Source organism: Crassostrea angulata, chromosome 6 (assembly GCF_025612915.1).
Source record: "Crassostrea angulata isolate pt1a10 chromosome 6, ASM2561291v2, whole genome shotgun sequence".
Taxonomy (NCBI): Eukaryota; Metazoa; Mollusca; class Bivalvia; order Ostreida; family Ostreidae; genus Magallana; species Magallana angulata.
Genome location: NC_069116.1, coordinates 54527849 through 54599937, shown reverse-complemented (window position 1 = coordinate 54599937; position 72089 = coordinate 54527849). Strand labels below are relative to the sequence as shown.

The following is a 72089-nucleotide window of genomic DNA, read 5'->3' as shown; positions in this document are numbered from 1 at the left end:
ACATCGGTAATATTGTTTGACTCCTTGCAGTTAATGAAAATAGCAATGCAAAGCTCTTCTGGATTAAACCTTGAATATCTAATCTGAGTCTTTACAGATGCATTCTTTTCAAAAATTCCCTCACATTATCCAATAATGTAACTCATGTATAAAGGGACTTGGACACGATTTGAGCTCAATTTTTTTTAAATTTTATTTTTCCATTTTTAATGTTAAGAATGGTTAATATGAGTACTTTTAATGCTTTATCAAAATTTGAAAGTCAGATATTGAGTTGTAAGCATGAAACAAATTTGGAATTTTTGTTTTGTAAACAAAGCTCGAGCCTTAATTGTTATTGTTAATGATATAAGTTTCAATCAAATGTTGCTTCTCCGATTGATAATATATTTTTTAAACACATTGAACAAGTTTTCCTTGTTTCTTACGAGTTATTTTGTCAAAGAAATGGTAATTCGATACTTTACATTATTTGTTTACAATAATAAGAATCTAGCTTTGTTTACATAACAATGAAGTCTTACCTCTGTATCTCTCTTATAACTTAAATTTTGGTCAATAATTCAAAATGTGCAAGCAAACCATTTTATATCTAAAACATAAGAAATAAATTTTTGATCCAAAATCGTGTCCAAGTCCCTTTAGAGACTGAACATATATGACGACTCTACAGAAAAAGTTTATGCCTTGACAAAATATTTAGAGCCAATAGAGGAAATTTAATTTGTTACGTCCCTCAACAAGTGTTTTTCTCTTGCATGTGAACAGCCTGCATGTATAATGTACCTCAAAGGAGGTAACGGTTGTGTTATGAAATAAGATCGAAGGTTTTCCCAAAACTGCCTAGACAGAACACAAAACTTAAAATCTGTTCACTGCAATTTCATAATACAACTAAGTTTTGTTCAATGACTTTTTTTCCAAACAATATTAAGAAAATTAAATCCCTGCTTTATTAAAAAAAATTTTGTGAGAAAAAAAATTAGTATCGACAAGTTTTGCTAGGCGGCGCAATGTGCTACGTCAAAAATTTCCAGTCTTGCATGATACATGTACGTTGTTGATAAACCCTTTGAAACATTGTTAACGATTTCGTTTTCTTTTCGAAATTGTTTTGAAAAATAATATTTTCCTTGAACATGTACCCTGAATGTCATAGGCTTCGGAACCAGGGGGGGGGGGGGGGAGGGGGTTGGATAGGAGAGATTTTTTTGCAAAGGTAGACCTAACCATTAGGCACACGTACAGCATCAGAGAGGGGCCATGCAGCCCCCTTTTTTTCTCGCAGCAAACATATTGTTCCTAAATTTACCATTAAAAGATTGAAATATTAATAGTAGTGGTATTTAAAACTTGTATAGCCCCCTCACCCCCCCCCCCCCAAGATTAGGAATTTCATGACTTGGGGGAAAACAATTTATAGGTAAGATTTTTTGGAGTTATAGGTATACCCCCCCCCCCCCCCTCACGGATTAGGATTTTCATGATTTTGGGAATTATGGGTTTTTTTGTTTTTGTTTGTTTTTTTTTTTTTTTTGCTTGTCAAGATTTCTGAAGTTTAGTTTAGCCCCCCCCTTTTTTTTCAATATGCTTCCGACGCCACTGAATGTACATTCAATGTGCATTTCTAGTTTTGTTCATAAGATATCAGTATTCCCAAAGCACGATGATCTGTACTAAAAAAAAATATGCTCATACATGTATTTACATCTACCGATTATGATTCCCTCTATTTCCCTCTATGTAATTCATAGCTGTATAGAAACTGACGGGACTGACCAAAAGTCGATTGGTCGAAACCTACATGTACAGCGACTGAAACTGACAGGACTGAATCGAAATCAACACACCTCGTTTATCGATTGGTAGAAACCTTTAGAAGCGACTTTAGAAAACTCACGAACATGATGACGCCACACTTTAATTCCCATAGGAGACGATTTGGCTGTTTCTTTAAGCTAACATACTAATGTACATTAACAGTAATTTAGGCATTTTAACTTAATTTTTACAACTGATTTATTTATTAATTTGTTGAAAGAATGACGTAAATATAAACAATAAAATGCTTCCTTTGATGATTTATGCGGGTTAGGAAGGTAGCGATCACTGCAGAAAAATTTACATAACGCGGGTTATATATTTTTCTACAATTTCGCTACCTTCATATTTCGCATAAAGCACCAAAGAAAGCATTTCATTGTTTAAATGTGCATGTATATTATTGATTGAAGTATTTATATTCCATCTTAAAGTTCTGATGTCTTAAAAAGCATTCAAAGACAATCGATTTTTGAATTTTATAGAATAAATTTTTTTTTTTAACTCGTAAATCCACACTTATTATTTAACCCGCATCCATCCCTTTTTATTATTCCAATTTCAATTTTTGATTTGAATGAACATTATAAGTTAACTTAGGGTTGCTGACTTTGCTAAGGGCGCGGAGAGATTATATGTATTATTTTCGAAAATATCTTTCCAGCTCCATCCATCAATATCTCCATTTGATTAAAAGACCAACATAAAAGCAGCATGTACGATTTACACGTAATTCCATTCATTTACAACAGTATCAATCACCAGCTTATGATCGAGAAATACTCATTAAAAGGGCTGCCTTGTAAAGATGTTGTACCATGCATAGAGGTCCTTACTTGTTCTGAGTACATGTATATAATATAATGAACGTTCTCATAGCCAAAATGATGCTGCGCCTCCCATAATAATCACACCAAAATACGTGCTAAAATTACAGCGTTTTAATTTTTATTTTATTTGCAAAAATTAACTAGATATTGAGAGATGAAAAAAGTGTATAATTTTTTTTGCTTTTTATTGAATTCACACAAGAGGTAAAATTACATAGATTAAGAAACACTTCTAATTCAAATACTAATTTGTGTTATTGATTTTATATGTTGTAAGATGTGAAATTTTAATTTTTGCTGATTTTACCTGCATGCTATATTTCATTATTATCATATTTTATCAATAACGTGTAACACACAATAAAATGATTTCGTAACTTTTTAGATTAATCCTAAGAGTAACAATGATTAACACAGCGCAGCTATTTCCCAACAAAACTTCTTATTCGAGTACAAAAAGATTTTAATACCACAAAATATATTCAAATTAATCAATAAGTGTTAAGTTTAGAATGTGGATTGCAAACCTTACAGCTGAAGTATATATTTGTATCGACTTTTTGTGCATATGTTTTAATTAATAACACAAGGTAGGAAATATTTGACCAAACGTATTGAATTGTAGATAACAAACAAAACTCTTTTGTCCAACTCGATTCTGAGCGACTTCAGGCTTGATTGTGGCAACGTTTCCATATTGTTAAAACTTTAAACGTAATTGATTAGGCCTTTCTTAATTTTATCAACCGCCAACAAACCTAAACGAAAATGTTACACATATAAAAACAAACAAGATACAGTGAAAGTCTACAGACCTAATGCTCATGGGGACCACACTTGTGCGGCATATATAATAAAAATGAGCATTGCTGAAGAATGTGAGGTACTGGATATAAACGTAGATGATTTTTAAGTGCAAAATGACATTAAGAAAAACTCATGTGATTGCCTTTTTCGACTTGGAACATTTGTGAATAAATTCTTGACTGAAAGTGCCTTCTCCGAATGCCCCAGACCACAAATCGGAAGGTCCAAAGAGACCGCTTAAACTGCCCAGTGGGCAAGGGAACTGTGTATAACTCGCTGTTGGACATCTCCAACGCCACCCGGGCAAGGGCGATGAAAGTGAATCTAATAGAGACCGAGAAAACCAAGAAGCTTCACAGAATCCTGGAGAAGAACCAACGTCATACTGACTTTATCCAAGGAAGAATGAAGGAAAGAACGGAAAGGTCTCTCCGGGAACTGAAGGCTTTCCAACAAGTTCTCAACAATGATTACCGAGTGTCAAATTTCAAGACAATGGACAGAGGATTCCGAAGAGAGCTAGTCCAAACCCCTCGAACAGCTCGGAGATTTAAGATAGAAACACGCGTTTACTACTCCGGGTTCGATATGAAGACTTTCAAACCAGAAATTGATCGGAAACTTCGACAAATGGACCCTTCGCGAACCCAAAGGATAATGAGGAAGATTCTTCTGGAAGAGTTTAAAGACCGTAGTGACGTTCTGATTGACCGGAATCTGTCCGAGAAAACCTTCCTGCAAATGTTGGACGATCATAAGAATCTAAAACAGTACAGGCATCATCGCAATAAGTCTATCGTTACTTTCGAAAACGCGGAGAATGATGCTGAGACAAACGACAATAAAGAGATTCAGAAGGAGCATAGCAATGCTGCGTCATCAGGAATTGATGCTGCCGATGCTGTGATAGACAAAGTAGCTGGCTTCAACCAACAGCATTAGCGGGTTTTTCTCCATACTGGAAGACACATAAGAGTATATTTTTTTATCGACAAAATTTGCGAACACAATTTTTTATGAATTAAATACTAGTATTTGGACACGACTCCAGATATCCGTGATCACCATTAATTTTGTTTTCTGACCTTATGCTGCAAGCTGTGATATATCGTGTTCAGGTTTTTATATTCCCATGTCTGTAAATGCATGTATGCCCATTTTTCTTAGCTTCTTTTAAGATTTTGTAATAAAACACAATCAGTTTCTTGGGGTTTTTAGCTCACCTGAGCTGAAAGCTCAAGTGAGCTATTCTGATCACATTTTGTCTGTCGTCCGTCTGTCCGTCCGTCTGTCCGTAAACTTTTCACATTTTCAACATCTTCTCAAGAACTACTGGGCCAATTTCAACCAAACTTGGCACAAATCATCCTTAGGCAAAGGGGATTCAAAGTTGTGAAAATTAAGGGCCACGCCCTTTTTCAAGGGGAGATAATTAGAAATTAATTAAAAATTTTGAGAAATTTTTAAAAATCTTCTTCTCAAGACCCATAAAGCCAGGAAAGCTGAAACTTGTGTGGAAGCATCCTCAGGTAGTGTAGATTCAAAGTTGTGAAATTCATGGCCCCCGGGGGTTGGGTGGGGCCACAATGGGGGCTCGAAGTTTTACATAGGAATATATAGAGTAAATCTTTAAAAATCTTCTTCTCAGAAACTAATCAGCCAGGAAAGCTGAAACTTGTGTGAATTATCCTCAAGAAGTGTAGACTCAAAGTTGTGAAAATCATGAGCCCTAGGGTTAGGGTGGGGCCACAATGGGGGGTCGAAGTTTTACTTAGGAATTTAAAGAGTAAATCTTTAAAAATCTTCTTCTCAGAAACTAATCAGCCAGGAAAGCTGAAACTTGTGTGGAAGCATTCTCAGGTAGTGTAGATTCAAAGTTGTGAAATTCATGGCCCCCGGGGGTTGGGTGGGGCCACAATGGGGGCTCGAAGTTTTACATAGGAATATATAGAGTAAATCTTTAAAAATCTTCTTCTCAGAAACTAATCAGCCAGGAAAGCTGAAACTTGTGTGGAAGTATCCCCAGGTAGTGTAGATTCAAAGTTGTGAAAATCGTGATCCGTGGGAGTAGGGTGGGGCCACAATGGGGGGTCGAAGTTTTACATAGGAATTTATAGAGTAAATCTTTAAAAATCTTCTTCTCAGAAACTAATCAGCCAGGAAAGCTGAAACTTGTGAGGAAGCATCCTCAGGTAATGTAGACTCAGAGTTGAGAAATTCACGATCCCTGGGGTTGGGTGGGGCCACAATGGGGGCTCGAAGTTTTACATAGGAATATATAGAGTAAATCTTTAAAAATCTTCTTCTCAGAAACTAATCAGCCAGGAAAGCTGAAACTTGTGTGAATTATCCTCAAGAAGTGTAGATTCAAAGTTGTGAAAATCATGAGCCCTGGGGTTAGGGTGGGGCCACAATGGGGGGTCGAAGTTTTACATAGGAATTTATAGAGTAAATCTTTAAAAATCTTCTTCTCAGAAACTAATCAACCAGGAAAGCTGAAACTTGTGTGGAAGCATCCTCAGGTAGTGTAGATTCAAAGTTGTGAAATTCATGGCCCCCGGGGGTTGGATGGGGCCACAATGGGGGCTCGAAGTTTTACATAGGAATATATAGAGTAAATCTTTAAAAATCTTCTTCTCAGAAACTAATCAGCCAGGAAAGCTGAAACTTGTGTGGAAGTATCCCCAGGTAGTGTAGATTCAAAGTTGTGAAAATCGTGATCCGTGGGAGTAGGGTGGGGCCACAATGGGGGGTCGAAGTTTTACATAGGAATTTATAGAGTAAATCTTTAAAAATCTTCTTCTCAGAAACTAATCAGCCAGGAAAGCTGAAACTTGTGAGGAAGCATCCTCAGGTAATGTAGACTCAGAGTTGAGAAATTCACGATCCCTGGGGGTGGGTGGGGCCGCAATGGGGGCTCGAAGTTTTACATAGTAATATATAGAGTAAATCTTTAAAAATCTTCTTCTCAGAAACTAATCAGCCAGGAAAGCTGAAACTTGTGTGGAAGCATCCTCAGGTAATGTAGATTCAAAGTTGTGAAAATCGTGATCCCTGGGGGTAGGGTGGGGCCACATGGGGGGGGGGTCGAGGTTTTACATAAGAATATATAGTTTAAATCTTTAAAAATCTTCTTCCCAAAAACTAATCAGCCAGGAAAGCTGATACTTGTGTGGAAGCATCCTCAGGTAGTTAAGATTCAAAGTTGTGAAAATCATGATCCCTGGGGGTAGGGTGGAGCCACATGGGGGGGGGGGGTTAAAGTTTTACATAGGAATATATTGAGTAAAACTTTTAAAATCTTCTCAGAAACTAATCGGCCAGATTATTCTTGATAAATAATTAAGAAATGTAGAAAGTTTTGCCATTTATTGATTTCAATTGTTTCTCACTGACAGGTATGTGTATTTATTATTGAAATCAACAATAAAAAAAATGGAAACGAAAACCTATAACAGACTAGGAACTGCTTAACCAGAAAACATATATTTGTATAGGAATTGTATATGTTTGCATTTAGAAAATGTACATATATCTTTTTGTTTTACAAAGGTAATTTATAATGATCAACATTTAAGTGCATTCTGTACACAAATATTAGATTAAAACCAGGTATACGAAATACCTCTATCTTTTCAAAACACAAATGAATGTTAAACGTCTATATAAAAGCATTTGCAAACAAGTTTTATCAGTTTTCACGTGTTACCAAATGTTTAATATATCTGCATTGTTACGACACAGGGTAGCTTTTTCTACTTTGCCTAATCAAATAATCAGAACTATTTGCTTCGCAGAAGGTTCTCAATTGTTGTTTTTATTTTTCAGGACTAAAACCCTGGAGTTCAATGATTCCTACTTCAACTTTTATGAATACCTGGCGTAGCGACTTCAGAGTTAAATCACGCTAATTGATCATGGTACGAAATTGGCATGATGGTAGGGCTAGTCCCTGAGGAATATTCCGCGCCAATCACTACGTGTCCAAATTAGAAGTCTCGTGTACAATGCAATCTTTTCATTTGTGATACTTCATTTCAACTTATATAAGCTACATGCTCTAAATACACATGTACTGGCAAATTCTTCTATGGAGGAAGAATCACCCCTTTTCCTTGCCTATTTGTATAAAACCAGTTTCATAAACAATGTGATTAGATAATTATATATTCTTGATCTCATGTAACTAATGGAAAAAAAGCGAAATTTCATATGATATACACAGGTCTCGGACAAAGATTTTCATGTGTAATATAACCCCTTTATCATTTATTAATTTTTATTTAAAATATGAAAGCGAATAAATGGAAAGTAATGTGAATCATGAACAGCAGATATCAGACCCCAAGTGTACTTTTTGTTACTTTGAAACCCGAGATAATTTTAATCATAAACTTAATACTTGACAATACATAAAATATTCATGTATTTATCTATTTACCCAGAAATCATACTTGTAGATTATTGTTATCATTTCGACTGTTGTAACCATCAATCAAGAAATCAAATTTAATGTCATGGTAAAAAATTGATTTTCTGTAGTCCATGTTTATCTGTTTGACCCGGAGTGTAAAAGTTTTAACGAAATTCCAAAGGAAACCCCGTATTTTACCACAACAAACGATTGTTGAAAATGAGAAAATTTATGACTTAACTAGCAATCCAATAGCCCACTATATCAATTAAACATCAGCAACTTTTGAACTGTGTATTCGATTTTCAACAGAAGTCCTCCACCTGTACGATACATACAGTAGAACTTGTCCGATGTTTAAAAGGAGTTCAGCTGCACTATCAAGGACACTGTATAGAAAAAGAGATACGATACTTAACCATTCTTCACCATTATCTTTTTCCTAAAGAAAATGACCAAAAAAATCTTTTATTTATCATACATTCATTTAATAAGTGTATTCACTGTACAAACAGATTTAACGAATACTGTTAAATCGTTCGTTCTTTCATTCGAATACATAACACTTTTATTAGATTTAATTCGTCATTGATTTCAGCAATACCAATAGTAAAACAATACTGCATAAAACATCGTTCACCTAGGGAAGGTAATTTTATCAAGAAGAAATAGGATACAAACTACCGGGGCTGTCGTAAAAACATTAACAAAGATAATAACAAGAAAACAATTTCATAACATTTCAAAAATTTAGGTTAACAAAGATAATAACAAGAAAACAATTTCATAACATTTCAAAAATTTAGGTTTTAAGAGGGCTAAATAGATACCTTTTTTTGCATGGACAATATTAGTCTCCTAAAGAAGAAGAGCTCTGTAAAAAGATGTCCGAAAACGTTCAGATTTTAGAGCTAAAAATTAATATATGAAAATGTTCTTTGTTAAAAAATAGTTTACAGCTTAAATATCACATATATAAAGATCTGATGGATGGATAACCACCCAGCCTATTTGTCTTACTTAACTTTACTAAAATCAACTACTTGTCTTGAATTTCAATAAAAGTAAAGATAGTTAAAAAATAAGATAAGTGTAAATCAGGTCCTTAACAAATAACAATGATACAATCAAACTCGTTGATTCGTAATTCGTTAGAGTCCTCATCTATTTGCATTTTACTTGTATACAATAGTACGACGGACAAGGACAGTTTGAACACAACATTGTCATTGAACACAACACTGTCCGTTTTCTAAAGACGATGAAAGGAATCATTGTCAACATTACATTCTAAGATTTTTTGTGCTGATTTTAGCCACAACAAGAAAACAATTTCTGTTTGTTTAATGATTGTCTGTAGTTTGACCAGCGCTTGAAACTGGCATTTTATTTTTACTACGGTACTCAGAATCCACCCAGACTTTATTTTTTCTGAATTTCCGGAAACAAATGATGTACAGTATGGCTTTCCTGAAGTTTGGATTAAAGATAACGTAAACGATGACATTATATCCGGTACTGAACGTAGCTAAAAATAGCATGATAAGATTGAATGCTCCCTTGGCGTCTTCACTGTCGTCTGATCCGTTGATTTTCTAAACGATAAAATTATTCGAAATTTATATCTATGTATGAGTAGTTTACCAATGGAATGATGAAAGTTTATTCCTACATCAAATTAATAATTTAAAATATTTTTATTGCAACTTTCTTCGCATAGTAACAAAGCGGTTCAAACAATAATGAAAAACGTGTCCATTATATATATTCATGGATCTAACTTTTTTTTTAAACAAAAAAAAGGAAAAAGATAGTCAAATTTTAAACAAAAATATTTAGGCATGGAGAAAAAACACTATAAAAATATTTAATTTTGTTGAAATAGAATGAAAAATAATTTAAATGTAAAACTGAAAGATAAAGGGTTAGAGACAATAGCTTCTTTCTTGGTAAATTGTTCTTTTTGGTAAGCATTTACTTAAAAGTCAAAGGAAGTAAACATTTTTTTTTACTCATCATATCATTATGTGAAATAGAATGTATTTTCTGCGTATTTTTTTCTTGGTTTTTATTATGTTTTAAGACAATGCATGGAATAGTACACCTGTAATGTAAGCTCTCGGATACTTACAGCGACAACCAAGGAGATGAAGTAAGGCAACCAGCTGATAGCGAATAATACGGCAACAACAATCAACATCTGAATGATTTTCATGCGTTTTTCGGAGAGAACGCTCTTGTTAAGTTTGTGATTTTGCTCCGTTCTTTGATTTGCTTCCAACTTCGACGTCGATGCTTTTGATTCTGTAGTGGATATCGTTGTAAGGTTTCCATTTGATAAATTTCTCGCAGACATTTCCTGATTGGCCTCTTTTTGCGTCTGGCTTTTATTTTGTGACGATTTAATGGCCGTCGACTTCTGTGCAGTCGAAGTCTTCCTCATTACAAACTTAATTATCAAGAAATAATTGTACCACATTATGATCAATGGAATGACGTAGGAGAGCAAAAGAACGCATAAGCCGTTGAAGATGGAGAGCGTTGAGGAGAAGGTGCTACGACATGACTCCATGGTTTCGTTGTGGGATAGGGGAATAGTAATGACGTCATATTCTACGAAGGACGGCGTGGCCACTAGAAATGCCCCCACCCACATGGCGATCACTAACTTCCGGCAGGTGCCCAGCGTCATCTGGGGTCCAAGGCTGTGTACGATGCTCTGTTTCCGTTCGAAGGACACAGCGCCTAAGGTGAAGATGGACGAGGTGATGCACAGTATTGGAAATCCATTGATCACTCGACACATGAATTCACCTACAATTAAATAAAATGCAATACGTGCTAGTTGAGGGTCTTCCTCGTCCTTGGGAAAAGTTTCTCAATTCAACTGAAACTAGTTTGTTCTTTGATGATATATAGGACGTTCTTTCGTACAATTTTAAAATGGCAGAAAACTGATATTGAAGTGCTTTACACACTGAACTACTTTAAGTGAGACAAAGATATCCATCGATAGAAATATAATTACAAAACAACTGAATTCTCATACACACTGAGGCATTAAAAAGCGTCAGTCATAAAGTGAAGGGGGCTCTTCGCATTGCAGAAACAATACAATATTTTAATTCTTATTTAAAAAAAAACCAGTTATATACATAATTGTTATCTTTAGGGCAGAAAACTAAGACAAACGTACAGGTACATCATGAACTGATTTTCGAACACTATCTATTTCATTTGAAGCAAAGGAAAGATTATAAATCCATTCTTTGTAAATTATTGCAGAATATCATGTCCCTAGGTTACAATTCCATGCTTAAAGTCAAAATCAATACTTCAAAGCTAAATGACAGAACCGTAAATTAATAACGTAAAATTTGAGACGAAGTAAAGATTTATTGACTAGTTTGATACACAGTTCTTATAATTACTGTATTCTAAATATCTGGGACCGAATCTTTTCATAGAATAATAACACGTACTCAAGGAAAAGCGCTGAAACGCAAATAATTTCACCTCTCTAATTCAATGCCTCTTAATTGGCTACATTGGGTCCCCGTGTCGGCATACCTACCAGGACAAGTTGTATAATTTGTGCCTCAGTAAAGTAAGGTAGTTTCTTGGAACAGTATACAGTTCAAAGTTTACAACAGCAAAGTATGAAGCAATGGTGAATTTTACGAGACTTTTGAAAAAAAAATTAAGACAATTTGTCTAGTTTTTTTTTTAAAGTTAGGGAGAGGGTTTGTAGTATGACTCTGACCTTGTATTTAGGTATCAGGTTTCTAGCCTTTGGGTTATTGATTTTTGCTATATTAAAAACAAAAAAAATAACATTGACTTACCAGGGTTTTTATTTGTCGCGAGGTGGGAATTCAGTAAGCACAGATTCCTTCATTAATCAACAAATGATGGTCGTTTTTCTGGCAATTTAAATTAAATTTGACTCGATATAAATCACTTTGATTCTTTTGCAGCCCGTCTTTGGAAAACACGAGTTTAAAAGTGTTTTAAAGTGGTGTCTGGTTTTCCTGCTTAATACAAACATGTATAAAGTCTTTGTGCTGTATACATGTACACGTGTTTAGATTAATCTATATAAAAATAGTTATTTTAAAAATAGTTATTCTAGTATAGACTTAACTAAAAATAAATATAATAAAATAGTATTTTGATACAGCATCCTTGTACCTGTACTAGACTAGTCTCTCAAATCACATGGTGCAAAATAGACTGTAAAGAATTTTACATTGCTAATAGTACATGTATATTGTATTTCTTATCAAGTAATAGCATAACGTTAAATGACCTAACTGAATAATGTTAACAAGCTACCTCAGCTTTAAACCGATAAGAGAAAATTCAAAAAAGAATACTGAACCCACTTTTTTTATATTAATTGCAGTTGATTAAAACGAACTTCCTTTGATGTATCAATGAGCGCTTCTCCGATTAGATTGATTTTATTAATGTGAAAATCAACTTAGCTGCACCAATAAATTCTTATTTGCAAGAGCTCCTTAAAATGGAATTTAATGTTGTCGCTACATCTTCTACAGTTTTTAATCGCCAACTAAGTTATCAAATCAAAGTTTAAGGACTTCTCGCATGTAAATTTCACTTATCATTTCAAAAATCAATTGTCTTACGCTCATCATAGATAGCTATACAAAAATGAAGCTTGAAAGTACACTTTTATATAAAAAAAAAATGTGAATATTAAAATTCAGTTGCGCAGTCTTTTGCCCCAATCATATGGATTTTCATATATAAAATACTTACAATTGAATTATTACACAGTTATTATGGAGCAATAAAAGTGCAAGTGTCTGTAGGTGTCACGAAAACTCTCTCTTAAGCACTGTTTAATCTTTATTTTTTAAGTTTGAACGGTAAATATACATTATGTATTTCGTTACTTTCAAACCTATAATTTCTTTTTTAAAACAAACTTCCACAACCAGCTTTAATTGTTCTCTACAAAATTTAAACAGTTTTTAAGTAAAATACAAACATGAGAATAGTAAAAAAAACTTTACCCATTAAACATGACATAAAAAAAAAAATTTGCTTTGCTAAAAGTATTTCTATATCCAATATGCGCATTTACTAAAAATTCAAAGAATGTTAATTCTTGAAATACAATTAACCAAAAAATTGGGATTAAATTTTGCAGTGCTTCGACTGTGTTAGTGCATGAATACATCAATTAGAAATGCAATACCTTCGTGAAAATTTTCTGCATGCGACAGATCATGAAGCCTCATCGGTAGAACAACAGCTCCTAAGAAAATATCGCTAAAGGCCAGGTTTCCAATAAAGACGTTTGTGACGCTTCTCATCTTCTTGTTTCTGATGACGATGAAAATAACAATAAAATTACTGACCACCGCAAAAATCAGAATAAGCACCATACAGACGAGAAAAATGCCTGCGTCCAAAGTCAAGCCCATGGTGTACAGAGTTAGCAGTGAGCTGACACCAGTAGATGCTGACTGTGACTTCTGAGTCTAGATCTGCCGGTTGCAGACCTTTTTAAAGACCTACTGGGTGGAAACCCGATCGATATTTTTAGAACAGAATGAATACCATGAATGGGTTAGTGTTCGGTAGTTTCAAATCGGATTACTTACAATCTAACCAGCGTAAATTAAGTAGGTATTCTAATCTTCTTGAAAACTTGGTGCCAAGACCATCGTTGCTGTTGCGTCGATGTATATTTCCACTTTGAAATACGTGTGTACACATCTTAAATAACATATCTTTAACTTGATATGATAGAGAAAGTCAAATTTAGACAAATGAAGGGTATTTGTATCGAAGTTCTAAAAGACTTGTTGTTTTGTTTCATCGGGATCGAGGTTCTGAACACGAAGACTTGGCCTCTCTCTCACCACCATTAAAGAATCTATATCTTTCATTAGATATATATGTTCATCATTAAATCCATCTTTTCGGTAATGATACCGCTTATACCTCTCCTAATGACTTTCTGAGTATAATTTACAAAAACATAATTCCTGTCACAAAAAAGAAATGAGCAAAGCCAAATATTAACAAGTTGATTACAGTATTTTTATCCCGTATATTACTAGTAAGCCTTTTTGATTATAATATTTTTAGCTCGTAAAAGCCCTTTCCAATAAAAAGAAACTTTGTAATTAAGGTAAACAATTTTGAGAGAGAGAGAGAGAGAGAGAGAGAGAGTAAATCATACAATATCATTCTTTTTCATTCACTTTCTTACACCGATCAATATCCATCTCTGATGACAAAAGTAATCAACATTTCCGTTTTAATCAATGGCGAATATAAATCATTTTGGGCTCGTAACATAGATGGTACTACAGTTCCAGTCTTTTTCGTGGACGTTTGAGAGCTTTTAAAAAACGAAATACTATAAATATAGAATGCTAAGCTAGGATAATTGGAACAAACTTGTTTATGCTTTTGAATGCGCATGTTATCATTTTCGACAATATATTTAATAGGCCTAACAAAAACAAAAAAAAAACGAAACAAACAAACAAACAAAAAACAAAAAATACAAAATCAAAGAGCCCCTAAATGCTTGTTAACGTAAGAACAACATCTGGCAATGTCAAATCCTTGCTTTATCTATCCTCGGTGAATAGACCGGGCAATTCGTTCAGTTGTCCTTTGAGTATTGTACTTTTTTTAATGCAGGCGCAGTGATTCAAAATTAAATGTAGGCTACATGAAAATATTTTTTTGTGCTTTATGCACAACGAAAGGAAAAAGGCAAATTTTCCAATAATTTATAATATTGTTAATAACTGTCACACTCTAGATGTCAAAACATCAGCTGTCGTCCATCCGAATTTTTTCAGACCGGGAGCTCAGACCTGCAGCTAATATTCGGTATGTTCACATGTATATATGCACAACATAATAAAATCGTCCGGACCGCTGTTCGTTATAGTCATTTAAGCTTGATATTTGAAGTCAGTTTACATTGATAGTCATTAATCTTCCTTTCAAGCTGAATCATCTTCATTAAATGCACTAATCAGAATTTTCATTTAAGGGACATGGTCACGAATGGTCACGATTTTGGTCAAAAATTATTATTCCTATTTTTCCGATTTTAATGTTAACAATGCTTCAATTAGGCATTTCTAATAACATTTTAGTGTCAGTCGTCGGGTTATAAGCTAGATACAGAGCTCAAAATTCTTTGTCAAGTAAACAAACTTTCAAAACATGACGTCATGTTTTTGTGTACGTTATGAATATTAACGGAACTATTCCAGTTTTAGACTCAAAATGAATGTAATAATCGTTAGCTAGATATGATTATTTATTTATGCCTTAAACGATTTAGAAAAGAGAGAGTCAGATTTAACTTTTTCAGGTATAATGTTCCAATGTTAACACAAACATGGCACGAGCCTGGTTTATATGACAGAGAATACTGAGCTCTGTATCTTGCCTAAAACACGACCACTGACACTAATATTATTGGAAGGTCATTAGAAATGTATTTAAAGCATTAAAAACAATAAAAATTGAAAAATGGTTTATGCTGTAATTAAAAACGGTACATGTAATATGATTTTGAATACTAAATAGCAGAAAATAATTACCATGCATATTACAAGTAAGTCATATTACTAAAAGAGCCATCTGTGCTGGTGTGTCAGAAAATTTAGAAATCTTTTTTAATACGACCTAGATATATGTCGTTTTGCAACAGATACGTGATTGCTTGTCACGTGATTTAGCGAACAAATCATCTAAAAAAAACTACATTGCTAACACTGATGACCTTTCATTCGTGTTTGATTATTATAACACTTTTTAGAAACGCAGAAGGATATCAAAATGAAAGTTAACTTACTGTCGCGTTTTTTTTTTTGTTTTTTTTTTTTTGTTTTTTTTGTTGGTTTTTTTTGTTGTTTTTTTTTTAAATATCTGGTCAAGCATTAAAAATTGGCAAATATACAATACCAATTAGCTTTTTATTTCAAAGAATTGACATAATTTTTGAATCTGATTTAAAACATCTTACAAGAATGTTTTCATATTTGATGAAATTGTGATGTTTCCATCACTACAACCAATCAATTATCAGATAAAGTTATGATAACGTACCTGCTCTGGGTAGTAACGCAACCTTTTTGATTTCAATTTTGAAAATTATACAGATTTTAAGAAAATCTACATAAAAGTTTGGTTTGCAGTGGTATATGGCCGCTATATTCAATTTATATTTTTCCAGTTATACTTGAAAAATGACGATTGCTACCTATATTTTTCCAGCTATACTTGAAAAATGACGATTGCTACCTAAACCCTCGTGAAATAATGTACGCATTCGTTAATTTTAAAATAAAAAAGATAGATCTTTGATAGCTCGGAACTTTCTACCACAGCATAGTTCAATCCTGTTACACAATTTTCAAATATTATACCCCCTGTAACGTATACATTTGACATAATTTTTCACTACACATATTAAAAAAAATGTACTGTCTAAAAATCTTAGACTGATAACGATCGTCCAGTTGGTAAAAACTAAAGGCGTAATGTGTTTTATTTTAAAATGCAAAACAGTGGAAACGGAGGAAGTTTAATGCTTGATATTTGAATTATTAATTTACCGATTTAGTGGAGAATTTACCAATAATTGATGAGGTCATTCCATGAATTTACACGTAATATCTGTCTTCTACGTAAGTATATTTCGAAAGGGAAAAAAGTCATAAGAAATGAAACTTTTTAAAAAAAACCTTTTTATCTACATCTACTGATATTTCTTCAGTATATTTTAAGAAATCTGATCTTGATCTTAAAGCTACCAGTTAACCCCAATGAACGATCTATGATGGCGTAGAGTTTTTAATTTACTATGCTAATATTTACAAGTACGTTGAACTTGTCATGAATGGTAAAAATAAGCATGGATTGATTTTAAGTTAGTTCGTGAAAAGATGTCCTCTACAAGAAAATAAGTACATGTTGGTTGTTTTGTAAATGAATTGATACTGAATTTAATCTCTAAAAAGAGACGTGAGAAGCTGCTTATGATAAGTTTTGTATTCGATCCTACGTACCCAAGATTTAATCAATTTACTATGTATCTTAAAGAGAGTAAATAGTTACTTTATTGACGAAATTATTAGAAAGGGTTATGTGGGTAAATATTCAATATAGATAAGAAAAGCATATTCAATTTTCAAACAAAGTAATATTTCAATAATTGATAATTCGTTTTTATAGAGATGAGTAATATAGTAAGAATAGACTTCTCAATAGAAGAAAAAATATTATTAAAAAAAACCACGAGTTATTACATGTAGCTGTCCCCGTCATCTCTGGGTTTTTTCCACCTGTTAGTAAAAATTTGTTATATATCATTGTCAATGTACTTTACATATGTACATGTACCATACCATTATATCAATGTTTTGTTTTTTCAATTATATGTACCATACCATTATATCAATGTTTTTTTTTTTAAATTATATGTACCATACCATTATATCAATGTTTTTTTTTAAATTATATGTACCATACCATTATATCAATATTTTTTTTTTAATTATATGTACCATACCATTATATCAATATGTTTTTTTTTAAATCATATGTACCAAACCATTATATCAATGGGGTTTTTTTAAAATTATATGTACCATACCATTATATCAATATTTTTTTTTTAATTATATGTACCATACCATTATATCAATATTTTTTTTAAATTATATTTAACAACATATGCCGTATGGTGTGTGTCTTGTGCAAATAATGAATGAATGTAGATGTAAACATCTCTTTGGGAGTGCAATTAGCGCAATTTCTAACTAGCAAATCAATGCAATTAATATTGAGTTTATTGATTATGATGCAATAGTATTCATAGAAATGAATCAGAATGTTTATAGATAAAACATTTAAAGAAATTTGAGAAGGAAATAATCAATGAATTCTTCAGTATTGCCCAGCTTATCACCACAAACCAAGTCAAAGTCCATTCAGGTAAAGGTTATCGCCTGAAGTAAATTGTCAATTTCAGTGTCTAATAATTTCAAACCAAAACGTTATAAAAAAATCGTCCAGCTTATAACAGGCTATTGAAAAATAATGTCATTTGAAATAACTAACATCTAACACTATGCCAGTGCCAAGGTAGCATTTTTGAGCCCGTTTATGGAGCATATGATATACCATTCCTTAAAGAATTTATTATTACCTTCGACATTGATGTTTCTCACCTGTCAGGTAAGATTTTTACCTTTAAAAACGCCTACGGGAAATAGATTTTCCCACAGAAAAAACAATTTTTTCATAAGATAATTACAATCTGATAGGAAATCTCAGTTAACAAAACCCCCTGTCTAAATAAAATTCCTGTAGGAAATACATGTCATTTTTTCCTATCGGAATAATTCCTGTTATTGTAATATGTCATGTACAACAAGGAGAGGACTCTGAGTTTCTGGAACTTGTGTCCAATCCTTTTGGCATTATTAGTCAATAAAATATGTTCAACTCAATAATTCCTGTATGATTTTCAATAGTTCTTGTAGGAAAATTATTTCTCTAATGGGAATGATAATTTTCCTATCTGAAATTAAATTTAAAAGTAAATACCTCACCTATCGATAGGCCGTGTTTTATCATTTGATATATATGGATTTTTACAAAAATGCATCCTAAGCGAGAGCAGAAATGTCACCTTGGCCCTGTCAGACAGGGCCCGGTTTTTCGAAAGGTGGTTAAATTTAACACCGTGTTAAGGATAACGACATGTTAAATCCTAATCAAGTGATTAGCTAACGCAGTGGTTAAATTCTGTTGATCAAAAGCAATTTAACACATTGGTTAGCTAACACTGTGTTAACTGAGTTAACCACTTGGTAATCACTTGGTTACCCATAATTCATTTCTACTTCCTATATATGAAGAAAAAAGAAGATTTTGCTTTGGGATTTCAATAAGTTTGAATTTAGTGAAATATTATTGATATAATTATATGTTGAACATCTATATCATTTCCAGGGTTCCGATCCTATATAGTATGCAATTTTCCAAATTAATCCTTTCTTTTCTTGTTGTCTATATATAACACCGTTAAAGTACAATGTAATAGTTTCAAAATAGTTTCAAAATACCATTATAAATTCCTTTCAATGTGTAAATTAATTAGGTATATGTATCATAAAATACAGTTCAAAGGCTCAACCAATTTTCTGATTAATTTATAGGGTGTAACTTACACTAACATTCTATGAAAAGACATTTTGTCTTGGAATAAGAAAGCTTATGCAATTTTGAGAAAAAGTATACCGCATATTGCCAATTTCATTGAGGTTTGAGAAATATATGGTCATTTAAGTGAACCCACCATTTCCACTTTACTCTATTTAACATAGACTCATATGGTTCTTCTTCAGCAAAACATCTTTACTTAATCTTTAAGAGGTCAATTGTTGTTCAACCTCTTTTAATAGGAAACCTTATTCAATACTGCATGTATCTACATGATATTATCATTATAAAAGCACCACATCGCTTAGAAATACCCTTGCATGTATACCCTCCTCCTATGTATTGATTTTCATAAAAAGCAGTGGTTAAATTGAAATCTTTCACCTAATATTATGAAACTTGTGGCAATTTCCTAGTGTCAATTCTCACACATATTTGAAAACATGTATCACCGACACAAAATTGACCTATTTTGAAAATTGGATGAATTGTAGCATTTTAGAGACAAACATACATGGTGTCTTGCATGTGAGTTCATTTCAAAAGTAGTTATTATAGCAGATGTTATTTTAATTCATGTAAAATGTACATTTTCATATCCTAAATGTAATTTAAATTGAGACAATTGGAAGGAATGGGTGAGTTTTAATTCACCTATGTAAATATATGTGTAAAATTTCACCTTTGGACAGGAAGGAGTTAAAAACTTTTTTTTTACATTTTGTATTCAATGACAACTGCATTTGTCTCCATGTAAACTTGAAGAAAAATATGCCTTTAATAAAAGGGTAATTATATCAGAGGCTTTATTATATAATACTAGTATTAATGCATATTTTTATACAAGGACATTATAGACAAAAACATACAAAATAAATGTATTAAATATTTAATCAAACATGGGTAATTAAGGACAACAATTTGTCATTAAAAACACAATATAACATTGATACACCTAAAAGCTTTGAAAAACTGAGTCATCTTTATGTAAATTCTGTGTATACTTAATGTTTATTTATTCGTTATTTCATATTTGGATGAAAATCTCTATTATATCATAAAAGTACAAATATAAATTCATCAACATACTGTTTTATATATGAGAGAGAGAGAGAGAGAGACAGAGAGAGAGAGAGAGAGAGTGCAAATGTTTACATTTGCATTGTTTTACATACTTTAATAATTATCATTTCCAGTTTATGGTACTTTAAACAATTTCATAATAAAAACATGTTAGACATGTTAATAGCAGAGAGAGAGAGAGAGAGAGAGAGAGAGAGAGAGAGAGAGAGAGAGAGAGAGAAAGAGAGAGAGAGAGAGAAATTCAATTTTTTTTTGGCTATTGTGTAATAAATTAGGATGTAGACATTAGATTAAATGTCACAATAATTGTTCTCCTTCTCTTGGTGCATGGTGTTTGAGGCTTAGAGGTTGGTTAATTGTTGTCAGATACTCATCTTTCTCAGTCTCTCCAAGTCCTCTTCAAATAAACAATGCAGGCATGCAGTTATATTCCTGTATCATGCAAATCTGTGAATTAAAAAGGATAAAATGTATACAAAAAGACAACAATTGTGAAATAAAGACAAATATAGTCATAGTTTGGGACTAAACTTCACATTCACCTTAAATTTTTAACAGTTCTGATTACAAAATTTGTTTAAAATGGACACTTCAGAAAACATGTACTAATTTATGTATACATGTATGTACCCTGTTGTATGCATATGAGTCTAATATGAGTTACATGCATATACATGTAAAGATGATGATTTTGGTTTAGCAAAGCAGTTCGCATCCAGGTGACATTAAACTCTTAATAATTCAGTAATTGAGACTAATCCGGTTTGTCGATTGAGAGTACAGTAAATGTAATAATACTTCCCATGAAATTTTCAGTTAATGTTAATATATTTAGTCTTAAAGCATATAAATGCTCTGTTATAAATTGTTTGTGAAATATCATGATATTTGAAAAATTGTCACTTCAACTGAAAATACCAAACCTTCAGTGAAAAAAAAAAAAGAAATAGAATCACACCTTTTGCAAACAAAAGAACCTCTCAATTTCACTTCTGATCTTGGAATGCATGTTTGATTAAATTTCTCCTTGGCTGCAGTTTGTGGGCCTCATGAGATATGGCTTTGGGAGAATTAGGTACCAAGCACAGCAAGTGTCACCCAGTAGAACATTCCATGTTCTTATTCTTCCAATACTTTAAATAAATAATTTTTAAAATGTATTTAAAATACAAAACAACAGATTTTTTTAAATCATAAAGATATATACTTAAAACATGTCAGAAATGCATTTCTTAGTGTAAAATACATTTGAAATAGATAAACTTCAAAAAATATTTGCATCATGATTGGGATCTGCCCAGTGAAAAGAAATGAATAAGGTCAAATTTAGATATCACTAATTTAATTAAATCAATATACATGTAACTATATGGAGTTTTAAAAATTAAATGCTTCAAAAATTTAAAATGCAGTTATTCTTAAAAAAAGTAATTTAAAAAAGGAAGATATAATATAAAATACATGCACATAAAAATCATAACAATATTGCTCCAATCAGATATAATTTTAGTATCCTTTCATTGCTTGACTGTGCATAACATTTATTTAGACTATAGACGTTTTAGAAATAATTTTGATCCACCACTTGCTATTTGTCAAAAGGGAGATAAATCTTAATATGCAGTAACAACATTGAAAAAAAATATGCTAACATGTTCACTCAATATTTATTTATCAATTAAGGAGCTGATAATTCCTTTCTCATTAATGTTTTAAAAATTCAAGGAAAAAATTGTACAATGTTTTTGTACTTATAGTACCCATTTCACTAATAATTTTGGAAATTTTTGTTAAATGTCTTATGTGACAACAACAATATAATCAATGTGAAGGTCAAATAAAGAAAAAAAGTACCTTTTACTGCTGTCAACAATGCAGCCTCCTCAAATGAAGGGATCCTTCAACATAGGGGGTATGAACCATGTGCAAAATCCTTCTTCCATAAATATATCACATAGATTACTGCAACTTTTCATGTCAAGCCGGTTGCTTTTCCGTATCTAATATCGTATGTAAGATTTTTTAAACTTAAAAATTTCTGGAAAATGCTTCTTATACCAATTTTTTGAGTTGAAGTGGCAAAATCATTACACTGGCGGCCATATTTAATCACTGTGTTAAATGTTAACCAAGGTACTGGGGGTGGATTAAAGTTAACACAGAGTTAACACATGGTTAAACCCTAACACACTTTCGAAAAACACTTAACCATTTCGTTAACTTTAACACCGAGTTTAACACAGTGTTAACACGGTGTTAGAGTTAACCACCTTTCGAAAAACCAGGCCCAGGTGTCATTATCCGGCAAAGTGTTATACGTATATAGACAATTAAAGATTCATTCAAATGCTCAATGAGTAAGATCCTTGAAGTACTAGTAATACTAGGTGTGTATATACAGGATACTTAAATCTTCAACAAACTCCTACTTAAAAGTCCAAAGGGAAAATATAAAATAGGGGCAGAGCAAACAAGGACCCATCCTCTGCTGACCAGTTACACCCGCCGTGTGCTTTTTGTCGTAATTGGGAAAACTAAAGAATTCGGTGATTAATATTGACCTAACAATAGTATTAAAAACGTCAGTGAGCATTCGACCTAGCGGAAGATTGTATTATTATATAAATTATCCCCTCGCGCAACTTGTTACAAAGAGGGAATGCTCCACTAAGCGGCGCCTTGTAATGTTATTAAAAGTTTAATTTGTTTGATTGGATTTGTTCTAACCTTATGATACAGTAAAACTGAACACACCTTCTATAAACTCAATTTCCTCTCTCCCGACAAGTATCGGGACACATTGATATGGTTTAAATCGTGAATTATATTTATATCAATGCTAAAATATATTCATTAAGGAATAAAAAAATCATTCTTTGACTTTAATGGGGGTATCAATTCGGTTCGGGTTTTTTCCTTCTTTTAAATGAGCAGATACTTGATTATGCCTGTCTTACCAGTATTTTTCTACGATAACAGTTGGGCACAAGGAGGTCACAGAAACCAGGTTAGTGAATCGTAAGCAACTTGTTTCATTGCGTGACTGCGACCATTTTGTGTTAAGGGTTATACCGTGATAATTTCTCTACTACTGCCGTGCTGAAACGTTCCTCTCTGATCGCCGTGGTGAATCTGGGAATGTTTTGTCATCTTTAAAAGTAAACTAGGTCCAAAAGTGTCATTTTACATTAGAAGTGATGATCGAGTGAAAGATAAATCGTGAACAAAGAGGTGAACATTGTAAACAGACTTGTTTTGAAAACAGTGGATCTTTTATGTTTTCTCTCACAAAGTATTGCTCTTCTATTGTACATCCTTTCGATATAATTAACTTTTATTTAATGTAAATGTATCTACAGTTTCAACTATCTTTTCGAAACATGAATAACAATTTGTCTTTTCATGGATATTGGAAAATTGTATTTGAGAAGGAATTTGTACCTTAATTAAACGTTTGCCTCAATATATTTGAAATCAGATGACAATGTTTGATAGAAAATTTTTTTTGGATCTAGTTGCCGTGATAAATCAGACGAGTCCTGCCTACAGCTTACAGTATTTAAACCTAGTCGGGTGTAGACGAAATAATTAGGGACCCGTCCTGCAGGTGCTCTATAGTGATCAGTCCGTTCATCCTTCCGTCCATCTATCCTTCCGTCCGTCTGTCCTTCCGATATCTCTTGTCCGGAGCATAATTTTTCTCCTCCTTTTTGGATCTAGTTGCCGTGATAAATCAGACGAGTCCTGCCTACAGCTTACAGTATTTAAACCTAGTCGGGTGTAGACGAAATAATTAGGGACCCGTCCTGCAGGTGCTCTATAGTGATCAGTCCGTTCATCCTTCCGTCCATCTATCCTTCCGTCCGTCTGTCCTTCCGATATCTCTTGTCCGGAGCATAATTTTTCTCCTCTTGACTCAATCTGGCTAAAACTTTACCCACAGAGTGCTTTTGTGTAAAGGGTGTGTAGTGACCTTGAACCAAGTTTCTAGGTTGAAGCTGACGGTAAAAGCGGAATTCTATGAAAAAAGCCTTGTCCGGACCATATCTTCTCTCCCCTTGGTCCAATCTGGTTCAAACTTTACTCACAGAGTGCCTATGGTCAAAGAGTGTGCAGTGACCTTGAATAAGGTTTCTAGTTCAAGGGTCAAGGTCATTATGGATCACGCAAAATTTCTTCTTTTCAGAGCGTACATACTCTTTTGAGTTCACTTAGCCCTGTTTGGCTTATACTTGAGGGTGTGCAGTGACCTTGAACTAAATTTCAGGTCAAAAGTAAAGGTAATAGAAGAGTTATATAAAAAATCCTTGTCCGATGCATATCTCTCTCCCTTTGGGCCAATCTGGCTTATACTTCACGTACAGTGTGCCTACGACAAAGGGTTTGCAGTGACCTTGAATGATGTTTGTGTGTCAAGTGTCAAGGTCATATTGGATCATGCAAAATTCATACATATACTCTCCAATTGGCCCTATCTGGCTCCTACTTCACATTAACAGAGCTCTCGTGTTAATGGTGTATAGTCTCTTTATAATTTGAACCTAGTCAATGTTAAGGTCATAGCAGATCTCTTATAATCAGTTATTTCCCATACGCTTATCTTGCTCAGTTTGAACCGTATGTATAAGTGGTAATGAGATTGAGTTAAAAGTTCTGTACCAGCTGGTAAATTTTTAAGTTACTGGTCAAGGTCAAAGCAAAGTTCTCTGAAATGTTTTTCATCCTATTGTCCATTATTTAAGCAGGGCCCTTTGAGATGGTCACCATCTCAATGTTGTCTATAAAATAGTATTCGGAGGCTCCTTCGCGTAAGTAAATGAGTATTGAATTTATGTAATTTCTACATTTTCCTTTGCATAATAGACTATGTCTTATAAAAGCGCTTTTGCTCGCGTATTGTCATCTTTGTTTTAATATGCCTTGTACGTGTAACAAATTTTGATTGTGCGTTGAACGCTTTTCTTTTTTGTTTTACGTCTTTTAATTTATTTTATTTTTAGAACATAGATGCTACTCATAGACTTAAGTATTTGTACAAATACGTTGCAAATTAAAATCATTATTGTCATTAAGAACCCTATATAGAAGAAATATAATTTTCCATATCCGTATAGAAAATTTACTTCAGCCTGATGCAGTGAAAAAGTACAACCAATAAAGAATTGATTTCTGTTACAGAAATATCTAAGCCACAATTGATTTCAGAAAAAAACAGTGCACAATTTTGTCAAACTTAAATTCAATGAAACATTCATCTGGCCATTCGTGTTTAAAAATCTGCTGATTCGTGTTTTAAAACATTTTCTAAATTTCACACTAAAGGATCTCTTATATTGACAATTTCTTGTAAATACCGAACTTCGGTGGATACACATACTGAAGACACTGATTTCTTTCACATTTCATAATTTTAACACTTAGATAAAATAAAGTAGCAATACATCATTAAATTGTTGCGGTGAGAACCCATGCTATGTTAACAATCCCTAAAGGTGGAACAATAACCATTTAAAGCTGATATAATAGAAAACATTAGAACAAGTTCTCAGCTAAAAAAAAATCCATAAACAATAAAGATTTTTATGCAAAAGCGTTTATAGCCAAATATAAAATAAAAAAGTTGTGAGTAAATGAATATTTTATGACGTTTTCCATGGTAACTTCAAAGTATTCCCAAAAGTGGATTTTTTTTCAGTCTTCCTTACATTGATGGTATGTCATGAGAAACTTGTCGTATCTGTGCAACAAAGAAATGAAATATAAAAAAAAAAGATCGCTGTTGGTGTGGTTACATTGTAGCAAAAAAGAAAATATGGACATTTTAACGCACTTGGGAATAAACATCATACAGAGAGCAGTGCATTAATTTTTTATATTACGATTCACTATTTCAATTAAACATTTTCACTCTTTGATGTAAAAAAAAAATATAAATATATATCAATCGCACAAGTAGTTAAACACAACCTCATATAGATTAGATTATAAAGTTTTAAATATTGGTAACAGTTATAACAATCTATTATCATAATTTTGATTTTAGCGAATATTTAATAAAGAAACTTCTAGAAGTAAAAATTAACTCACTCTTGGTTGACGTTGTGTTCAAGCGTACTATGCTTCTCACTTCAAGTCAACATTGTTTACAGAATTTGTATTTTTTTAAGTGCAGTCTGATAAATTCGTTTTTTGATGGTGAATCGTCATGCGCTTTGAATGATAGGCATTGATGCACAGTGAATTTAGTACATTGTGCACAAGTTGTTTCGCGGTTTCATTTAATTAAGTTCAAATAGTGTTACGAGGTACGTGAAAAGAATCGGTAAACCAACACCACGTCTATAATCATACAGAATCTTTAAAGTGTATCTGACAACCGTTTGATCGCGTCTTTTCAAACATTTGTATAATTAAACCTTTCTGTTATCATCTCTAACATGCAACATTAATTACAAACGGTCACGAAAAGCCAGGATAAAATTCATTGATATTTCCATTCATTAAAAAACATGAAACGGCTGTGCGTTTAGTTCTTTATTTCTGTAATATCTAGTGCCACACCCTGACACAGAGTCTAAGAGATTTAGTTTGGGTATGTAAACAGAAGCGAGATGATAGGTGCATGATGAATAAATAGCTACCTTATGGTTGGTCACGCATAATTGTATCACTTGTTGGGACCTCGCTCGGCAGGAGGCCTGTGGTGATCAGTCTGTCTGTCCGTCCATTTGCCCGACATCCATCGTTCGGAGCATATTTTCTCTCTCCTTGTCACAATCTGGCTCATACTTCACCCACAGAGTGCCTTTGGGTAAAGGGTGTGCAGTGATCTTGAAACAAGTTGTTAGGTCTAATATACGTATGTATTAATACCAGGCTGAAGCTAACAGCCACTAACAGCAGCCACTAAGCCCGTAGAAGCTAGCAGCTAATAAGGATTTTCATCAAAGTACTGAGAGTATTCGAACAGAAAATTTTAATATTTTACTTTATAATCGGCATATTTTAATTAATATCAAAAAGATTTATGCATTAATAATTTCTCTGAGCATGGACAACTTCAGAGGCAGTAAAGCTCGCCTGAATAAAATTATCAATGCCTTTGTATCTAATGAATTAAATTGAATATTGGTATTTGTCTATTCGTATGCTTTAAAATTGATCCCCAAGTCTGTTTACTTTTCTCCAAAAATAACATGCATCAAAAATACCAAAAAATCATAAAATGAAATGCTAAAATATGACAAAGTTCGGGTGAGCTAACTGGACCCTTGTAGGGGTCATAGGTGCCCTCTAACGCTTATTATGAATACCTCCTGAGGCCCTCTACCTAATTCTAGTGTTACCAAGTTCTTGTGGTCAATCTCAAGTTAGATATAAATCCCTGAAATGAGCCCGAACCCCTGGGAGCCACTTGGTGGTACCCCTACAGCAAAATTTGAGACCGGGAAATAATAGCCCCATAGGTCTCCTACACTGCCCTGGTATCCGTGTAATGCACACTTCAAAGATAAAAGAGATAATGACCCGCCTTTCACCCCTAGATCATTGTCAAATGCTAAAATATGACAAAGTTCGGGTGAGCTAAACCGACCCTTTTCATGGTCATTGTTGTATTCTTCGAAGGTTCACTTCAAAACATGGCTGAGACAAAATAATCCCAATTTCACCTAATGATTTTCGCTGATTTTGACTGCGACATATGATAATTTTTTTATGAGAATAAAAGCACAATGTTGGGTGTTCTGTTGCCTCACATTCGTAATAATACAATGTCTTTTTAATTTTCGATTGATATTGTTTCCGGGGGAGTGAAAAGGCCCGAGGATAAATTTGTAAACACGCACATGTAAACAAAATATCTTGCCACACTGGATTGGCTTGGGGTTTTTATTGTATTTGTATCGTTTTATGCATTTTGATTTATTTATCATGTCTTTTATATCATAATATGTTTGCATATCACTTTATACGATGCATATAGTTTTTCTATTTGTATCAATAAGACAACACTTAGGATAACATTTTTTTCATAACTTATGACCCGTATAGACGTATTTCATTTCTATCCAACAAAGACGCATTTATAACTCTTATCCAGGCGAGCTTTACTGCTTCGGAAGTAGTCAATGCTCGTACAAAGTATTGAGCATTAATCATTTGGATATTGATTAAAATATGTCAATAATTAAGTAAAATATAATTTTCCGTTCGAGTACTCTCAGTACTTTGACGAATTTCCTTATTGGCTGCTAGCTTCTACGGGCTTAGTGGCTGCTGTTGGTGGCTGCTAGCTTCAGCCTGATTGTATTAATCACACAAAAAATTATAGGGAAAATTCTTGTCCGGTTCACACATTCTCTCCTCTTGTTCCAATCTGGTTCATACTATACGAATGAAGTGTGCCTTTGGTTAAACCCTTAAAGGTGTGTAATGACCTTGAACAAGTTTGTAATTAAGGGTCAAGGTCATTAAGACTACTTTAAAAATCTTCCAGATCGTATAAATCTTTTCCCCTTACACCCGTCTGGCTCATACTTCACGTTCACAGAACTATTATGAAAAGGGTTTGCAGTGACCTTAAACCGAACTTCAAATGTGAAGTTCATAGCTGATATTTATAAACTCCAGTTTTTTACCCTAAATTCTTTCCCATCGGCTTAATCTTGCTCAGACTGAACCAAACAAATGCCTAACCAGTTATCAATAAGTTTGAATGAAAGTTTTATGCCAACTGGAATTTTTTTAAGTCATAGGTTCATAAGGTCAGATCAACTGAAATGATTTTGATTTTAATGTTCATTATTTAAGGGGGGTTATTAGAGATGGTGGTCACTATTTCAATGATGTCCAGTATTTGATGAACCTATAAAGTATCTCTTTTGAAATAAGATTTCTTTCGAAGGCTAGAATCAATGAATTATTCTTATTACACATTTTTTTCTGTTAAAAATGTGCTTGCAGATTATTCATTTGCAACCTAAAGATACTCCATTTTTTTTAATATAAAAAGCCATATGAAGTAATAGAGTCCTCGTGTACGCACCATTAGTGACACCGTGGCATTTTTTTCAACCCCTGGCATCACGTGTAACTGCAGTGTAAATTACAAAATCAGAATTGACATACATGTGCGCACTAACGGCTTGTTACCTTTCTTTCTTTGTCTTTCACCATCAATCTGATTTTTATGGTTTATCTCTTTCTCAGATTATAATTATCCAAACAATGTCACCTAGATTTTTCAATTTCTTGTGAACACTGTTACGTAATTTAAAATCTCTCTTAACAAACTAGCAGATCATGATTCATATATTGCCCAAGAAAGTCGGTTTCTCGTAATCACCATTGGGGAGAAGTATCGGCAAAGTCATTTGTTTTATTCCTGCCTCTTTCTAAAAACCATAAAGTTGTGGTCATACCAAGTGATGACTTCTCACTGGTTCGATGAAAATGCAATTTTTTTTCTTAGTTTGGTAGTTCTTGGATATGGCTTATTGTTCACTTGTGTTGATTTTTTTAAAATAATTAGACGGTCTCTTGTTGATATAGAAGGAGAAAATTGCCACAATTTATTGATTTTCATTTTTTCGAACAGAAATAAGATTCTTTCCACAGAAATAAGACCACGGAGTTTAAAATTAAAGTGAATTACAGAACGCCATGTTCGATCGATGTAACGAAATGTCTTCTAGTTTTCGCGTTCGTGGATTTGAAAAATTATCATTAAAAAAAACAAAAACAAAAAGCAACAACAATAATCAGTCTAGTATTTAGGAACAAGATTATAACAAAGAGATCGAGTAATTACACAGGTACATATCTAGGCTAAAAATTGAACTAATTTTACAATAATGAACATTTTGTTGTCTCTGATTAAGGCCAAGGATACCGTAAACTCTGCGATTTAATGCAGTTGTAAATTTTCCAGATTCTCTCATGCGCAGAACTGTAAAAAAAAAATTCCCGGGGAGGGGGTGGGGGTGTCGACGGATAACTTTGTATGCGGGGGGGGGGGGGGGGGTTATCTGACGTATTTGTGATAAAAATCTTAAATTTTAAAACGGCAATAATTATATTTTGAATACTATATAGTACATGTACATTGTTATTATAACTGGGGGTCAAAAGCCACCTTAAAATGATTTTTCTTTTAATCTTTTGTTTGGTGTGGATTCAATCTTTGTTCACGACAAATTTATTTTATCAAACAAGATACATATCAAATCAACAATAAAACAATATCATAAATCAACAAAAATATTTTTTAAAAACATTGAAAATACTCTTCTCTGATATTGCACTAAAAGCACATACAGGGAAAAACATAAAGACAGCAAAAAAAATCAAAAAAAATGTCTGTACTACAAAAGCAGTGTTTTCAAATTGAATGTTGATGTACAAAATGATTTTATTATTGGTCACTGATTTGTTAAAAGCTACTTCACACATGTATGACAAATGGTCCCAGTAAAAACAGCTCCAACATCATTAGGCAATTGCTATATGTCATCTGACAAATAGTTTATATACATGTACATTAGTAAGAATATAATAATGGCACTGCCTTTCAACATCTAAATACTGGTACTTTATTTGTTTACACATCTCTTCTCAGACTGTAATTCATATAAATTTATACTGATAACACATATGCATGATCCACATGCTGCCTCTCACGTACCGCTTGCTGCACCCAATTTATACGATACAGCGTCAATGATTTTCTACTTGCAATGCAATTCATAGACATTGTTACTTTAAAGATGCACATTAAGATACATGATATTAATCTTTCCAAATGGTTAAAAAAAAAAAGTCATTTAGCTAAACTTAACAGTAAACATATAATTCTGCTGCAATTATTATATTTTATCTTACTAAATGGTAAAAATGATTGTTAAACCTAACAGTAAACATATAGTTCTGCTGTAGTTTATTACGTTCAAAATTTAATTAAAGGGCAAACAACAATATAACACTTCTGTAGAACTAATCATTAACGGTAAACAAGAAATTCTGCTGCAGTTTTTTTGGGTAACATTGTCTGTTTCATTGTGAGTGAACAGAAAGCTGCATTGAAGACTCCAACATTTTTCATCTCCATCTCATCTTTTAGAACCGCATGCCATTGTTTGCGCCCTAAATCATCATCCACAGCCGGACCTGTTTCTGGTCCATTCTGAGACTGATATTGTTGATTCTCACCAATCGCACGCGCTCCAGGTCCCCTGCATTGAACACCCTGTAGATGTGGAAGTTCTCCCGGTGTTCCTGGGCAAACTGAATCTGCTGGGAGGAAATCTCAAAAACATCCTTGTCATCTGTCAAAGTCGTCTTGACCTCGATGAAAGTCTGAACAACACCAGAGTCTGTTTTGCGGGATATTTCCATGTCGTAGGGGTCTCCTTTCTCAATCTCCCTGTTGCACCATTTCACCTCCACGATGTCAGGGTCTGCTTCTTTCTGTTGCAGTAGATATTGATAGACCATTTGCTCACCCCAGCGACCTATTTCCTGCAAGCTTGTCTCGTCCTGGTCTAGATCTTGTAAAATTTCTGGTGGGGCCTTAAGGTTTGAACCTTGACCCAATTCTTCATAAATATAATCACTGGCCATTTCAGTCCACGCAGGATTATCTGTATAGAGTAATTACAACATCTTTAGATCAACAACATCATATGAAATGATGCATACATTTCAAAGTAAAATATACACTTTTAGTGCAAACATGTAGATATGTATTAAATTATGAAAAAATCTGTAATTAAAATGAGTATTGTTCATTATCAATTTCCAAATGTGTATTACATCTATATAAAACCATCTGATGACCTATCTCTATACTAAGCTATGGCACATGAAAAAGAATTCTATTACAGTAGGGCAATCACTACTTACCCATCAATAGTCTCTTGGACTCTGGCATGCGTGGAGAGCCCTGGCTGCTGTCCGTTGGATGTCTACGTTTTCCGCTAGATCTTGGATTTTCCGAGTCCCTATCCTTGTCCCCATTCCCCACATCCCCACGTTGCTCCTGTATGTTAGGCTTTTTGTCATTGCCTGTCCATTCCTTGGGACTCCTTGCATCGCCTTTCACCCTGTCACCTTCACTGGCGGAGTCTGCTGTTGAGTGTGAACTCCCACCGTGTGATGCTGTACCTTGGTGTGAACTCCCTGAAGCTTCTTCTCCATCCAACACTGGCCTCTTGTTTTCTCCCTTTGACTCTGTATCATTCTCTGATATCTTCCTCTTCGTCCCTTCTTCAAAAAAACCCAAATTTTTAAATGAAATGATCAGGTACAATGTTTTACATTTAAAGAAATTTGGAAGAGGAAAGTGATCATTATCAGGTCCATGAAAATTAGCAACATATTAAACCTGTAAATCTTTTTCCGTTTCATTTCAAGTTATGAAATCCTAGCTCTGGTAGACTAACTTACTTCCATCACTGTCCTGCCTGCTGACCATTGCATTCTGGGATTCTTTGGAACTCTCCTGTCTATCGTAAACTTCTCCTTTGGTCAGCTCACCACCAACTGTTCCCTCCCCTGAAGATTTACCTCCCCTTGATGTATTTTCATCTCCAGTAGTGGGCTTTACATCATCCGTGACCTTGAACTGACTTGGTAGTTCCTTTACTCTCTTCATGTAATCTGGGGCCTGAGGTGGAGGCCAAACCTTAGATTCTGTTGGCTTCTCCTCCCTTTCTCTTCGTACTGAAGTTATTAAAAAGACACATTGAAAAGAATGCAGTCCTTTATTATGCCATAATTAAAAGTTAGCTTAATAACCTAGCAAATTACAGAGTATATTTTACCTTTAGACAAAAATATCTTTACTTTTCTTTTTAAAAATCTGAACAAGTACAAATTAAGGAAAAATGTCAATTGTTATTAGTAAAGTAAATTAAGAAACTCTGAATATGATTATATGGACCAATTACTGATCAACTAGCCAAAACAAAAATAAGGAATAAGAAAATACACGAGGAATGTCCTGTTAGGTGAAATATCTTGAGATAGGGACACACAGCACTGACCTCTGTTCTGAGCAGTGCCCTGGGTGTTGGACATCGGGGGCCATGATTTCAGGCATGGCTCCCCCTCTTCTGTCTGTGACACCTGTCTCTGCCCCACAGGTTCTGAGTCATCTGGACCCACATCTTCTTCTTCTTCTATTTCTAAGTACACAAGAACATGAACATCTTCTTTATTAGATAATTATTGATTCTAGATAAATCTGTCATGGTAAAAATACAAACCCAAATTTAAAGTGCACAGGCCTAGTTTTCCAGTGAGAGCTTTTTTATTTTACATACTTAATTTTTATCAAAATTATTTGAGCCCGGAGTATGATGAGTTTTGTAGTAACCATTGCTTAATTGCTGCCAATTGTCTTAAATACAATTTCATAAGACTTGTTATTAAAACCTAAGAATTAATGTTAACACTTCTGATTTTCAGTCTACTGTACATGACTGTTCTTCCAAATATATTCCCCTTTCCAGAATTCACTTTCAGTCATACCGGTATATAGAAAAGCAATGTGCTTTGTCTTTTAGGGGCAGACAGTTATTTCATTCAATGAAAATATGTTCTTCTGCAAGATAAACAATTCTCATCAGATACACTGTTTATATTGTAAACAAAAAACGGTATTCTGCATCACTTACCTGGCTCCATAGACTTCTGAACCTGAAATACTGGAGGCTTGACAAACCAAGGCTCTTCATCTTCTGGAAGTGGTTCAAATTCATTGTGGTCCATCACTTCCTCCAAAGTGTGGGGTTCTTTAGTGAGGGCTGTTATAAGCTCATTTAGAAAAGACCTACAGGTACAAAGTTATACATGAAGTTAAGTTAAAAAATCAATCTACAGGGAAAAATAAATTCATAATACTGTAGAAGCAGAAATATTCATTGAGGATTTAATTTTGTTATTTTCGTTGGCAGTTTAAATCAACGAAATTAAATCCATGACAAATTTTAAACCCAAAAATTAATAAATACAAAGAGATTACGATATGACGAAAATAAATGCCAACAAAATTTTAATTGGTTTAAAAAAAACAAAATTTTGACCCAAGGAAAATATGTGCTTCTACAGTATTCAGTAACAAGTTTAAGAAGCATCATTAACTCTATACAGAAAACATAAAGTGTCAGCTTTAATTTCCATGTTTTCTCTGGTGCGGAATTACCTAATATGCCTGCAGCATTTTTGATCTGAGTTGGAAAACATCTTGGCAATTTCTTTGTTAATGTCTGGATAGGACTCGATGTGATCAATGTGGAAGTAGAAAACATTTTCTTTCAGCACACACTTTTCATTTCTAATGACAAAGACATCTGGGGTGTGCTTCAAAGAATATTTCACTTCTAGAGACTTTACCTGGAAAATACATGTACAATGATTGAAAACTCATAAGAGATTGACTCCCATGTACTGATTTAGTGAATTTCAGAATCTAATTGCGACAGTTCTTTTACATTAGAAACAGTAGATAGAATACACGGCCAAATGTAAATTGTTTACAATAATGTTAAAGGTTCCAACCTTGAAGAATTGCATGGCTGCCAGTCTTTGGGATATATGCTGCTTCTGCAGTTCCTGATAGATATTGGGTTTGTCCTTGTAGAGATATTGCTGCAGGGCTGGAACAGCCCTGTGCATGTACAGCTGAAGTTCCGGGCAAGGCAAAAACATCTGTGTTATTTCCAGAACATCTGTGCAGTCTGTGAGCTTCTTCACAGAACAGAACTCATAAAATGGCATCAGTTTCTCTCCCAAGTTCCTGTCTGAAATAAAAAACCACAGTCAGACATATCAACAAACAATGATTTCATCAGAAGAAGATAATAAAATGGAAAAATCACATAATACAAAAAAGGGACTCTAGTAAAATAATGTTTTTATTTTACTCAATTGAGAGAGATATACAAAAGATGCAACATATTACATTTATGTTTAAATTTAAATGATAAAGAAGATGCAACTTGCCTAACATGGCAGTGTTTCCTCCACGCCTTGGTTGGGGGGTTCTATCCTCCTGGACTACAAAGTTGACACGGTCCTTCTTCTCAAACATTTTCTCCAGTTCCCTGTTGTCTGCTATCATTGGATGGTCATCAATTCCAACCCATCTATTGCTGGTTGTGGCAAGAATCTTCTGACCTTCAAATTTACTGTTGATGAAAAAATAAATAATATAAAAAAAACCCCAAAGAATGGTTACTAATGTAAATTTTAGAAGTTCATAATGTGTATTTCAATTTAGATTTTGCTAAAATTGACAATCCCATAAGTTTTTATACATTAAACTGAACATTTAAGAAATGAACAGCAATTTAAAAAGTTCACCGGGAAGTTGGTTGGTCACGTGATCAAATCCTGTGAAGCCCAAAGGGCTTCTCAGTAGATTTGATCACGTTCCAACCAACTTCATATCCCGATGAACTTTTGAACATTGCTGTTTATTACTTATATTTACGTTTGAAATGGACAAACTGTTCAGAACTGTTAAAATTACCGAGATTTTATGTTTACAGTAATCAAAGCAACAAGCGATAAGCGCGTGCATTGATCATTGTGATGTCTTGAAAGAGTTCATACAGAATTGAACGTTTTCGCTATTCTATAGGTTCATATAAGGAAACATTTGCAAATGTAAATATTCATTAATATCTAATAATGCCCACAAGTTCATGCATGGATTATAGCGAGCGAAGTGAGCTCTAAGAACCAGTGTGCGCGGGAAAAAGAACGAGCTAAACCTACAGTTCATCAAACAAAATTTTTTGTCTACGTCCCATAATGCTCTCTAATGTTTTCACCCATGGTGCTATGCCAAAAATGGCCGACTTTTAACTCGTAATTTACAGTGACTTAAAGTTTGAAGACACGTTTTGAGTACCGCATATGCTTTGGCGAGACTCAAAAGATTTGTTACATGCTTCCATACCTCTGTAATGAGTCGAGAAACGTAAACAAAGACGAACAAAGTCATGGATGACGTCACAGTGCACTCGCGCTATATTTCCCGCGATAAATTTAGAGGTGGATCAAACATCTGTAATGCGTGTACTAGCTATTTCAATACAGACTGCGATACCTGCCTCATTGACGTATGATTTGTTTTTAATTTTTTTTAATATAGAGATTTTATGTATATATATTAGCAAGAGCCATACTTTACTGTCATATCGATCCATTTTTAAGCTAATTGTGCATGAATGAGTAGGGAGGAAATAAACAATAGGACATTTTGAAATAAATGAAAAGGAATAAAATAAAAAAATAAACAGTTAAAAAAATTATGTAGATATGGGATATAGTCAGACCATTAAATTTAAAAGTGGGAAATTACACACCTACAAACAGGTACCGGTCTCTCTCTCTCTCTCTCTCTCTCTCTCTCTCTCTCTCTCTCTCTCTCTCTCTCTCTCTCTCTCTCTGGGAAGTGGGTTGCGCTGTATGTATCATAACCATTAAAATTAGTACCTTTGGCATACTTATTGTAGAGCAATATACTCTCTCAAATATTCTTTGACGTTCGTTGATACCTAAATAAAACTATAAGTTGACAATGATGCAAGGTATGTGTATAATTCTTGCTGCGCTCGCCAGAACGGTAGCACCGTAAAACATATTAGAACTCAAAGTATGAACATGAATTTGCACCACTTCAAAGTTCTGGTACTTTGAAGAAGAGTTTAAAATAAAAGTGTGTGCATTGAAGGACTTAAATGCACCACTGTGCAGTACACCAAACATGCATACAGAATAAAAATCAGACTATAAAATTCAAAATCCTATGCTTACCTCCTCAAGGCCTTTATTTGCAACTCAAGGATATTCATCCATGTCTGGGGGTTACTGGCAGGCATATACGAATTCTCAGGCCTAAGTTTCCGTCCAATAGTAACATAGAGAGCAAGGACATCTGATAATACAGACTTGTCAGTCAAACTAAGAACTTGTCCCATCAAAACCAGCAACTCCCCATACTCCGACAAACTGGGCTCCATGTCAATACGCATGGCAGTATGAAACAGATCTTCGAGATCATGCTCTTGTCCATAGGTGTCAAAGAGGATGGCTTTCTTGGACAGATCTGAGTGCAAGTCTTGAATGATATCGCTGTGTTTCATTATCAGGCCTGTTGGATCAAACCACCAGACCTCTTTCTTACTCAACATCCTCCCAGCCTGGAGATCTCCTAGTGAGCGATTCACAGAACCAGCGGCAAATCTCACAGGCAGGGCTTTATCTTCTGGCACAAAGATGACTGGGTGATCAAGAAACAGCTCGTGGGTTTCATTTGGGGGTAGATTACCTCGAAGATAGAGGTACACCCCACTAATGTGTTGTCTGGAGGTTACAAATAACTTTGGTGTAAGCTCAGAATCCCTGTTGCCCCATTCTTTCAAAAACTTCTTCAGGTCATGTAGCTCAACAGAATACTTTATCCTTAAAAACTGTCCAAAAGAGCTCTTTGAAGGAATCTGCACACCAATGTAGATCACAAAATAAGACAGCAGGTCAATGATGTCTTTCACAGGGGCATACAAACAGGATGGCTGCATCATTACCACCTTCTCTGTCACATGAATTTCTTCATTCTCAACTGTAACACAGGTCTGGGTGCCTGGCACCCAACTAGCAGTTCTAAGGAGCAAGCTGAAAGAAGAGTCCACATCTTTCAGGTGACCTCCTGACTCTGTACACATGTCAGTGGAAATATATCGGCTGAAGCACCTGTCCCATTCCTCAGCCAACAGAACACACAGGGTCCTCATCTGTTGGGGGTAGGACGTCAGCTGGCTGTTGTTCTGGATTAGGTCCACCAGTTCTGACGAGGACCAGTCTTTTATGTAGCTTCCTTTGGGAATTGTTCCAAGGATTTCCTTCAGAGGGGCCCATGAAGTAGTGCCCTGAAACAACAGAAAATTGATGATTGTATGAAACTACGGTAACTAAAATGATAAAAAGTTTTTTCCTTCATGTAATTGCAATAAACTACATAAGTATGCAATATGTTAAACAATACTGAATGGTCATAATTGTTAAATCAATGTAAAGCATACTTGCCAACTGACCTGATCTTGACGGGTCACACCCAATTTTTCGACCCTTCACCCGATTATTTTTTATTACCCAGCGGGTCATGCTTTTTACCCAATTTTTGTCAAACAACCCGAAAATCTCACGATTTTCTGATTGTGAGATTTTCGGATTTGGTTCGTAAATTATGTTGCACGTTTGACTTCCAGTTTATATAAACGCAAGCTGAGCTTAGATTTACGTAAACAATGCCGATAGCTATAACAGACACAGTAAGTGTTAATTATTATCGTGAGTTGTTTTGACAAACCAAAGGTTTAAATCATTAAGTGTGATGGCTTCCAATAAGAAAAGGTCTTCATCGGGGCCAGCAGAATCAAAATCAACAAAAAGAAAACAATATTTTTGTACCTATCAACATATCTGGGAAAATGAATTCCCATGGGTAAAACAAAGTAATCGAGTACAAAACGAGGATTCTTGTGTTCTATGTAACGCACATTTGAATATTGGATTTTCTGCCATAAATGATCTGACTAAATATTCAAAAACACTAAGTCATGTATAAAATGCTTTTTAATATACAAAAGTCTTCCAAGTCACTTACAACTTTCATGCCATCGTTTACAGAGTTCAAAAGCAAGGTTAATGTGGCAGAAACTCTTTTTGCATTTTTTTTAGCTGAACACAACCTACCATTTTCTGTGTCAGATCACTTTACAAAATTCAAAATCAGCAACTGTTAGTTAAAATGCTTTTTTGCAATAAAGTATTACACATAAGTTTTAATTAACACATATTTCTATTGTATATACCTATGAAATGCATGGTAAATATGTTGTAAATGTCGTTACGCGTTATGACCAGATTTATTACTTTCCAAATCTGGTCATGACCAGATTTTCACTTGTTGAAGGTTGGCAAGTATGATGTAAAGTTCTCAAAAATCTTTACCAGTAAACGTAAGTTACATATAAAAAGTTAAAGATCATTGACATTTTAAATTAACAACAATTAAAAAATAATGATTTTCTTCTTTCACTAAATACTTTGGTACAATTTCATGCATGTAACTTGTATCTGATTTGTTAATAATGTGGAAGAATAAAACCTAGAAACAACATTTAAAGCCAACTCACAATGGTTTCATTGGAGATCTCCACATTGACTTGTTTTAGTGATATGAAGTCTGTCAACCCTATCTTTGAAAAGAACTGTCGCCATCTCTGAATCTCCACTGGATTTTTCTTGTTCCTGAGATAAACTGGGTCCAGTAATACCCAATAATATCCTACAATCATTGTCACATGTTACAATACAGATTAAATAAAAAAAAACAATATATCATCATATTCTAAAGTTACACTCATCTTAACAGATATTAGATTATACATGTATAATGTTGGTTTATTTTAATTCTTCTGTAAATTTACATTATTATGTATTCATACCAACATCTCATGATTGTTATCCATGAATTTGATTCTGCAAGTACATTATGTGTATAATTCACAATTGTACATGTATATTTCATATCTGTATTTTTCAGTTCAAAATTATGAATAAGACCAAATGAAAACTTTTCCCTTGGTTTTACCTGGAAGCACAGCTTGTAAATTGATGCTGTTCTTGTATTCTGGAGTGAAATGGATGGGGACTTTGAAAGGATTCTGTAGCCCTTTGTTAGTTTTCAACATGGCCGACATCCCTAACTCCTCCATATTAACAAGTGAGGGGTCGCGCTCTGTCTGTTCTTTGATGTACACTATGTAACTAATCAGGATGTTCTCACTCTTTTCCTGGAAAGACAATAAATATCTCAAATAACAAACCATTCTTTTATGATACAAATTGTTTTGTTTTCCTTTTACTTGATGGCTAAAACAGTTATTTTGTCAACATGCTCTCTTGCTTCAAGACCAATTCATTTGTATTTTTTTTTTTACTCTGATTACAGATTTTTTATCTGGTGTATCTAATCTTTTGAAGACTTAGAAATATCAATCCATATAGGAATTTTTAAAAAAATACTTAATTTTAAAATAAAAGGTTGAGTTGATTAGAAAAGTAGAAATATTGGCACAAGTTCACAAAGGGAAACATGTTCTCTTGAACATATAAAAAGTCATTGGTATTCTAAATCCTGTTTCACACATGCACTGACCTTGACCTTGTTTGACTTGAGGATTGGCAGGATGTGGTGACTGATGACCTCCCTGGGTGACAGCTGACACACCCCTATCTTCAGTAGCAGCTTCTGAACCTGGGAGTTCACCTCACTGTCAGCGGACGACACCAGCAGGGGGTGGATTGTGTTCAAATCCTGCTGGAGCACTGACATTGGATCTATAGATATACACAGAAAACACTGACATAGGATATAGATATACACAGAGTACAGCATACAGTTAAACACATCTACAACAAACATGCTTATTATTGACTTAGTCATGCTCACAGAAAGTCTTTTTCATTCCTTTAAAATCTTTAAAATTTACCTAAATAAAATTATTGCATAAAATGAGTATGGTTTATAAGAAATCAAGACTGCTTGTCGTGCTTGTCTTTCTCTAACCCATTATGTGAGTGGTTGGAAAATTTATAATGATAGATACATATTCCAATCCAGGTCTTCAAAATTTAAGGTGACAATTTACCATTGTAGGACAGTTCTGTGTTTTCAGACAGAGGGAAGAAGATGGTGCTGTCTGCCGTGCACTGTCTTTGGTACGTAGCCAGAGGGATGATCTTGAGGGCCTTCAGTTTGTCATACACTGGTTGGTTATCTGTAAACTCGTTCAGACTTCTGTATACACAGGCAAGCCACTTAGCTGTCATCAGTATGTCACTGTCTGTTCAAAGATAACAAAGTTTGACACAGATGCATACTGGTAAATATTGCTGTGATGCAGAATAACTAAAATTGCAATCTCAGCCTTTTATTTACGAATACTTTTCAATATACTATAAAGATCATTTCAATGACATAAAAAAGCCTCCTACTTTTACTTTTATATATTGACCAAATCTCTGTCATATCCCCACCTTTGTCTCTTCCATCGGTGGCTGCCCACTGCAGAGAGAGGGATTTCCCAATTAGTAGCAGGTGCTCCGTGTTCAGAGACTCTATACCCAGACTGTGGGTCAGACTCGAATTCAATGTAGCTGCTACATCCCGATGGAGGTAGAACAGATTCAGTGTGTCCTTCAAGAGGTCAGGGGTCACAACCTCAAGGACAAGAGGGTCCTTGACCCTCACCATCTGGGAAGGGATCTTCCAAGCACACTGGCCTAAAATGAAATAAAATACAATAAACCTGTAAAGACTTGTATACACTATATTCTATATTGATTTCATAACCAATTTGCCTAAGTTTTTTTTTCCTGAAATGTTCAAAATCCACAAATATTTCATGACATTAAAATTGAATTTTCTTCAAGAAGATTGATGGTAATGAACATGAATGAAACCCCTGGTTAATTATCACCAATATTTGTGCACATAAAAGAATTTTTACTTATTTAATGATTCTTAAATAGTAATAAAACCTTTGCTGTTGGGCTGTGTAGGGACACATGGTTTTGCCCGTAACTTTTGAAGAATCTGATTTGCTACTGGCCTGAAGAAATCTATAATCTCATCCTCTACTGGAACAAACTGCAGGAAGGAGGTTACAGCTTCCATGTTGGAGAAGTCAGCATGAGACTGTAAATGAATCATTGAAATTTAACGATTGCTGCTGAGTGTGTTTATAAAATATCATGTACCGGTAACCAATACATTATTGTGTCTTTAAATGGTGAATATGCCCTACTTTGAATATTTCCAAGGCCTCCAAGAACAGGATGTGGATTTCATTACGAAGCCACTGGTTCCAAGAACTGTCCCTATCCACATCCTCACGACTGGACGGAACATCAAAATCACCTGCACAATGCAAAATGGATGAAATACAGTAGATTCATTATTTTACACGAGTACTTAATTCCGTGATTCTACCATTTTCCATCAAATCATGAGAACATAAAATTGCAAATGTCCAATTTCTATCATAGTTTCATGTATAATTTACATATATCTGAAAAATTAAAGCGAGCTTTTAAAATTCACAAGATGTACTTTTTGCAATTTTATGCAGCCATTTATTCCTCGCGTTTAATTAGTAATCTACAGTATAAAAGCCTGACCCAAAGAATCAAAGCAAAAATCTGGTGCATGCTTGAAGTGGCAAGTAATACAGTCATATAGAAGTTTAGGGTTTAATAAACATTTAGCAAAGGGACTTTTATAACTCCTTGGAGATTGTGAATTTGTGCATGGTCTCACCTTGGACAATGAATCGGAATCCATAACTCCTCAAAGGAAGGAAAGCAAACACAGGTTGTTTGGGTGGAACAAACTACAAAATAAACAGTTCACAACATGAGAAATAATGTTAACAGGGTTCTGCAGATTTATTGTTACATTAAATGATTATTACATGTTATTGTTACATCAGCAAGAGAAGAGGGCAATACATGTACCTTGCTGTCTTTCTTTTGCCCTGGAGGTCGCAGTGGGAAGGCTAGGGCGATCTCTGTAGACTCTACCTCCACCCCAGACTTGGCCTGTCAGTTAGATTTTATCAAATTCAGTTTAAATAAATTGAAAAAACATTGTGATGGCAGAAGAATAAAATGGTTGGAAAAAAATAACATTTGTGAAGTATATAAATTTACTTTTGCACAGGGTATTGTTATCAAATTGGTAGGACATGGCACCAGACAATAATATCATATTCCACACAATGCAAGAAACACTATTAACAAACTGTTTAGTATGAAATACATGAGGGAAGACTTTGCTCATAATCCTACCTGTAGGGAAATTTTGGAGGCATCCAAACTTTTCTTGACCACTAGCCATCTGTCCATTTTATCATCATGTGTAATTTCCACAACATTTTCACCATAGTCTTTTCTGTGAATGTTCTGTACAAAGTTCTCTACACGATTGTCAATGGTAATCTTTCTGAGACGATTTAAGAACAGCAGCAGAGATGGGTGGATGTCATTGAACCTAGCAGCCAGGGTCGTTGTCTGGGATCTTATGGATTCCTTCAATGGCAGCACAATTTTTGTTGTCCAGCTGCAATAAATGAAATAGAAGTGCCAGTGTTTCATTATTGTCATGTTGCCACATGATCAGGAGCAATTTTTCTTTACTACAGCTTTACACTAAAGTTGATTGCACCAAAATCATGCATGTATTTATATGTACCTGGTAATACATGTACTCAAAGTCAATGTATAATCAATACATGTAGTAGTAAACTAAAATACTTGAAAATACATGAAATCAAACATTTCTGTAAGCAATGGCATTCATGGCACTAAACACACAAATATATATAAATTGTTTGTCAATATTTGCAACTACACAGAGAAGCTAACAGTTTTTATGTCTTTAAAAAGTGTAGAAAGCTGTAACATAAAGCTTTAACTTACCCCTCCCCATCTTTCCACTCGTCCTCCTCCACCCATTGGGGCAGAATGTAGCCAGTGGGTCCGGAATGGACATCAAACTTGATGTGGAATCCATTGGAGTGGATCTCTGGCTCATCCGTCACTCGGAATACAGACTTAAACCCAATGCCTTTCTGCCCTACATTTACACCAAAACAAAAGACTTATAGTTTTTGCCTAAAATCACATACATGTAGTACATGTATCAAAAGTTCTCAGAATTATTCAGCACACAGAATAAAATTATGCTGCCAAATTGAAAATTATATTAAATTCTTGAGACATCTTTTTGTACAAGTGTTTAATTGTATAAACTTGAGTACTAGAGTACCTATGTAGCCTGCTTTGTGTTTTCCCTTGGTACTCCTTCCTACATCACAAAGAGCCCGGATGTTCTTGTCTGCAAATCCTGTCTCGTTGTTGAGAACCACCACACCCTCAGGCCGCATGATAAACTGTACGGAGGGACACTCATCCTCCCCAAGACTGTCAGGGTAAGAGTTGTCATCAGCATTCTGGATCAACTCTGAGAAAGAATCAGAAATCCTTACTTTATTGTTTATCAAAGTCAGATACTTGTAAATGTGCATGTAACTGGTTAAAGTCAATTTAATTTTTTAGACTACTGTATAGTCTAAATTCAATAATTAACCATCCATTCACCCAATACAGAGCCTTTCCTGTTATGCGACTACCAACTCGCCCTGAACATACTAGTCTTGCTGTACTGTAACCACCCACCTACCTAACACAAAGTGGGTATCCTTGCTGTAGAGGTCCTTGGACAGTCTGTCCAGACTTCGACCTAGTCTCTCCTGTTGGACTCTCATCAATCGCTGTCCATCTTCATTAAGTTCCACTCCAATTCCAAACTCTTCACGTCTAATCTGCTCCACGATTCCCCGGCATGTCTTCTCTGCATCTGTTTCCATGGACATCGCCTCTGGTTTGGGTTCCGGAGACAAGAGATCAATAACATTATCCTCAGACTTTACTGTCAGATCTACAAAGTTTATAGAATTGCATAGTACAATTTCATTCTTCAAAGCTCATGGTACTTTTAACAGTCCTACAAAGGCTCTGCTCTTGCTTCATGTGAAGTTCTAATGCAGAGTTTGAAAATACCCTCAGTCCTTCACATTATGAAATGTGTCTTTTATATTCATTGATTTCTTATTTGTAATAATATTCCTTTGTGCCTTATCCATTATTAACAATAGTGATTTTTTTCTATGTTTTTTCATATATAAATACAATCTAAGTACATGCATAAACTAAATCACTTTTTAAAGTACAACTCTACTCCAATCATTCACTGACCAATGGTGACCTCTTTTTTCTGTTTGTCTCCTGTTACGTCTCCCTCTTCCATCTCAATCTCTGTACTCTCATCCACAACAATGAGCTCCTCCTCTTCCACCTGACCTTTGACTTCTGTTTCTACTTCCACATCTGACAGGTAGGACGTGGAGGCGGAATCTTCTTCATCTTCACTGTCATCTATTGGCTGTCAAAAGAAAATATCCTTTACTTTGTAAATCATCACTGAAACTTTTATTCACCCCTTGTTAAATTTTGTGGTTCAGCTTACATCTTGTTATCAGTTAGTATATATTCAATAAGTTCCCAAGAAAATATTTTAAATTTCTGATGGCATATCAATACCTCAGGATCATCTCTGAAGAACTCATCAGCAATCTCGGAGTCCACTTCCTCTAGGGAGGCGTGGCTTGGTCTACACCTGGCCTGAATACTATTGGTCCACTCAGCCACGCCCAGCATACAGCCAAGCTTCTGGAGCTGGCTTACCTGGCTCTCAGTCGTACAGGACTGGAGCAGGAGGGTCTTGGATTTAGATTGTCCTACTACCTGACCCAAAGGATCAAGGAACATCTAAAATGATGCAAAGGTACATATGATATGTACATGCAATAAAAAGTGTGTTTTCTAATGCAAGAAAAGCATCCTTCTTCTTCAAAGAGGACATGGCTATTCACAGTTTAAATTTTCAAAATGGATTGAAAAAAAAAGTACCTGGTTAGCCAGAACTGAGCAGCTTTTTACTGGGAGAACTAGGAGACAGTCTAGCACAAATTTTACAACAGCCTCTCCATGCTGAAAGCTAGCAGGTGCCCCTACAAAAATTAAATGCGTCATACATGTATTATTCCAACAATATAGGCCATGTGACATATATGAAAGTTTCAATGTGTACATGTACATTTTAGCGTGTTACAATATAACAGACATACCTGGTGTTCTGTCAACAGAAGCCTCGCCATGCAGTTTGAACAACTCCTCCTTGATGTGACTGGCCAGCAGAGCTCTGGGTGTGTTTTCCACTCCCTTACTTCCGACCACCAAGGACATCAGGTGTCCACCGACCTCACGGGGGCTTCTCCTCTGTAGGGCAGCATTGAACTTCTCTGGGGACGACGAACTGATGAGCCTCAGGAACTGACCAGGAGAGCTCTCCAGAGCAATAAAGTCTGTCTTCATGATCTTATTTCCACCTATTTATATTCCAACTGATTATCTTAAATTTATTCATCAGTACAAAGGACTTCTCTATTTGTACATACACAGTAATAAAACCCTTACCCTCTAATGGCCAGGTTTGGCACTCTCCATACTTTTGGATAAAGTCTCGTAACTTTCCCAGCTGAGGTTCAAACACTAGGGTCCACTGACTCCATTCCGCCATGTTCTCCAGCAGTGGGCAGTTCTCCAGACATGCCAAGGCTGCTTCCTTTGTCTGGTGTCCCAGAATTCCAGTCTGACCTTTCACCTCAAAACTGCAATAGACAAAAATCACATAAAAGTATGTTTGATAAGATAGATCATGTATGCTAAAAAATATTTTTTTGTATTATTTATAGATTTTCTTTCCTTAATATAACAACACTGTATGGGAGATCTTATTCCTATTAAAACATTTTGTTCTGCGACAATTCATGCTTTGAATCTGACAGAAGACTTCTATACTCAGGAAAATTTATGCCCCATTTGCCCTCGTTGTCATTGGGCAAATTCAAAACAGGTTTAATTGAAAACAGTATGCTGTAGTGAGATTGGGCAAAAGTAACCAGGGAAAACTGATGTTAGGCCCGATACATCCATTTGACAGTTCCATAGTAAATCAAAGAAGCTGGACTTACCCTTCTGGAGGAAGTACTGCTGCCTCATACATCACACAGTGGTGGTTGGAGACATGCTTCCCTGGGCGATCAGCCAGGCCAATCAGACGAGAGGTCGTTCCGTGGCCCAATTGTTTGACCTCATTCACAGAAAACTGGTGACAAATCGCTTGCTGTATTTGTTCCTCCTGCAACAAACCAAAAATTTCAATCAGACGAAATCATTTCTACAATCAAATAACAAGTCCATCAGTTCAACTGATGTACATTCATTTGAAACTGAACTGATACTCAAACAGTAATAGAGTAATATTCATTTATGCACTAAAAATATATTTTGTATTGTGAATTCCACATATCAAAATTTTACTCATTCAATAATTTTAATGTCACTTGTGATGATAGATCAATATTTACATGTAGTAGAGCAAAGCATTTATATATCATACATGCCCTCAAAAAAAGAAATCATTAAAGAATTAAGCACATTCTTCCTTGACAGAGAAACCTTTCCCTTACAAAAGTCATACCTGAGAAAAGTTGCACTGTCTACACTGGTGAACAAACTCTAGAATGTGAGTTAGTGTAGGGAGAAATCCCCCTGCCACCTCGCTGTGACCTCCTGACCCTAAACTCGTTCCCCCACAATCATCAAGCTCCTATAAAATGAAAGAAACATTTGTGAATTTAAAGGTTTTCGAGAACTTATCTGATATATTCTATTCTGATCATGTAAAATACCAAAAAATATGTTTCATGATCCTTGAAAACAAATATAAGTAATATAATTGAATAACATTTACAAATATGTGTTATATAACAAGAAACTTCTTATCACCTGTTTGGCTTCCTTCAGAAGAAACTCAATGAATCGTCCAAATCCCATTGCCATAAAAGACTCAAAATCAAAATGCTCAGTGATTCTCTCCTCAATATGGTCTAAACTTTTCAGTGTTAGAGCCCCATGATTCTGGCATCTGTCAAGGTAAGTTTTGAGCAGTTTCACCACAGAATCTGCAATATCAAAACCAATATTTTACTCTTTGGAAAATTTCCAATGGAAATGTTTTATTTATCTGTTATTCACAACCATTTCATCAATTCAATATCCCAGTGTGCAATTCATATCAAATAAACACACTTGTCATTTGGTATCTTTCCTTTGGTAGGAGGTGTTTGGTATCTTACCTTTGCTTGAAAGTAATTTCTTTATCACTGTAACTTTGGTGTCTTACTTTTGGTAGGAGGTGGTTTCTTTAACACTGTAACTTTGGTATCTTACCTTTGGTAGGAGGTGGTTTCTTTGACACTGTAACAGGAACTTCCTTTGGCTTAGTGGCTTCTGTCAAGAACTGTCTATGTATAGCATCAACCTCCGTTTTACTGATACAGAGCGCAATGTGAAAAAGGGTTCGACCAAAGCTCTCACTAGTCACCACCTGAAGGAAATTGTTGACTGCTTCCACAAACTTGTTGAGATTTCTTCTCTCCTGTTTGTTTGCTGGGATTTCAACAGAGTTACACAACAGGCGGTACTTGTCAAAAATCTCTGTCAAAACCTTGGTAGGACTTAACTGTAGGTAGTGATCCCTAATCTGTGAACAAAAAAGCATCCTACAGGACCATGTTTTTACCTCAAGGGAATATTTTTTCAGAGCAGTTTTGTGAACTGTTACACTCAGATCTAAAGAGCTGCCGCAAAGCACAGTCTGCTCTATATTTATAAAATATGTAGACATCAGGCAAAATAGAATAATCATGCAAAACCTATCTCCTAGATATCCACTAAATAATTTTTTTCCTGAAGACCATCATAAAAACAAGAGGCCCATGGGCCACAAATTGCTCACCTGAACAATAGTCCTTGTATCATTTTATTTCGAAAGGGTTTATTATGAAGTGAACTCTGAATAAATATTGTAAAACGCATGTATATCAAGATTTTGCCATATATTAAATAATACATAAAAAGAAGAAACAATTTTATCTTTGGCATGTTTTTATTCATAGTTATTTTACACATCAAATGAGACTGAATTTTAAGCTCTAAAAGTCACGGGTCCTGGAAGTTATTGTAAATATATTGCATGTGCATGTATAAAAAAGTAAGGGTAGGACACTCTTTTTGGGGCGAAATCGGGTTTGACGAAGTCTGGGCGTTCCTCAAACGAAATTTCGCGATAAATCGTTCAAGTATACTTTACTAACGACATATGTATACATTCGTTCCGCTCCAATGCTGTTACGTCGAAGAAAAAGGTGTTTTTATACATCCAAGTGCCTAAGAATTTTGCTAGACTGGTTTACATCCGGTTTAATCGCAGTAAAAGTAAAAAGTAACCCATTTGCAGTAAAAAAAATCCCATTTCACTGAAAAAATTTTGTATTTCAATCATTAAAAGCTTTTTTATCAATTCATCAAATAAAAATATTGCAGGTGTGATGAGGACATTATAGGCATGTTAGATTTTGCATTATCATCGATCATCTGTCTTATAGACTAAACTCAAAAAACATGGAAAGTCTATATATAGTTGATAAAGTCTATTAATGATTCCTACTTTTTTTCCATAACAATTTTTTATCTTTTGTTCCTTTATCTTTCGTAACTGTGTGTTTGTGAATCAAAACTTCGTTAAAACCAAGATCCACACCTTTTTGAAGTTGTTTGAATTTATGATCTTTGATCCCGATCACTTGGATCCCAATATGTGAGTAATTGATGTCGGGATCGAAATTCCAAAAAAATAAATAGTCGATAAACATACACATGTATTTCCAGATAATTTAACTAGGATAAACTTATCATGGAAATTTCTTTTTTTCTTTTTTTTTTTTGAATACTTCTTTTAATAAAAAATGATTTAAACAATTTAGAATGTGCACTATCTTAGAATGATTGCATAGTAATCTCACAAACTGTTGCATAGTTATTCTTAAAAAGAGAGTTTAAAAACAGTTTCCCATTATATAAGTCTATGTTAAACTTTGAACATATTTTGGAGCCGTACGAAGTATTATAGTCTGTCCCAAGATATTTATGCTGCACATTTGGACGATTTTTAATAAAAAATACACTTACCTGTGAAAGAAGTACAATTGAAATAGTTGAAAGGGATATTTTCCAAGATAATTTCATTGACACATTATCATCTTTCACTCGGAAAAATTCACAGGAACGAAAACAGATTCCTTACGGAGATTTATAATGGGGAATGTTTACATCTTCTCTCCATTCGGAATACACTCGGAATACATCGCGCAATATTTCAACGTTATCATCCGGGCTTGCTGCAATGTAAAATCTCCGTAGACATCACATTTCTTAGCATTGTATTGAAACCTGATAAGCTAACAGGGGCGTTTTGACTGAGAAATCTTGGAATTTTTTCATACTTTTGAATGAACATCGTTTGAATCCTGAGGTATTTATAAATATCAAACAATTAAGCCAAACGTGAATCCAAAATATCTTGGGACAGAGTATAGTCCGGGGATCACGGTTTTCACAATTTAGAATCTACACCATCTTGGGGTACTTGTATTGTAATCTCACTAATTTTAGCACTGTAGTCCTTGAGAATACATTTTTAAAAACATTTCCCCCCATATATTTCTATGTTAAATTTGTCTTTTTTAATCAACTTTGAACCCCTCTTGGGACCCCAGTATTGACCCGGGGATCGCGATTTTTACAATTTAAAATTTTCACTTTATATACAAGCTTTGGTGTAAATATTGGCATATCTTGTGCAGTGGTTCTTAAAAAGAAGATTTTTAAAGACACCCACTCAATTTTCAAGTTTCGCAATTATCTCCCTTTTAAAAAGGGTTGTGCCCTTTATTTTAACAATTTAGAATCCCCTTCCCATAAGGATGCTTTGTACCAAGTTTGGTTAAATTTGGCTCAGTGGTTCTAGAGAAGTCAAAAATGTGAAAAGTTTACAGACGGACGGACAGACAGACAGACAGACGACGGACAACAGGTGATTAGAAAAGCTCACTTGAACCTTCGGTTCAGGTGAGCTAAAAACAGAAAATGTGCATCATCAGGTAAGACTTACCTGCCCATGTCCATCGCCTCTTTTTGATAGCAGTGCTGCTCTGAACCGGTGGAATGCCTGCTCTATCTCTTGCTTCAGTGCTTCTTTCGTGTCTTCTGTCACTTTTCTGCGTGTTCCACCTGCATCTCGCTGGGACTTTTTCAAAACCTGAATAAGTAATAAGATTCAAATATGCTTAAAATAATCTACATAACTATCATGATCTCTACAATATTAGTTAGCACATACTGGTCATTAATATTCAAGGGTATCAATTTTCATGGATAAAGTGAAAACCACAGTTTCAAAGATACGCCAATTCATGGCCAATGATCCTATCAATACAAAATGTTAGTAGAGATTGCAATTCAATGAACATTAAACCTTTCATGGATCAACTCGACAACAAAATCCATGAAAAATTGGTATTTAACGAATATTGGTGAAACAACAGTATATTTAGTTATCTCAAAAAGGATATTTCCAAAACTTGATTTGCATGAAACACGCTTCTATCAACTATCTTTTTTTATAAAAGGATTCAGTATCTCTACAAGCTTAAACATGCCATTTAATGTGCTAAATGGTAAAAATTCAAATAATATACCTGCATGGCCAAAGGCAGACTACGGATTCGGATTCCTAACACATAGGCGTTTTCCACATGATACGTCTCCACCAAATATTCCATGAAGTGTTCCAACTCCAGTTTGGTGCTCCACTTTTGATACTTGTTCAAGTAGTTTCTCAAGTTTTCAAAAATATCAGAGGTTGTAATTTCTGGAATATCAGCCATATCATGGGGGAATTTGAAGTGGTTGTAAATTATGGGCAGCCTTTGCAAGGGGCCAATTTGCAAAGCTTCAAAACTATCTTTGTCTGGAGCAAATTCAGCCATACATAACTTCAATTCATGTAGTGTACAAATCGAGTGAGTGTTCATATAGGCCTGTACATAAGCATTGACCTTGCAGATCATTCTGTTGTGTTCAAAAAGACAAGGTATCTGTTGAGCATTACGCCAGTGGCCTAATTCAGCAATATTCCTCTTACCAAATCTCTGCAGCATCAGATTTTCCACTCTCTCCACGCTGACATGTTCGTCTGCTTCTGCTAGTGCTTCTATGCACTCCTTTGCGACCATCTGAATCTGATCCTGTGAGAACCTGCCATATTTATCTTTGCTCCAGATCCTCGGTAGATGTGTCTCTTTTGGTTCAAACTTTCTGAGACTGACTGGTCTGATCACCAGTTGGCCTACTCTAAGCAAGGAATCCTGAGATTGAGAAGTAGGCTGGATAAATCCTGCTTGGGACTGAGGAGTAGGCTGGAAAAATCCTATGGATTGAGAAGTAGGCAGGAGAAATGCAGGAGTCTTCTGTATCATGGGCTGACCATCAGCAGGTGTCATCTGAAGGTCACCAGGGTGTGTAGACTTGGAGGATGAGAGAGGGATGAAGCCAGAAGGACTTTGGTCCTGGGTGAGATTCACCAGGTTCCTACGACTAGTGGATGGTTCATCTTTTGTTAGATCAATCACTGGTGTGCTCCTGTCTGAGGAATCAGAGACCTTTCTTTGTGCTTTCTTTTTTAGCCTCATGTAATGGATCCCATGTTCATCCTGATATTCTTCCATAACATCATCGAAGAGATCTAACACATTGCTGAGCTTGGTTAGTCCAACTTGATTTTTGTTTGGCAAACTAAAAAATCTATTTTGATAGCATTGCCAGATCTCTGATTTTTTAATACCTTTTGGATGAAGGACTAACAATGCCACTACATTCTCCTTCACTTTCCTTCTTGTCTCCTCTATCTTCATTTTATGTTCATCTACTATCTTGCTTGGTTTTGTTTCTTCCACTTCACTGTCACTTTCTGACTCACTACTTTCTGACTCACTACTAGAACCAGATGACACTACGCAAGGATTATCTGGGAATTTGCCGGTGGTGGCCACAGTGCTTTCCTTTCTGGCCTTAGACAGGAACTCACTCACTGCATCAGTGATGCTGGACTCTAGCGAGTCTTGCACTGGTCTCGCTATAGCCCCCTGTCTGAGTTGCTGTGGCATCATCAGCGGTGGGGCACACAAAGGCAGCCCTGTTAGTGACCGTGGACCAGTCGGGATAGGGAAACCTGTTGGAATCCCCATCAGTGGACGAATCAGAGTGGAGGAAGGAAATGGCACAAACGGCTGATGTAGAACAGGTATCACAGGTGTGCTGGGGCTAGCTGTTGATCTCTGATACACTACCTGTTATCAAGAAAAGTATTCCTTTAATGTACAATAAAAAATTCGGACACTGAACCTATAGTTTTCAATATATAAGGTTGGAAAATTTTTATCAACAATGAGACAAAATTTCAAGAAAAACACCTTCTGTTTTCAGATATAATCTATATTGAAAGTACATGTATTTATAAATGCCATGAAACTTGATTGTGTTCTAGCTGTCCCTGAATCCATTTATAAGACTGTACCTTCAAGATGGCTTGAAACAACAATTATTTGCTGGATCAATAAACAAAAGGCCCATGGGCCACATCGCTCACCTGAACAGCAGTTCCTTGTAACATTACATTTCGTAGCATATGCTTTTTCTATTTTAAACATTGAACCCCTTTCTGGGGACCCAGTAATGGTCCGAGGTTTATGGTTGGCTTGAACAACATAAATAGTAACATAGGAATGAAAATGTGTAGCACTGTACTGGGACCGCACGTACACAACCTGAAAAACTGAACGTAGAAGAGTTCCACTTCAAGAGGAATAACTCTCAGACTGTACAGAACATTAAGAAAGATAACTCTTGGTTCCACTACATTAGAGTTTACACAATTTGAGGATCCTTGCATAGTAATCTCACAAACTGTAGCATTATAGTTCTCGAGAAGAACTTTTTAAAAACATTTTCAATATATCTTTCTATGTTAAACTTTGAACCCCTTTTGGGGCCACAGTATTAGTCCAGTGCTAAAGTTTTAATTATTTGGAATCTACATTATTTAAGGATGCTTGCATAGTTATCTCACAAGCTGAAGCATTATAGTTCCCTAGAAAAAGATTTTTCAACATTTTCCCTCTATATTTCTATGCTAAACTTTGAACACCTCTTGGGGCCCCAGTATTAGATTGAGGTCACGGCTTTTATAATTTCGAATCTACACTATTTGAGGGTGCTTACGTAGTTATCTGACAAATTGATGCATTGTAGTTCTCGAAAAGAAGATTTTTAAACATTTTCCATATATACCGGTACTTCTACATTTAACTTTAAACCCATCTTGGGTCCCTAGTATTAGTCCAGGGGTCACTATTTTAAAACTGTCGAACCTTCATTATCCAAGGTTGTATGCATGATAGTAATCTCACAAATTGAAGCATTGTAGTTCTCGAGAAGAAGATTTTTTAACCTGTTACCTTTATATTTCTATAATAAACTTTGACCCCATCTTGGGGCCCCATTATTGGTCCGGGGGTCACGATTTTACGAATTAGGAATCTACATAAGCGAAGGATGCATGCATAGATATTCCACTAACTAAAACATTGTAGTTCTTGAGAAGAAAATTTTTAAACTTTTCCTTTGTTTTTTAAAATGTTTAAATTTTGAACCCCTCTTGGTGCCCATCAATTGTCCGGGAGTTACAATTTTTTGAATCTACATTATTTAAGGATGTACATGTATGCATAGTAATATCCCAAACAGTTGCACGATGGTTCTTGAGAAGATTTTAAAACATTTTCCTATATATGTTAAAATCTAAACCCCTCCTGGGGCCCCACTTTTGTTCGGGGGTCACGATTTTTACAATCTTCACTATATATACAACCTTTTGTGTATGTATTGTTATTTTTAGTGAAGTGGTTCTTGAGAAGAAAATTTTTAAACATTTTTCATATGTAGTTCTATGTTAAATTTTGATCCCCGCCTGGGGCCCCAGTTTTGGTCCGAGGGTCACGATTTTTACAATTTAGAATCTTCACTATGTATACAAGCTTTTGTGTAAATATTGGCATTTCTGGTGAAGTGGTTCTTGAGAAGAAGATTTTTTAAACATTTTCCTATGTATTTCTATGTTAAACTTTGAACCCCGCCTGGGGCCCCAGTTTTGGTCCGAGGGTCACGATTTTTACAATTTAGAATCTTCACTATATATACAAGCTTTTGTGTAAATATTGGCATTTCTGGTGCAGTGGTTCTTGAGAAGAAGATTTTTTAAACATTTTCCTATGTATTTCTATGTTAAACTTTGAACCCCGCCTGGGGCCCCAGTTTTGGTCCGAGGGTCACGATTTTTACAATTTATAATCTTCACTTTGTATACAAGCTTTTGTGTAAATATTGGCATTCCTGGTGCAGTGGTTCTTGAGAAGAAGATTTTTTAAACATTTTCCTATGTATTTCTATGTTAAACTTTGAACCCCGCCTGGGGCCCCAGTTTTGGTCCGAGGGTCACGATTTTTATAATTTAGAATCTTCACTATGTATACAAGCTTTTGTGTAAATATTGGCATTTCTGGTGAAGTGGTTCTTGAGAAGAAGATTTTTTAAACATTTTCCTATGTATTTCTATATATGTTAAACTTTGAACCCCGCCTGGGGCCCCAGTTTTGGTCCGAGGGTCACGATTTTTACAATTTATAATCTTCACTTTGTATACAAGCTTTTGTGTAAATATTGGCATTCCTGGTGCAGTGGTTCTTGAGAAGAAGATTTTTTAAACATTTTCCTATGTATTTCTATGTTAAACTTTGAACCCCGCCTGGGGCCCCAGTTTTGGTCTGAGGGTCACGATTTTTATAATTTAGAATCTTCACTATGTATACAAGCTTTTGTGTAAATATTGGCATTTCTGGTGCAGTGGTTCTTGAGAAGAAGATTTTTTAAACATTTTCCTATGTATTTCTATATATGTTAAACTTTGAACCCCGCCTGGGGCCCCAGTTTTGGTCTGAGGGTCACGATTTTTACAATTTAGAATCTTCACTATGTATACAAGCTTTTGTGTAAATATTGGCATTTCTGGTGCAGTGGTTCTTGAGAAGAAGATTTTTTAAACATTTTCCTATGTATTTCTATGTTAAACTTTGAACCCCGCCTGGGGCCCCAGTTTTGGTCCGAGGGTCACGATTTTTACAATTTAGAATCTTCACTATATATACAAGCTTTTGTGTAAATATTGGCATTTCTGGTGCAGTGGTTCTTGAGAAGAAGATTTTTAAAGACATGCACCCTATACTCACTGTTTTGCAATTATCTCCCTTTTGAAAAGGGCTGTGCCCTTTATTTTAACAATTTATAATCCCCTTTCCATAAGGATGCTGTGTACCAAATTTGAGAAGAAGTTGAAAATGTGAAAAGTTTACAGACGGACGGACAGACGGACGGACGGACGGACGACGGACAACGGGTGATCAGAAAAGCTCACTTGAACCTTCGGTTCAGGTGAGCTAAAAATCTTTTTTAAAAGATGATTTCATAAAAGAGACCAAAATTTGCTTTCAATTATTTTTCAAGAATTTTTTTGTTTGATTTGTACAATTTGAGTGTGAATGCATGGCTTTTTGCACCTTTTTTTCATGCAGTCAAAGGTGTAAATTTCTTTCGTATTGCATATTTATTCAAAATAAGAATTCAATTAATTTTAAAAAAAAAATCAAATATTAAATAAAAATGTTCATGTGAAATAAACTTTATCCATAATGTTCATGTGTAGAGACATTGTGATTTTAAGACTGCATGTAATTGGGTAAAATGCTAATATATGGCTTATATAGTACTTGTACCTGGACCAAACCAGTAGATCAAGATTTAAAATTTAAACAGTTGATTACTTTTTATGATAGTTTACATGTATTTAAAAGAAAAAGAAATCTGGCCAAGAGTAGAAATACAAAAAATATAGAGAAAACATGAAAATTTGGCACATTTCCAACAAAATTCAATAGAGATCAATACTGTCTGATTAAGACAACCCCCCTCTCTTACAGTCTTCAGGAAAAGGGGGATGGTTATAATCAGACTAGGATCAATAGTTACATTTAATTATTTTGTAGGAAAACCCAAAGGAAATTTGGATGATATATAAATAATTTTTATTCAAAAATAATTAATCCAGAAGTAAAACTTCATGCAAGAAATAAAAAAAAAAATCCAGGGTAGAAATAATTAGTCTCTGCCATGTTATTAATGGTTATTATCCCTTCCTGCTTTGTTATAAAGTCACAGACTGGAAACAACATTGAGGATATGATAAATGTATTTACACAAGATATAATCTTCTAATCTAAAGCTAGGGAAAACCTAACAACTATTCTTATCGATATAGCTGACTTATCAAAGTTGGAGCATTATTAATAACTTCCTGATTTAATCAGCAATAAAAAGCAATACACATCTGATAAGTACCAGTACATTGTTTTACATGCCTTCAATCAGTACACAGGTAACATAGGTGACTAGGTATTAAGACAAATCCTACCCCATTTTCAAAAAGTTTATCATCAAAGTTAGTTCATATATACCCGGTACACTGTATATAACCATGTGTAAAAGTATACATCTTAATAACCTTATAACCTGTATAATTATGTCTATACCTCTTCCCTAGGTGATTCTTTTTGAGTGTTTGCCCTCTCTCCACTGCTTTCCCTCTCTTTATTGCTACCCACTGGCTTCACTGCCTTTTGTAGAACCTTCTCTTTCCCCTGTGTGGATACTTCCTCTGACTCGGACGATGATACCCTGTCTATCTGTACTTCCGAGGGTTTCTCTCCCTCGGGCTTGTACCCATCTTTCAGCTGAATTGTGGGTCGCCCCCTGACCATCACCTCTTTAATCATGTCATCAAACACCTCCAAGAATTTGTGCATCTTTTTGACGTTATAAAACTCGGCACTGATCTTTTCCACCTTACTGCTGTAGGTATTCCACAGGTGTGCCTTGGGGATTCCATCAGGCTCTCGCTCCTTTAGTAGCTTGTACAGATTCTTCTTCAACTCCGATCTTCGCTTTGTGTACTTGTTTTCAGCCATTTTGAGGCTGTATATTCTGTATCAACAAAAAAAGGAACATCTTCATTATAAACATATGATTGTATTATTTAAAATTAATAATTTCATTAAGAGAAATACAAGTAATATTTTCATTTATAACCACAAAGGTATATAGCATTGTTTGGGAATTGCTTAGTTAATATTTTTAAAAAATCTTTATTTACCTTTTCTTTTCAAGTTTTGACAGAATGCCAAGTACATAGTACCATCCATATTAAAACCTGGTGGTCAGCTTTTAAATCAGGGAAATTTTAGATTTTTTTAGTAAAGAATAAATGAAGTTACTGAAATATTTCAAAATAAGGACATTCATTCTTTCATTTAAAACAATCTTTGATTTTACATTACACAAATGTAGTGCCATAACAAAGCAAAAGGGTCCCATTGTAGAACTACATGAGTATTTATTTCACAAATTAGTGTAAAAATTATTTTCAAATACGTGTACATTGTACTTACCCATTAACATGCACAGAACAAAAATCAAATGTCAGATAATGACAGGGAACTAATATTTATATTTAGGTCTACTTTCACTTTATACATTCTAAGAAAGCCCTAGGCTATTTGTTTGCTGTCATTTGCTAAAAACGAAACAGAAGTCTATGTAAACCTTGATCTTTCAGTTTCTTAGTTTTGCTAAATATAGTTACAACATCTGATGAAATATTTTTGATTGACTATCTGTAATAATTAAGTGAAACAGAAAATACAGTATTGAACAGTATCATTTTTGATGGACCCAATACATTTCAATGTAAGGCGAGAGAAATTTAATTTTTAGTTTTACGGATTTTGTTGTAAAAAATTTGGGTCGGAGGAGGGAAAATTAAAAAAAAAAAAAAAAAAGTGGGCAAACTTTTATTAATCAAAATTACATATTATTTGCTTGAACTTATAATATTAAGTTTAATTTGTCCACTATCCACTGTGTACTTTGTGTTTGTTTCAAGATCATTGGTATTAACCTTAAAACTTGTTCAGGATAACATTTTCTTTGCTTTTCATAAAAACTTTTAAACCAAACCATGCATGGCTGACCTCCATCTTAAATACTCCATGTTATAGAGACGCTTACACTTGATTTTAAAAGCTCCCTTTGTCAAACGTTTTGCAGATTTCAAATCAAATAAAGTAATTTTAAAACCAAGATCGGTCAAACTTGAAAATTCCGGAAAAATTTCCGAAGATACGAATTTTTTTTCATTATTTTTTTTTTTACAAAATCGGAAAAATTGGGTCGGCGGATCCGTAAAACTAAAAATTTAATTTCTCTCGCCTAATGTGTTTACAACACAATCAGTATTGAGGTGTTTCACGTTGGAGGCAAATTGTACCTGATTTTTTAATTATTTATAAAGTCAACCAATCATTGGCCAACCAGTCACCTATATATCAAACTGTTGACCCTTATTAAATTAGGAATTCAAATTGCAAGCTTCACATTTTTTACAAATTAGTTCTTTATTTCTAAAATGTGGTTTACAGATTGACTTGGGTGGTTTTGTTTTTTGTCTGGGTGGTAGTTTGATTGGAACCCTTTTAACTTGTATATTCATAATCTGACAAAATTAATATAGACAATTATATAAGGACAGCTGCTGAGTGCTAATATTTTTAAAACAGTAATAATTGAGATAAGTGTCATCAAAATCATTGTATGACTATTTATTTTAAAAACAAAATAGTCTCGTTTAAGTGTTTTCAAAAATGTGAAGTAACCATCTGGGGTAATACAGTGGATTACGCCATTATAGACATATGTTTGATTTACATTGTTTACAGCTGAACGTTGTATCATTGTGTAATCAAAAACAAAGGGTGTTGAGGATTAAATATCAAGGACTGTGCAAACATAAATAAATAAATAAATAAATAAAATTGCAGGACCATTTTTTCGTAAAATTCTTGGTTTTTTTGTTTTTGGTTTTGCTTGAGCAATGTGTTACTGTGTGGGGAGATCTCCACAATAATTCAATGAGAAAAGCACGTGGTAATGAGAAGTTATCGATTCATTGTTAACTACTAAAAATAGCATATTCAAAAGGTTACCTGGGTATTCAAAGATCAATGCAAAGTCGTTGGTTTCTTGCGTTTCATTTTGTCCTTCAACAACACGGCGTTATTTTGTATTTTCTCTTTTGGATTTCTAAAAACACACTCTTACAGACTTACTTTCACTTCGACTGAAATTACAAGAGAGGTAACTCTAATTGCAGTAACAACAACCCCTGCCAAAATCAGAGTACTGAAATATTGAAAAACGGTTAGCAAGCTTTTTGTCGAACTTTCTTTAAATATTTGCAGAGTGTTTATTTTTATTTTTAATTTTTTTTTTAGGGGGGGGGGGGGGTTCTGTACTGTACATGTACGTCAAGCTCAGAAAAAAACCCACCAACTTTAGTGAGGTCAATTTCCTCCCTTTCCTGGAATACAAACACAGGCGCTTGTTTTATACAGGAGGTCTATTAACTACATCTGTATGATCAATCGCAACTTCTCGGGCCTTTCCGGCAGGCTCGGAAAAACACCTCGAATGTATTAACTAGGCGTCCATGACAACCCCCCTTTTTATAAAACTTGATATAAATAGAACACATTTTACGATCTGTTGAGATGTGAGCTATACTTCATTAAAGTAAACTATATCCATTAAAATATAACACAGAAGCGACTTACAAGACTGCCTAGCCAATACTTATTTTAATGGGAAGCGACTCCATTTTGTATACAATTCTAACATCCGGTGGTGTTAATACATTCGAGGTGTTTTTCCGAGCTTGCCGGAAAGGCCCGAGAAGTTGCGATTGCTGTATGATATGTTTGATTTTATTAGTAAATTCATTGTCTGCAATTTTACCACTTTCTCAGACCACGCACCGCTACATATTGAATTTAAATGTACTACACTGCTAGACCCTTGTGATACGTCTAGCTACTATAGAACTCTAAATGTTTTCAGATGGGATTCTTCTTAATATGTTGATTCATGTAACAATTTTTTTTAACTCTATAGAGGGCACATGTAACTTTGTGAATTTCGAAAAAGTTACTTCCCAAAGTGACTTAGATGAATGTATGTTAAACATTACAGACATGTTGGGTAACGATATTGGCATTTTTTTTTATGTAAGTTCTAAAAATAGTAACCAGTCCAAACCAGCTAATTCAAGGTATAGGTATTCTACTTATCTGTCTACGAACGATAAACCCTGGTTTAACGAAGTCTTTATATAGAGATTATATTACAGCGTTACGTACATTTAATGTTTGCAAAAATGCTCAAAATCACTTGAATTTAGTTAGTAAGAAACGTACATGTATATAAGAAACTAGAAGCAAAGCTAAAGAGGTCGTATAAACAAATTGAAGGTAACAGGTTAAACATTTTGAAGAAAAACAACCCTAGACAATTTTTTGCCAAATTCAGAAAAAAAGCCAAAATCAATGGGAAATGTTCCTATCGAAATTTTGTTTGATCATTTTAAAAAAATTACCCATGTAGATGGAAGTTCTGATACCAATTGTGAACAAGCAACTGATGAGTGTGTTTTTTTATGAATTAGATAAGGAAATCGATGTAGATGAAATTAGAAAAGCTATTAGTAATTTGAAGCGGGGAAAATCCCATGGGGAAGATGGTATTCTGAACGAATATCTTATTAATTTTCAGGGGCATCTGTTGCCTTTGTTATACAGTCTATTCAATTGTATACTAGATACTGGATTTTTTCCTAAAAGTTGGTCTTCTTCCATCATTGTACCTGTTTATAAAAAGGGTGATTGTACTAATCCTGACAATTATAGAGGTATAAGTCTGGTTAGCAATATGGCTAAATTGTTTACATCTATATTGAACAACAGACTGTTAGATTGGTCGAAAAAAAACGATGTAATTACGGATGCCCAGTTTGGATTCAAACCTAATTGTGGTACACGAGATGCAATATTTGCCCTCCATTCTATTATAATAAATACTTTGTGCAAACGGAAACGATTGTATTGTGCATTTATCGACTTCAAGAAATTTTTTGACTCAATTGATAGATCTAAATTATGGTTAAAGTTATCTAAAGTGGGCATCTAGGGTAAATTGTTAAATGTTATTAAAGCTTTATATAATGATGTTAAATCTTGTGTTGTCGGGAATGGGCGCTTAAGCGATTATTTTTGTAACAATGTTGGTCTTATGCAAGGTGAAGTGTTATCTCCAATTTTGTTTAATCTATATGTAAATGATTTTGAAATGAATTTTTTAAAATCTGGATGCATATCGTACGGATTATTATCATTAAATCTCTTTCTACTAATGTATGCAGATAACATGGTACTTTTCTCTGAATCTGTTGAAGGTCTACAACTATTTTTAAATGAATTGTCACACTATTGCAAAACTTGGAACTTGTGTATAAATGTTGAAAAATCAAAAATTGTAGTTTTTAGAAATAAGGGCAAAATCAAGTGTAATGAAAAATGGTGTATTGGTAATGACGTATTAGAAATCGTGGAACAATTTACTTATTTGGGAATAATATTCCAGTACAATACTAAATTTACAAAAGCTGAAAAGCAATTATCTGACCAGGGTAGAAAGGCAATGTTTGCGCTAAGGAAAAATATTAGAGGCATGATACTTAATCATGAAACATTATTATCGCTTTTTGATTGTTATGTTGGTGGCATTATTAAATATCCTTTAGAAATTTGGGGCTCTCATAAAGGTAACAATGTTGAAAAACTGCACCTTGATTTTTGTAAGCAAACCCTGGGTGTGAAAAGGTCTTCATTTAATGCTGCTGTGTATGCAGAGTGAGGTAGAATACCTCTTATTACAAAAAGGTTTTTTTTTTTCAATTTTAAAATTGGAAGGATGTGTTATGTAGTAATAATTGTATTATACAAAAGTGTTACAAAGAAATGTACATTGACTGCGAATTACGTGGACATAAAAACTGGGCTTCTGATGTAAAGAAAATTTTAAATGAAATTGGGTTCATTGAAGTTTGGAATAAACAAACAATTGATTCACTAACTCTAAAAGTCATAAATCAACGAATCGCAGACCTGGCTAAACAAGAAATATTTGGTATAATAGAAAATTCGCAGAAATGTCATTTTCATAAATATTAAGTGGATGGATTTTATCTTCAATATTACCTTAGAAAGTCAATTCCTGTAAAATGTCAACAGTGTATATCAAAATTAAGATTGTCCTCTCACCGTTTAGCTATCGAAACTGGAAGGTACAATAATACACACAGAGCCCAAAGAAACTGCTTTTCATGTAAAAATTATGTTGAAGATGAATTCCATTTTATTTTAGTGTGTCCAGTATAAATTGAATAACGTCAAAAATACATTAAAAAGTATTTTTATGAGAAACCATCGATGTTCAAGCTGTTGCAATTGTTTAATAACGAAAATTTTAAAGATATGTGTAACCTCGGCAAATACATTTATTATAGTATGAAATTAAGAAACGATATATGTAATTGAGGTTAGATGTTGTTCTTTTTTATTATTTTCGCCTTTACTTGTGTCAATTTTTAACCGGGTTTTCCAACGGAAAAATCCGGTTATTAAAATGGTGAAAATGGCGGGCGGGCGGCTGCCAAAAGGGTACCTTCATTGTACGGATAACTCCTCCTACAGTTTTCAAGATATGAAGTTGTTCTTTTGCAGATCAATTGTACATATATCAGAGGTGTGCATATTGCTAGGATTTTGATTTCTGATAATTTATCGGAAAAATACCAGCTTTTGAACTTAGTCATTTTTTGGCAAAATATTGCACAAAGGGTACCCTCATTGTACGGATAACTCCTCCTTCAGTTCTCAAGATATGAAGTTGTTCTTTTGCAGATCAATTGTACATATATCAGAGGTGTGCATATTGCTAGGATTTTGATTTCTGATATTTATCTAAAAAATACCAGCTTTTGAACTTAGTATTTTTTTGGCAAAATATTGCATACAGGGTACCCTCATTGTACGGATAACTCCTCCTACAGTTTTCAAGATAGGAAGTTGTTCTTTTGCAGATCAATTGTACATATATAAGAGGTATGCATATTGCTAGGATTTTGATTTCTGATTATTGATGAAAAAAATACTAGCTTTTGAACTTAGTCATTTTTGGCAAAATGTTGCATATAGGGTACTCCATTTCACTGGATACGGGTTGACATGGATTATGGATACAGTTCACATAAAAGAAAACCCGGTTTGCTGTCACATTGACAGCTTTTCACTTGTTCATATTTATGTATGTACAATGTAATAGGGTCTCCTGTAAAATACCCACTTCTGTACTTGAATATGTTTAATTTGTAAAATCCGATGAGCTGCAAAGCTTAAAGAAATAAAGAATGAATGATTACATTGAAAATGATGCTGTTCATGATTCTGTTTCCGTGTTGTCGTATTCAAATGACGATCAGGTGACTGAGCGGATCAACCCAGATGTAGGTCACAACGAGTATGGAACACGGCTATTGTCCCTATGTAAGGCCACAGGCGTGCGCACTGTGAACGGGCGACACAAAGGAGGCTATTCGAATGACTTTACTTTTAACGGTGCGCGTGGACTAAGCACTATTGACTATCTCTTAACAACATCTGACATGTTTGACACTATTAGTAAATATATCGTTGGCAATTTTACAATGTTTTCTGATCATGCTCCACTACATATTGAACTTCATTGCTTTTTGGATGCATACAATATTGTAAACAATGATTTTTTAAGATCCCGTGATGTTTTTAAATGGGATCCTTGCTATTTAGAACTGTGTAAAGAATCACTTTTTGCATGTGAAAATATCAGCAATACCGTAAATTTTGAGTGTATTACGTCACAAGACGAACTTGACGAACGTCTACAAATACTGGTTAATTTGTTAGACTCCTCTTTTGGCCAACATTTTAAGCTTCAATCCAAAAATCCGAAACAAACAAATACAGTACGCAGTACCCATAGACGTACAGTATTCCTAAGCCCTGGTTTGATGGTAAATTAAAATCTTTGTATAAGGATTATGTTGTCGCGTTGCGCAAATTTAAAAGTTATAAATGTAATTCTAACCATGCGGATCTTTTAAGTAAAAAACGTATCTACAAAAACACGAAGCCAAAGCCAAACGTATCTACAAAAATACTGAAGGTGACCAATTATCTTTGTTAAAACAAAACAACCCAAAACAATTTTTCGCCAAATTTAAGAAAAGGTCTAAAACTAATTCAAATATTTCTTTGGAAAATTTTTACGAGCATTTTAAATCAATTGCTTCCACGCAGGATGACGGTGACATCGAAAGTGGAAATGAAGGTTTAGATATTAATTGTATTTTTGAAGAGCTAGATAAAAACATTAGTATTGATGAAATTAAAGAGGCTATCGGTAATCTAAAGCCTGGAAAATCCCACGGTGAAGATGGAATTTTGAACGAATATTTTATTGAATTTCAAGACTATTTTTTACCTATACTATATAATCTTTTTAATTGTATATTAAATACTGGTATTTTTCCCAGTACGTGGTCTTCCTCAATAATTATTCCAGTGTTTAAAAAGGGTGATTCTACAGACCCTAAAACTACAGGGGTATAAGTCTTGTTAGTAATATGTGTAAGTTATTTACTTCAATTTTAAACAAAAGGTTATTGGAATGGTCAAAATATAATGATGTTATAACGGATGCGCAATTTGGTTTTAAACCAAGCTGTGGAACACGTGATGCTATTTTTGCTTTACATTCTATTATCAGTAACAGTCTATGTAAAAAGAAGAGGTTATATTGTGCATTCATCGATTTTAAAAAAGCGTTTGATTCTATTGATAGACGACTTTTGTGGCTTAAACTTTCAAAGGTTGGCATTGAAGAAAAATTATTGTCAGTTATTAAAGCGTTATATAGTCATGTGAAATCCTGTATTGGTGTTGATGGATTTTTAAGTGAATATTTTTGTAATAACCTAGGATTAATGCAGGGCGAAGTGTTATCACCTATCTTATTCAATTTATATGTTAACGATTTCGAAATTAGCTTTTTAAATGCCGGTTGTTTATCTTACGAGTTATCTTCCCTAAATCTGTTTCTTTTAATGTACGCTGATGATATGGTCCTGTTCTCTGAATCTGTGGAAGGTTTACATTGTCTTTTGAATGAACTACATAGCTATTGTAATACTTGGAAAATGCATGTTAATGCGGAAAAGTAAAAAATTGTGGTTTTTAGAAACAATGGCAGAGTAAAAGATAGTGAGTGTTGGCATATTGGTAATGATGTTTTAGAAATTGTACAACAATTCACTTACTTAGGAATACTTTTCAACTTTAACAACAAATTTACCAAAGCTGAAAAACAATTATCTGAACAAGGTAGAAAAGCATTGTTTGCGCTTAGAAAGAATATACGGGGAATGTCATTTAATATAGAAACTTTATTGTCGCTTTTTGATTGTTTTATTGGTGGAATTGTTAATTACTGTTCAGAAATATGGGGAAATAATATAGGTTGCAATATCGAGAAACTTCATACAGACTTCTGTAAACAAATTCTCGGAGTGAAGAAAAGTACAAATACTGCTTACTTATATGCTGAATTAGGCCGTGTGCCCCTTGTACATTATAGAATGTTTAACATTATTAAGTTTTGGAAAAATGTCTTAATTAGTGACAATTGTATAATTAAACATTCCTACGAAGTTATGTATATTAATTGTGAAGAACACGGTTGTAAAAACTGGGTTTTCGATGTAAAGAAAATTCTCATTGACCTCGGTTTTTTTGATATATGGTCTAAACAAAAAATAAACAATGGTATTTTACAACTTGTAAAACAAAGAATTTTTGATCAGGCAAAACAAGATATTTTTGCAAATGTTGAAAATTCAAAAAAATGTTCTTTTTACAAATATCTTATCGATGGTATACATCTTCAATACTATTTAAGAAAATCTATTCCCATTAAATTACAGAAATATATAACTAAATTACGACTATCGTCACATCGCCTGGCTATTGAAACTGGTAGATATAATAACACAAATAGAGAAAATAGATTTTGTCCACATTGCAAATCTAGTGTTGAAGATGAATTCCATTTTTTATTTGTTTGTCCGCTATACAGAACATTGCGCAGATTATACTTGAAAGAATATTATTATAAAAAACCTTGTATGTTTAAATTAATTCAACTTTTTAATAATGACAATGTTAAAGATCTCTGTAATCTTGGCAAATTCATCTCAAAAAGTATGTTATTAAGGGACAACTGTATTACATAATTGTAGTCTTTTGCTTTCTCAACCTGTATATGTAACATTAAATGTTATTATCTGTACGTGCACAAGTTCTCCTGTAAATACACTACCACCTCATGCTATACATATGTTATACTGATAATCTGTAAAGCTTAAAGATATAAAAGAATTGAAATTGAATGAAACTATACACAAGTGTTATTGTGTATAGTTAATAGACCTCCTGTATGAAACAAGCGCTTGTGAATACAAATGGGTTTTATTCAAAACATCAAATTTTCTAATTTCCGTCCATCGCTAGGGTAAGAAATTATAATTTAAAAAAAAAAACAACGTTTCGTGTCTGTACGCACGATGTGCCTAGTAAATTGATAAATTAAAATTAATCAAATGACCTCTCAGGTCATTTATAAAATATACGGGGATCTACTCCTCAAGCCATAGATACTTTTTCACGATTTTCAATTAAATGAAAACCAGCGTTTATAGTTCAAACTCCGGTACATGTAATACATTTAAAAATTATAATTTTCATAACTGAAGGATGAGATCCCTGCCCATATGATAATACACATCGTGACATGAGCAGCACTTTATGTGCAATTTGGGGTAGACCTGTTTGCAGTGAATTTTCAGTTAATCAATAATCTTAACATTTTATGTCAAAGGAAGTATAATGGTCTATATAATTATTACAAACAAAATTAAAAATTAAATTATGCCCCCTCCCCGTGGCGGTTGCCGGTTTTAGATTTGCTTCTGTGTGCCTACATGAACATCATCGTGTGCACAGATTTAGAGAAGGGGTGAGAGTGAGGGGTCCAGACCCCCCCCCTCCCCATGAAAATTCGTAAATTACCAAAAATACACCTTGGACCCCAATGCTCTTACAGACATGTAAACGCTCTAACCCATTGCGCTTCAATGTTAGGTAACATTATTTGGGGGGTAAATATTTAATCAATATTCAACATACTTTATTGTTTATCTCAATAGGAAGTATACATGTACATCACAATATGCAGGTGTCCTGCACCACCTTAAAGCTGTTATTTACCTAATAAAATAGTGCAAGTGGATTTGAAGAATAGGTCATAAAAATACATGCATGTTACAAATGACTGATCTTTGTCTGAAGTTACGTACACAACACAGGTTTGCATGTCTCATTAGCGGGTACTAGTTTTACCCAGCTCTTCGATTAGATGGGTTCACGTGTATACATACATGGGTGTTGCTAAAACGCGGAACGGAAAACGGAACAGAAGGAAAACGGAAAATCTTATCTAATGTTATTTACCTCATAGATTTGTTAAGTATGCTAAAACAATATACTTTATGTACCTTTTTAATTTTTTTTGAAAGATTAGCAATATTAGATTATTTATTCAAGAATATTTATTTCCTCAAAATTAACAGTACATGCATTGACCACTATATTCTGTCCCAAAATATCCTCGATTCACTTTTTGCTGTATATTTATATATACCTCAGGGTTCAAGCGATTCTCTTTTAGAAGCATTAAACATTCTCATTATTCTTTCTTTAAAACGTCCTCTCTAGCTTATCAGCTGGTATAAATACACGGCTAAAAATAAAGAAGTCTACGGGGTTTTGCATTTTAACAGACCCGGATGATAGTGTTGAAAAATTGTGCAAGGTCTTCTGAGTGACTTCCAAAATGGAGAAAAGATGAATCGTCCAAATGTGCTGCATGAATATTTTGGGATCGACAGACTATAGTCCCAATATATAATCGGAAAATCAAACCAGGCAACGTCTAGAGCTCTCTATTCGGATCATATGTATATAGCTGCTGGAATAAACAACTGCATGCTTTGTAATGCAAACGTAAACAAAATTGCATTGCTAAAAATACTAGTTTCACAAATTACTAGTTTCACAAATTACCGGGTATTTTAATGTTTACTGTATTTTAATTTTTTAATGTCGTCAGTCCTACAGTTTTTTTCTTCCATCTCAATGATACTGTATCGTCTGTATGATAAAAGATCGTCTAGAACACCGAAAATTCAATTTTGATGTAAGTATATACATGTACAACATATTTGAAAATAATATAAAAATACTCAAAACACGCATAAAACGCTTTCACTAACTGCCTACGTTACGCTAATATGCCAGCAATAGCATATAAGAGAAATAAGTAAAAAGTTATAGCTAATTTGCTCGTTTAATCATGTTAATGTTTCACAATTCGTATACATTTGATTTTTCCGTTTCGTACTCAACTAAAGCCGAATGAATACAATGCTATAATTGATAGACATTCATATGAATATTAATAAGATAGCAACATGTTGATAATCATTCATTAGATATAAATAAAAGATACAAAGTAAATCGTTTCTGGCCAGTCTATACCCTTTTTAAGCGATAAACGTGATGATATTTTCCATTCCGTTCCGTTTTCCGTTCCGCGTTTTAGCAACACCCATACATACATGTCTCATTGTCTGTGTTTTCCGTATGCAGAAAAGGATTACGGTAGTTAAGATCAGCTAAAGGAATTCATTATTGTGTTTTAATTGGATCATCATTATGATGTTGACCAATTTAGGTAAGCATAATACATGTAGTAGCAGTAGCACAATATAGTAAGATGCCAGCATGGGATTCCTGCCAGCATACATACACATGTATATAAGTTCTACTTTCACTTTCTAAATGTAATCTCCCTTTGGCAGCATACTGTATCATCATCTTTTAATATTTAAATAAGCTTATCATCGTTACCTATCCTATCGCATTTGTAAAGTTTCTGTCATTTTAGTTGCAAAAGTTATTTTTTTCATTTGTCAGACAGCATGCACTGTTGAGTTGACCCCATATTGACCCTGAATAAACAATTTCTTATTAAATTTGTGTATTACATATGTAAGTAAGTGTAGACACTTATATTTTTTACATGAGTAATAATAGGAAGGAAGGAGTATTTCTTTCTTAATGTATTATAATGCATCAAATACAATGTAGGTCATGACCTTATGGGACTGTTCTGACCCCACGAAACAGGAAAATACAAAATATCTTCTAAAGTCATTATGATGCATCAACTGGTGTAAAGTACATTAATGACCCCCAGGTGTTGTCTTTAAAGCCCCCTCCCATCCCCCCCCATCCCCCCCCCCATCCCCCCCCCCCCCCTCAAAAGGGTGTGGGGTCTAACATTGAACCTTGTAGGAAGAATCATAGACTCTATTGTAAATGGTAACTTGAAAACGGACAAAGATAATAATATAGGGTTTTCATAATCATATATTGGCTGTTACTGGCAATATATAGGGTTTATTAGATCTGGCCCCTGGGGTCATCCCCACCCCCTATGAATTTGAAATTACCATATATCTCAGAAACTGTTATAATCATGACCCCTAAACCATATATATTCATGTTTCTGATGTCAAGGGGCATCAAATGTTATGTAGGTCATGGGCCCTGTGGGTGGTCCTGACGCCCTCAAACAGCAAGTCCCTTAATATCTTCAAAACAGTTGAGATCCCCACCCTTAAACCATATATATTCTTGTTCCTTGTGTCAAGGGGCATCAAACGGTATGTAGGTCATGGGCCCCGGGGGTGGTCATGACCCCCCTTGAACAGGAAGTGCAGGAATATCTCGAAAACGGTTGAGATCCCCACCCCTTAACCATATATATTCTTGATCCTTAAAGGGCATCAAAAGGTATGTACCGGTAGGTAATGCGCCTCAGGGTTAAATTTAATTTTTCAAAACCGTAATGCACATCTATGGAACAGTTCCTTTCATATCCCAAGATATGATGTTTCTATCCATTAAATCATAAAAGGAGTTCTAGGATCTATGTAAAGTGATAAAGGTCAATTTTCTGCTACATTTTGACTCCCTGGATGAAATTTAAATTTTGAAAACCTTACTGCACATCTATAGAACAGTCCCTATCCTATCCCAAGATATGATTGTCTATCCATTAAATCATAAGAGGAGCTCTTGGATCAATGTTTGTTTTTTTTAGTGATAAACGTCAATTTTCTGCTACTATTTGACTCCCAGGATGAAATTTAAATTTTTAAAACCTTATTGCACATCTATAGGACAGCCCCAATTATATCCCAAGAGATGACGTAGCTACTCCAAAAGTTGTAAAAGGAGTTCTGGGAACCATATTTTTTTTGCCAAAAAACATCATTTTTTGTTGCCCACTGATCCCCTTAATTAAAAGAAAAATTCTGGAACCTGATCATGCCTCAATATGACACCCCCAATCATATTCTAGAAGATCATTTGGCTACTGCTTAAAAAAATGACGTTTTTTAAACCAGTTTTTTTGTAAAAAAAAAAACGTCATTTTTTAGCCATTAAATGACCCCCAGGACAAAATTGAAAATTCCGAAACCTTATTGCGCATCTATAGGATACTCTAAAACATATTCCAAAAGATGATTTGTTTACTTTTGAAAATGTAGGAGGAGTTCGGGGAAGAAGGTTTTTTGTGAAAAAACGTCATTTTTTAACAATTATTTGACCCCCAGGACTAACAGAGAATTTTTGAAACCTTTTTACAAAACAACATGATACCCCAAATCAAACTCCAAGAGTTCAATTTGCTGGTTTATAAGATGTAAGAGCAGTTTGAGAAAGTAAAACGTGACAGACGGACGAACGGACGGACGGACAGACGGACGGACGGAACAGGGTAACAACAATATACCCGAACTTTCTTTAGAAAATGCGGGTATAAATATATTTTGTGAAATTATAGAGGAAAGATTCGAACATTTTCTGTAGAAACACGTAAGTTTCAAATTTGTTCCCTAC

At 34.3% G+C, this 72089-nt stretch overlaps 3 protein-coding genes across 3 annotated transcripts; 1 reads left to right on the top strand and 2 right to left on the bottom strand.

Moving 5' to 3' along the window:
- The first annotated feature begins 3436 nt into the window (after window positions 1-3436).
- Window positions 3437-4661, top strand: LOC128190215 (uncharacterized). Its single transcript, XM_052862158.1, has one exon. The coding sequence runs from the start codon at window positions 3657-3659 to the stop codon at window positions 4398-4400; it is 744 nt and encodes a 247-aa protein (XP_052718118.1). The 5' UTR covers window positions 3437-3656; the 3' UTR covers window positions 4401-4661.
- A 2171-nt stretch (window positions 4662-6832) lies between these two features.
- LOC128190214 (substance-P receptor-like) lies at window positions 6833-13533 on the bottom strand. Its single transcript, XM_052862157.1, has 3 exons — window positions 13097-13533; window positions 10004-10686; window positions 6833-9467 (listed from the first exon to the last, which is right to left on the bottom strand). The coding sequence occupies exons 1-3, from the start codon at window positions 13323-13325 to the stop codon at window positions 9216-9218; spliced, it is 1164 nt and encodes a 387-aa protein (XP_052718117.1). The 5' UTR covers window positions 13326-13533; the 3' UTR covers window positions 6833-9215.
- Window positions 13534-30822: 17289 nt separating this feature from the next.
- On the bottom strand, window positions 30823-58568 carry LOC128187967 (uncharacterized). Its single transcript, XM_052858697.1, has 35 exons — window positions 58467-58568; window positions 57552-58002; window positions 51552-53201; window positions 50966-51112; window positions 48184-48496; window positions 47740-47915; window positions 47432-47560; window positions 46923-47089; window positions 46366-46559; window positions 46017-46277; window positions 45799-45899; window positions 45430-45657; window positions 45085-45271; window positions 44510-44767; window positions 44096-44290; window positions 43747-43903; window positions 43117-43387; window positions 42784-42867; window positions 42587-42659; window positions 42075-42187; window positions 41809-41965; window positions 41305-41550; window positions 40917-41111; window positions 40424-40605; window positions 39857-40058; window positions 39399-39550; window positions 37018-38129; window positions 35197-35381; window positions 34753-34994; window positions 34397-34587; window positions 33870-34024; window positions 33237-33377; window positions 32638-32913; window positions 32095-32457; window positions 30823-31832 (listed from the first exon to the last, which is right to left on the bottom strand). Exons 2-35 carry the CDS (start codon window positions 57984-57986, stop codon window positions 31336-31338), a joined length of 9435 nt encoding a protein of 3144 aa, XP_052714657.1. The 5' UTR covers window positions 57987-58002; window positions 58467-58568; the 3' UTR covers window positions 30823-31335.
- Window positions 58569-72089: the final 13521 nt, after the last annotated feature.

Excerpts from the sequence above, each read along its gene's own strand:
- LOC128190214 (XM_052862157.1), bottom strand. The coding sequence starts at position 13,325 with ATGGGCTTGACTTTGGACGCAGGCATTTTTCTCGTCTGTATGGTGCTT. Across the intron at positions 10,687-13,096 it reads TGCAGAAAATTTTCACGAAG|GTGAATTCATGTGTCGAGTG; the intron begins GTATTGCATTTC and ends ATTTAATTGTAG. Across the intron at positions 9,468-10,003 it reads TCATCTCCTTGGTTGTCGCT|AAAATCAACGGATCAGACGA; the intron begins GTAAGTATCCGA and ends TTTATCGTTTAG.
- LOC128190215 (XM_052862158.1), top strand. The coding sequence starts at position 3,657 with ATGCCCCAGACCACAAATCGGAAGGTCCAAAGAGACCGCTTAAACTGC.
- LOC128187967 (XM_052858697.1), bottom strand. The coding sequence starts at position 57,986 with ATGGCTGAAAACAAGTACACAAAGCGAAGATCGGAGTTGAAGAAGAAT. Across the intron at positions 46,560-46,922 it reads GCAGTACTTCCTCCAGAAGG|TTTTGAGGTGAAAGGTCAGA; the intron begins GTAAGTCCAGCT and ends TGTCTATTGCAG. Across the intron at positions 41,112-41,304 it reads CACCGATGGAAGAGACAAAG|ACAGTGACATACTGATGACA; the intron begins GTGGGGATATGA and ends ATCTTTGAACAG.